The 72089-nt window shown below is 46.9% G+C and overlaps 1 protein-coding gene across 3 annotated transcripts; it reads left to right on the top strand.

Annotated features, from left to right (window-relative positions):
• Positions 1 to 41848: 41848 nt before the first annotated feature.
• On the top strand, positions 41849 to 55025 carry LOC123412579. Of its 3 annotated transcripts, XR_006613536.1 has the most exons (13): positions 41849 to 41978; positions 44045 to 44383; positions 44475 to 44832; positions 44908 to 45416; positions 45499 to 45621; positions 45724 to 45801; positions 45919 to 45972; positions 46079 to 46230; positions 46656 to 46694; positions 48599 to 48776; positions 53357 to 53401; positions 53822 to 54233; positions 54734 to 55025. XR_006613536.1 is itself a non-coding variant. In XM_045105529.1 (10 exons), exons 1-9 carry the CDS (start codon positions 41853 to 41855, stop codon positions 46675 to 46677), a joined length of 1761 nt encoding a protein of 586 aa, XP_044961464.1. In that variant the 5' UTR covers positions 41849 to 41852; the 3' UTR covers positions 46678 to 46694; positions 47764 to 48313. The 3 variants fall into 3 exon arrangements, 1 of the variants encoding a protein (XP_044961464.1); XR_006613537.1 differs by lacking the exon at positions 53822 to 54233; XM_045105529.1 differs by lacking the exons at positions 48599 to 48776; positions 53357 to 53401; positions 53822 to 54233; positions 54734 to 55025 and adding an exon at positions 47764 to 48313.
• The last annotated feature ends 17064 nt before the right edge of the window (positions 55026 to 72089 follow it).

The following is a 72089-nucleotide window of genomic DNA, read 5'->3' as shown; positions in this document are numbered from 1 at the left end:
TTATTTGAAGGTTTTAGAGGTGGCACATGCAAATTTACTTGGAACGGCAGGGTAATACCACCTATAGGTAGGTATGGTGGACTCATGTGGAATAACTTGATTTCAGGACATTGGATGCACAAGCAGCATTCCCGCTTAGTACATGTGAAGGCTAGAAATAGGTTGGGAAGCGACCAGCTAGAGAGCAACAACTGTGATGAACATGCATTGAGAATAATCAACATTGAGCACTAGTATGAGTAGGATATGAGTACTCTAAATTTAAAAATTATGAAGTTTGAATCAACTACATGTTTGCACATGGGCGAAGTTAAACCACTCGAAATACTCAGAGGAAAATACCATACTGCCATATCACATCATAACCATTTTAATGCACGCTCAAACACAATGTAAATTGTTATTAACTCCTAGATATTTAAGCATGACATGAAAAGATATGATCTATAATTGTCATCGCAAACACGCTCACTCATGATATACTGAATCAAGATCAAACAAGCCGACATATTTACAAAAATGAAAAACAAGAAGAGCTCATACCCATTTCCTTTGCCACGATCACTTCATCTAATATCGTCATTATTGCCTTTCACTTGCACGACCGAATGATGTAATAATAATAAAAGTGCAAGGGTGTCGTGAACTAAGCTGGAATCTGCACGGAAGTTTTAAACAAAGGAGAAGACATGGTAATATTGGCTCTTCTTTAGATCGACAATGAAGCATATGTGAGCCACTCAACATTTTCATCGTGGTCTTCTCCATTTATAACTCAACAAACGTGAAAAGAAGTTCACAAAAACAAGCTGATATATTTTTGGAGTTTTTGTTTTTCTTAACAAAAAGGGTAAGCTACGGAAAAACAAGAACGAGAAACATTATATACACGGTAAAGCTCCCAACAGGCAAGAGGAAATATTTTTGTGCTTTATTTTAAGAGTACAACTAATTGAACAGGAAAGAAAAAACGAAAAGAAGCAAGAAATATTTTTTTTATTTTCTAAAGTTTTTGAAACACACAAGAAGAAAGTGAGAAAATAAAGCTAACATGGATATACAAAGAAAGATGATGAACACCGACAATTTGTATGAAGTGTGTGAACATGAATGTAATGTCGGTGAGAAATACATACTCCCCAAGCTTAGGATTTTGCCTAGCTTGGTAATCACCACTCGTAGTAGCCATCACGTCCAGGAAAGTATTTCTGCTGCAGCACCTGAGCATCCCAATCTAGGGCCTCGGCCTCCGCAGCGGCTAACTCATTACTGTGTGCAATTATGTCCTCTCGCATGATGGTGTATCCGTTCCTCGCATGGAAATTAAACAAGGACGACACATGCAACACAATAATATCACGAGTAACCTCACTGAATACTAAGTTGTAATGAATGCCTTGCAGTATATCAGTTGCATGTGTGATTTTGATATCTGGAAAAGGCTACATTTGGCAAGAAATGGCGTATTCCACATCAATGCAAAAAAGGTTTAAACATGACAATACACACATGATGTGTCTGAATATACCTCGACTAAAAAGAAATAAATCACTCCAAATAGGGTAATATTGTTCTAGATTATCTCCTCATGTTTGATTCTATTTGGGGGAGGGGCATAATATAATGGTGTTATACTCATGGAATGTGAACCTCCTATTTTTTTAGCAATCCTTGTTTTGCCTTTTAGGTTATGGTTACATAAAAGAGAGAGCATATTTACCTCCACACAATTGATTTTTAAATTCTAATTTATTTTGCCACTGCAATATATTGTGGTTTATTTCCTTCATTCCCATTCTTCGTTTGTTGGCTTTCATCAATATTTTACCATTTTTCTCATTTCCTTTACCAATCTTAGTCCTTTTGTTCATATTTTGTGTTTCATTTGTTAGGCCTTCTCAATTTGTTTCTTTGTTCCTAAATTTTTCCTCAGTCGCCAATGCTGGCAACGACGAGACTCAGATGAGCGCACGACATAAGGGCATATGCTCCACATAGGAATAGTGTTGTCACAGGGCGCCGACAGAGCCAAGTAGTCGTGGCTCCTTTGTGAGATATGGCAGATCTGGCTGGTGCATCATGGAAGCTATAGATTTGAAAAAGGAACACAACCACCGTTGCTAGGAGGAGCAGGGTTGGTGGATGAAAGACTTGAGTGGTGGCATGGCGCATACAGGTGGAGGGGCTGAGCGAGAGCAGATGGAGAAAAGTGCCTCATTATATCCAAGCAAAGGCCAGGGATATGGAGGGTGAAGGAAAAGAGGATTAGAGTTGCGCTTGGCTGATTCTCAGAACCAACATTCATCGCTGCCGCTGCCGACCACCACTGACGGTGATAGAGTGGTAGTGGACAGGTGGACTTGGCTGTTAGGGCTGAGGGTGTTGTGGTTTTGTGCCTTGGAGTGACAAAGGAGCGAGAAGCTTCCTCTTTTTATGGAGACAGAACTGCCGAGAAGGAAGGAGCATGAGAAAATCATGTTGTCAAGTGTGACTAAAAATTACATGACATCATGTTCGACAAATATTTGTCAATTGGATTATTTATTTCATAACTATATTTCAGTGTCGTTTGGTTCCTTTGCTCGTTGACCTTGTTGGGCAAGGCTTGCCTTACCTTTGAAGGCTAGCCAAATCGTCTCACTCACGAAAAAATGGAAATTGTGGGTAACAAGGCGAAATTGCCCGGGACCAAATTACGGGCTTCCTTGCTTGGCTGGGCAAGGCGAGCGCTTACCAATGAACCAAACATTGAGTAACTTCAACCGGGTGACCCATCTTGTCCGCCCGTGTCCGTTTGGGTCGCCGCACACACAAAGCACAGCCCAACGCGCCGACCCAAACGGACACGCCTCCGCTTTTTGTCCGCTCGTGAACCATTCGAGGCTCAAATTTGGGCCAGATTTGCGTCCATGCGGACACGGGACAGACGCATGCGAGACGCCCCGTCCTTCTCCTGCCCCTGTCCCGCCCGTCGGTGGCACACAACCACCATTTCCACCAAAAAATCCCCGCCCACCTCTCCCCGTGCGCGCCATGGACGACGACACGTTGACTCTCGCCGCCGCCGCCGACCTTGCCTCCCTCGCCTCCATCAGGAACCGCGGCGGGGCGAAAAGGGCCGATGCCGGCCAAGAAAAAGAAGGTGCTGACGCCCGAGGAGCACGTCGAACAATCGTCGAGAAGGAAGAACCACTGACATCTGCAAGTAGCCAAGAATGAGGTCGTGGCCGTTTCCTCCCTCGCCGCCGCCTTGGAGAAAGAGCCCAACATCATGAAGAACAGTCAGCTCGTCCGCGAGGCCACAAGACAGATCCTGTTGATCCTAGGGTTAAACATTTGGTAGCATAGGCTCGTCGCTGCCGCTGCGACCGCGGCCAGCACCAGCTCATCGCCCCTTCGTCACAAACTTCTGGACTCGCCGTGCATGTCCTTCACGCCGGCGGCACACGGCTTTCAGCGGCACTACCCGTAGACCTCCTGTATGTCCTACTCTACAGGCTCCAGTTCACCAGAGGTGAGCATGGTCGCACCTTACACTCTAGCCCATGCGGGCATCGACCTCAACGTTGGGCCTGTGGGTGGTGGATTGTCCTCCGTGGGTGCGCGGAAATGGCCTCACGAGCTCGCCGCCAACGCCATGGAGAACGCCCACAACTTGTTCGACGGAATGCAAGTTGCAGAAGATGAGGCCAACCACGTGTTCATGGAGGGCCTCATCTTCAAATGTGGTGGCCGTGGCATCCCTTACGATCCCGATGAGACACAAATCCAAGATGGCATGGGTACTCATTTGGTGAAGGCATGCCCGACCCCCTCATGGAGGACCAACTCGGCTTGGGCAACTCTTTTCCGCTCGATCACGAGTTCCCGAAAGACTATGGCATTGACGAAGACAATGATGAAGTGGACATTGATAGAGAGCCATTGTTCGATGAGCTCCCCGTCCAAGCCAATGCCAAGAATAACAAGTGGACCAAAGCATACACACAAAATGAGAATAAAATTCTTTGTGAACGTTGGAGAGACATTGACCAAGACCCCAAGATAGGCTCCGAGCAAAAGGCTTCGGCATTTTGGAAAAGTGTGCATCGTGAGTTCCAGGTGTTGTGGGTATAAGCCTGACAGTAGATGTGTAGGGTACGAAAGTAGTGGGCAGAGTCCTAGCTACGACAAGGTTGTATGAGTTCAAGCCCCTCTACGGTGGAGGTAACAGCTCTACGTCTCGGTGCTCTGGAGCTTTTGTGTCGAGTGGAATACAGGTGTTCCAGAATGCAAACCCTTGTGCCAGAGGGGAGGGGTGGCTTATATAGAGTGTGATGCCCCTCATAAGTGTCCACCCTTCAAGGGTGTAATAAGTGAGATTGTATGCATACGTTACAGGTAACATATGACATAAATCACATTAACTACAGTAGTCTAACGTCTGACCGTTAGCCTCGCTGGAGTGGCTTTTGGCCTTCTAAGTCGACTAGTTTCTGGTCTTCACCGAGTGGAATCCAATCGTCGAGTATAAGATGATCTCTGAGTGCTTTTCTACCGACTAGACAAGAGGATGTCTTAATCCAGTCGGTAGGTATCTTGTGACCTTTAAGCTAATAATGAGGTGCCCTTTGGTAGGACTTATAGGTCAGGCCTATGTCCCTACCCTGGGGTTATAACCCCATCATTAGCCCCCGAATGGATCGAGGTTCAAGTGGTGAAGGTGCATCTGTAAATCTTGATGTAGCAGACTGAACTTGAATGCTCTTCAAAGTTTCGCCAAATTGGATGTCGTTTGTAATCTTCGTCATTCGCCTTGATCAATTCTGCTTGGTACAAAATATCTGAGTGGATTTGAAGATCCGAGTGAGCAAATGAAACGGCGCGTGTGACAGGATCTTTTGATGTGACCAGTCACCCTGTCAGCTCTGAATTTTCTGGGATTTGAAAATTTCGGTTGTCGTGCGTTACGCGGTGATGACGTAATCACCATCAAGTGGATCCCATCGCCTTGATTCCTCCGCCTCTATCTCCGCCATGTATCTCGCGGTGGCCTCCGAAGGGATAAGTCGAGGGCCCACTTGCTAGTGACCTAGTCGGCTGGTTATAAAAGTCTCCAGCGCTAGGGTTTGGAACGGCATCGTCTTCTTCCTCTCCTCTGCTCATCCTTCTCCTTAGCCACCAACGCAAATCGAAGAAACCAATCTCACCGCTGCCACTATGACGAAAGGGCAGACCGGCAAGCTGGAGAAGGCGAAGAAGAAGGGCGTCGCAAAGTCGAAGAAGCAAGCTGTGTCGCCGGGCTGGATCCAGGGGGATTTCCTCCCATCCACTCTGCGGAAGGAGGATCTCCTCGACCTCGTCGAGCATGGAATGTTGGTGGACAAGTCTTGGAGGCTTCCTGGAGATGAGATCGAGCCTGAGCCGTGGGAGGGAGAGCGGGTTCTCCTCCTGACCCACGTCAAAAGAGGTTTCTCTCTGCCACCCCATCCTTTCATTCGGGGGTTCTTAAACTTCTTTGGGGCGCAGTTGCATCATTTTCCTCCTAATGTCATTGTGCATCTTTCTTGCTTTATCACCTTGTTTGTGTGTTTCTTGGGGTGTCCTCCTCACTGGGGACTCTTTAAATCTATCTTCACCGTGCGTTCTTAGTCAGTGAAGAAAGTCAATCCGACTGATGACAAGACTCATGTTATCCAGTTGTGTGAGGGTGATGACCCACAAGTATAGGGGATCAATCGTAGTCCTTTTGATAAGTAAGAGTGTCGAACACAACGGGGAGCACAAGGATCTGACAAGTGGTTTTCAGCAAGGAAAAATCTGCAAGCACTGAAATTGTCGATAACAAGTGATTGTGTGGTGAGATGATTTGTAGCAAGCAACAAGTAACAAAAGTAGCAACGGTGCAGCAAAGTGGCCCAATCCCTTTTGTAGCAAGGGACAAGCCTGGACAAAGTCTTATAGGAGTAAAAACGCTCCCGAGGACACACGGGAATTTCTGTCATGCTAGTTTTCATCATGTTCATATGATTCGCGTTCGTTACTTTGATAGTTTGATATGTGGGTGGACCGGCGCTTGGGTACTGCCCTTACTTGGACAAGCATCCCACTTATGATTAACCCCTCTCGCAAGCATCCGCAACTACGAAAGAAGAATTAAGACAAAGTCTAACCATAGCATTAAACTAGTGGATCCAAATCAGCCCCTTACGAAGTAACGCATAAACTAGGGTTTAAGCTTCTGTCACTCTAGCAACCCATCATCTACTTACTACTTCCCAATGCCTTCCTCTAGGCCCAAATAATGGTGAAGTATTATGTAGTCGACGTTCACATAACACCACTAGAGGAAAAACAACATACAACATATCAAAATACCGAACGAATACCAAATTCACATGACTATTATTAGCATGACTTATCCCATGTCCTCAGGAACAAAAGTAACTAACCACAAAGCATAATCATAATCATGATCAGAGGTGTAAAGAGTAGCATCAAGGATCTGAACATAATCTCTTCCACCAAATAATCCAACTATCATCAACTACAAAGAGTAATCAACACTACTAGCAACCTTACAAGTACCAATCGGAGTCGCGAGACGGGGATTGGTTACAAGAGATGAACTAGGGTTTGGAGATGAGATGGTGCTGATGAAGATGTTGATGGTGACGAGTCCCCTCCGATGAGAGGAGTGTCGGTGATGACGATGGCGATGATTTCCCCCTCCGGGAGGGAAATTTCCCCGGAGGATCGTCCTGCCGGAGCTCTAGATTGGTTCTGCTCAAGTTCTGCCTCGTGGCGGCGGCAAAACCACGAAAAAGCTCCCTTCTCATTTTTTTTCCTGGACGAAACCCTCCATATAGCAAAAGAGGGGGGCGGTGGGCCAGTGGGCTGCCCACAAGCCCCCATGGTGCGGCCTGGGGGGTGGCCGCGCCGTGCAGGCTTGTGGGCACCCCCTGGTGCCCCTCCGGCACTTCTTCGGCCCAGTATTTTTTATAAATTGGGAAAAAAATCTCCGTTGATTTTCACGGCGTTTGGAGTTGCGTAGAATAGGTATCTCAACTTTGCTCCGCTTTCAGGCCAGAATTCCAGTTGTCGGTATTCTCCCTCTTCATGTAAACCTTGCAAAATAAGAGAGAAAAGGCATAAGAATAGTACCATGAAGTGAAATAACAGACAAAGAAGCGATAAATATCAACATGAAAACATGATGCAAAATGGACGTATCAACTCCCCCAAGCTTAGACCTCGCTTGTCCTCAAGCGAAAGCCTAGCTCATTAAATATGTCTACATGTTTAGGGGGAGAGGTGTCGACAAAACAAGATACGAACATGCATGCATCATGATCAAGATCAGAACAACAATACCAACATATAATCTCTCATGCTAAAGTGATAATTCCTTCACAAAGTAAAGCATGGATCAAGAACCTTACCGAGAAGTAACAACCGATAGCCTTTAGTCATTGAAGCAATTGCAATTTATCACAACATCAGAAAGAGTCAAATAAGAGCTTGTAAAGCAAATCCACATACTCAATCATTCTTTCGTTCTCTACAATTGCTACAACTCACGTGGTACTCATGAGATCAAAGTTTCAGCTGGACACACAGAAAGATAGGGGCTTATAGTTTTGCCTCCCAACTGCTTACCTCAAGGGTAATGTCAACAATAATAATTCATGAATGCCTACCTCCAAGTTGACATATGAATATAGATCTTTCCCAAGCATATGACATTAGCCAAGATAAAGGCAAAACAAGGAATTGGTGAAGATCACCATGACTCTTTCAGGGACAAAAAGTAAAGGTACAAGATAGGCCCTTCGCAGAGGGAAGCAGAGGTTGTCATGCGCTTTTGAGGTTTGAATGTGTGTCCTCTTAGTGCGGAGGAACGTCACTTTATATTGCCTCTTGTGATAAAGAACTTTATTATGCAGTCTGACGCTTTTATGTCTTCCTCATCACAGGTTTGTATAAAGCGTGTTTTCCACACACTAATAGACCATACATATTAGAGAGCAATTTTTATTGCTTGCACCAATGACAACTTACTTGAGGGGTCTTATTCAATCCATAGGTAGGTATGGTGGACACTCATGGCAAAACTGGTTTGAAGGTTTATGGATGCACAAGTAGTATCTTTGCTTGGTGCGGGAGTTTTGGCTAATATGAGGTGGAAACAATCGTCACATGCTAAGGGGTCTCTAATCATATAACATTGTTCAGAGCCACGCAAACACAATTCATTACGTTGTCTTCCTTGTCCAACATCTACTTCTAGGCATGTAATAGTTTAGTGAGTGTTCACAATCATAGATGGTGTCAGAGATGATATATTTATATGTGAACCTCTCCTTCCTTATCACTTCCTATTAATTGCAACAATGACCAAGGTCTACGTTTGCCTACCCTCAACAAGTTTCAATCCTCATCCTTTTTATATGTGAAGCCATCACTTCCCATAAGATCACTACATGATCTTTCATGCTTTGGTTCTATTCTCACTCTTTTGATCATGGCAAGAGGCAAAGCCCTTCAACTAAGACACTCTTTATTATATGGCTCACAAGAAAGAATACATCGGGGGTGACACAAAGCAAAACTCAAGACTAAAACACTAAGACTTTCAAACTAAAAGAGAAAGAGAAAACTGAAAAGGAAAACTAAAACAAAGGTAAAGGCAAAAGATGTGATGGTGATACGATACCGGGGCAAATCCCCCAAGCTTGGCACAAGCCAAGGGGATTGCCCATACCAATGCTCAGTTGTCTTCCTTTGGTGGTGATGGTGGTGTTGTTGTTGAAGCGGTCTTGAGCTTGTCTAATTTCCACTTGAGCATAAAGTTCTGCTCCCTCAGGTCATCATTTTACTCCTCAAGCTTCAACACTCTTTGCCATAGTTCCTGCTTACTCTCCTGCAAGAAACGAGAAGGGATAAACAAGGTCTTAGACTTCTTCCTTGAGTCAGGGAGGCTCGACTTCTTGAACTCCACATGCGTGCGTCCAGGTTGAGGTAGAGGGGCCTCCTCTTCATCGGAACTTGTTTGTTCCTTCCCCTTGGGATCATAGTCTTCTTCCTCATCAGTAGTCCAGCCATATGGATCAAAGTCCCCATAGACCTTGGGGTTAGCAAGGTAATCAGCCACATAGCTCTCCCCCTCTGAATCCAGAGAAGACATCTTGACCTAGATCTGCGGCAGAAAACAGGCTCGAAACGAAAAACAGAGGAAATCTGCATGATGCAGGGGTCAGACCAACCGGGAGTATATATAATGATTTTTTCTAGACCAGAAGGAGTCCCCTGCACGAAAATAGAGTCCGGGAGGCGCACAAGGTGGCCACAAGCCCTTACGGCGCGGCCAGGGGGTGGGCCCGCGCCGTGCAGCCTTGTCGCCTCCTCGCGCACTTTCTGGACTACTTCCAATTTTTTTATTTTTTTCAAATATTCCAAAACGGAGAAAAATTCCTATTGGAAAAGTTTTGGACTCTGTTTTCTTACCGAAACACATACCTCTTCGTTTTTGGAGTCTGAAACAGGCTGATAAATATCCCTTAGGCATTCTTCCGGAGTTATCGTATTGATGATATTGTTTCAACATTTATGGGAGTACCTGAGATATAATTCTTGATTCTCTGCCCATTTACCACTCTCAGACAATTACCTTCCGTGTTGTTGATCTTGATAGCACCGGAACGATATACTTCCTCAACAACATAGGGACCTTCCCATTTAGAGAGAAGCTTGCCTGCAAAGAATCTTAAACGAGAGTTATATATCAAGACATAATCACCTACATTGAACTCACGCTTTTGTATCCTCTTATCATACCACCTCTTAACCTTCTCTTTGAAGAGCTTGGCATTCTCATATGCCTGAGTTCTCCACTCATCAAGCGAGCTGATATCAAACAACCTCTTCTCACGGGCAAGTTTGAAATCAAAGTTGAGCTCTTTGATTGCCCAATAAGCTTTATGCTCCAGCTCAAGAGGTAAGTGACATGCTTTACCGTACACCATTTTGTACGGAGACATGCCCATGGGATTCTTATAGGCAGTTATATAAGCCCACAGCGCATCATCGAGCTTCTTAGACCAGTTCTTTCTAGACCTATTGACAGTATTTTGCAGAATCAGTTTAATCTCTCTGTTGCTTAGCTCTACTTGACCACTGGACTGAGGGTGATAGGGAGATGCAATTCTATGGTTGACATCGTACTTAGCAAGCCTTTTACGGAAAGCACCATGAATGGAGTGTGAACCACCGTCATGTTTGGTAACGTAGCATAAATTCAAAAAAAATCCTACGCATATTCAGATCTTCCTATGGAGAGACCAGCAATGAGAGAGGGGTAAGAGCATCTTCATACCTTTGAAGATCGCTAAGCGGAAGCGTTACTAGAACGCGGTTGATGGAGTCGTACTTGCGGTGATTCAGATCGCGGTGTGATTCTGATCTAGTGCCGAACTACGGCACCTCCGCGTTCAACACACGTGCAGCCCGGTGACGTCTCCCGCACCTTGATCCAGCAAGGAGGAGAGAGAGGTTGGGGAAGAACTCCAGCAGCAGGACGGCGTGGAGTCGATGGAGAGACGAGGTCTCCCGGGAGGGCTTCGCCAAGCACCGGCAGAGAGGAGAAGAAAGAAGGGCAGGGCTGCGCCGAGGGAGAGGGAAAACAGTGTACCCCAATGGCCAAAACCCCTCTCTATTTATAGGACGAGGGGGGAGGGCTGCGCCACACCTAGGGTTCCCTCCCTAGGGGCCGGCGGCCACCAGATGGGAGAGGGGAGGCGGCCAGGGTGGGAGGAGGTGTGGCGCACCACCTGGTGGGCCTAAGGCCCACCTGTGCCTAGGGTTGCCCCCTCTCCCCACCACCTGCGCCTTGGGCTGGGTTTGGGAGGCGCACCAGCCCACGTAGGGGCTGGTTCCCTCCCGCACTTGGCCCATCTAGCCTCTCGGGGCTGGTGGCCCCTCCCAGTGGACCCCGGGGCCACTTCCGGTGGTCCCGGTACGTTACCGGTGACGCCCGAAACACTTCCGGTGTCCAAAACCATCCGTCCTATATACCAATCTTTACCTCCGGACTATTCCGGAGCTCCTCGTGTCATTCGGGATCTCATCCGGGACTCCGAACAACTTTAGGTAACCTCGTATAACAATTCCCTATAACCCTAGCGTCATCGAACCTTAAGTGTGTAGACCCTACGGGTTCGGGAGACACGCAGACATGACCGAGACACCTCTCCGGCCAATAACTATCAACGGGGTCTGGATGCCCATGGTGTCTCCCACTTTCTCCACGACGATCTCATCGGATGAACCACGATGTCAAGGATTCAATCAATCCTGAATACAATTCCCTTTGTTTGTCGGTATAGAACTTGCCCGAGATTCGATCGTCGGTATACGTATACCTTGTTCAATCTAGTTACCGGTAAGTCTCTTTACTTGTTCCGTAGCACGTCATCGTGTGAATAACTCCTTAGTCACATTGAGCTCATGATGATGTTCTAGAAAGTGGGCCCGGAGATACCTCTCCGTCACACGGAGTGACAAATCCCGATCTCGATTCGTACCAACCCAACAGACACTTTCAGAGGTACCCGTAGTGCACCTTTATAGTCACCCAGTTACGTTGTGACGTTTGATACACCCAAAGCACTCCTACGGTATCCGGGAGTTGCACAATCTCACAGTCGAAGGAAAAGATACTTGACATTGGAAAAGCTTTAGCATACGAACAATACGATCTAGTGCTACGCTTAGGATTGGGTCTTGTCCATCACATCATTCTCCCAATGATGTGATCCCGTTATCAATGACATCTAATGCCCATGATCAGGAAACCATGATCATCTATTGATCAATGAGCTAGCCAACTAGAGGCTTGCTAGGGACACATTGTGATCTATTTATTCACACATGTATTACTGTTTCCTGTTAATACAATTATAGCATGAACAATAGACGATTATCATGAACAAGGAAATATGATAATAACCATTTTATTATTGCCTCTAGGGCATATTTCCAATAGTCTCCCACTTGCACTAGAGTCAATAATCCAGTTACATTGTGATGTATCGAACACCCATAGCATTATGGTGTTGATCATGTTTTGCTCGTGGAAGAGGTTTAGTCAACGGGTCTGCAACATTCAGATCCGTGTGTACTTTACAAATCTCTATTACTCCACTCTGGACATGGTCCTGGATGGAGTTGTAGCGGCATTTGATGTGCTTCGTCTTTCGGTGAAACCTGGGCTCCTTGGCTATGGCAATGGCCCTAGTGTTATCACAGAAGAGTGTCATTGGACCCGACGCGCTTGGAACCACTCCAAGGTCTGTGATGAGCTCCTTCATCCAAATTCCTTCATGAGCCACTTCTGAAGCAGCTATGTACTCCGCTTCACATGTAGATGTTGCCACGACTTCTTGCTTGCAGCTGCACCAGCTCACTGCCCCACCATTCAAAACATATATGTATCCGGTCTGTGACTTAGAGTCATCCGGATCTGTGTCGAAGCTAGCATCGACGTAACCCTTTACGACGAGCTCTTCGTCACCTCCATAAACCAGAAACATTTCCTTAGTCCTTTTCAGGTACTTAAGGGTATTCTTCACCGTTGTCCAGTGTTCCATACCGGGATCACTTTGGTACCTCCCTACCAAACTTATGGCAAGGTTTATATCAGGTCTGGTACACAGCATGGCATACATAAGAGAGCCTACGGCTGAAGCGTAGGGGACATAACTCATCTTCTCTCTATCTGCTGCTGTGGTCGGCGACTGAGTCTTACTCAATCTCATACCTTGCAAAACTGGCAAGAACCCTTTCTTTGAGTTTTCCATATTGAACTTCTTCAATATCTTGTCAAGGTATGTACTTTGCGAAAGACCTATGAGGCGTCTCGATCTATCTCTATAGATCTTGATGCCTAATATGTATGCAGCTTCTCCAAGGTCCTTCATTGAAAAACTCATGTTCAAATAGGCCTTTATGCTCTCCACCATCTCTATATCATTCCCCATCAATAATATGTCATCCACATATAGTATGAGGAAAGCTACAGAGCTCCAACTCACTTTCTTGTACAGACAGGCTTCTACGTAAACCTGTATGAACCCAAACGCTTTAATCACCTCACTAAAGCGAATGTTCCAACTCCTAGATGCTTGCACCAACCCATAGATGGAGTGCTGGAGCTTGCACACTTTGTTAGCACCCTTAGTGTCGACAAAACCTTCTGGTTGCATCATATACAACTCTTCCTTAAGGTTCTCGTTAAGGAACGCTGTTTTGACGTCCATTTTCCAAATTTCATAATCATAAAAGGCGGCAATTGCTAACATGATTCGGACTGATTTCAGCTTCGCTACGGGAGAGAAAGTATCTTCGTAGTCAATTCCTTGAATTTGTCGAAAACCCTTTGCGACAAGTCGAGCTTTATAAACGGTTACATTACCGTTTGTATCAGTCTTCTTCTTGAAGATCCATTTATTTTCTATGGCTCGCCGGTCATCGGGCAAGTCCACCAAAGTCCATGATTTTTTCTCATACATCGATCCTATCTCGGATTTCATAGCTTCAAGTCATTTGTTGGAATCCGGGCCCGCCATCGCTTCTTCATAGTTCGAAGGTTCACCGTTGTCTAACAACATGATTTCCATTACAGGGTTGCCGTACCACTCTGGTGCGGAGCGTGCCCTCGTGGACCTTCGCGGTTCAATAGTAACTTGATCCGAAGCTTCATAATCATTATCATTAACTTCCTCTTCAGTTGGTGTAGGCGCCACAGGAACAACTTCCTGCGCTGCGCTACTATCCTATTCGAGAGGGGGTGTAATTATCTCATCAAGTTCTACCTTCCTTCCACTTACTTCTTTCGAGAGAAACTCTTTCTCTAGAAAGGATCCGTTCTTGGCAACAAAGGTTTTACCTTCGGATCTAAGATAGAAGGTATACCCAATAGTTTCCTTAGGGTATCCTATGAATACGCATTTCTCCGCTTTGGCTTAGAGCTTTTCTGGTTGAAGTTTCTTCACATAAGCATCGCAGCCCCAAACTTTAAGAAACGACAACTTAGGTTTCTTGCCAAACCATAGTTCATACAGTGTCGTCTCAAGGATTTAGACGGTGCCCTATTTAAAGTGAATGATGCAGTTTCTAATGCGTATCCCCAAAATGATAGCGGTAAGTCGGTAGGAGACATCATAGATCGTACCATATCTAATAAAGTGCGATTACGATGTTCAGACACTCCGTTGCGTTGCGATGTGCCAGGCGGCGTCAGTTGTGAAATGATTCCACACTTCCTTAGGTGTGTGCCAAACTCGTGACTCAAATATTCTCCTCCACGATCAGATCGTAGACACTTAATTTCTCCGTCACGTTGATTCTCGACCTCACTCTGAAATTCCTTGAACTTTTCAAATGTCTCAGATTTGTGCTTCATCAAGTAGATATACCCATACCTACTCAAATCATCGGTGAGAGTGAGAACATAACGATAGCCACCGCGAGCTTCAACGTTCATTGGACCACACACATCAGTATGTATTATTTCCAATAAGTCGGTTGCTCTCTCCATTATTCGTGAGAATGGAGTCTTAGTCATCTTGCCCATGAGGCACGGTTCGCATGTGTCAAATGATTCAAAGTCAAGAGACTCTAATAGTCCATCAGTATGGAGTTTCTTCATGCGCTTAACGCCGATATGACCAAGGCGGCGGTGCCACAAGTATGTGGGACTATCATTATCAACCTTACATCTTTTGGTACTCACACTATGAATATGTGTAACATCACAATCGAGATTCATCAAAAATAAACCATTCACCAGTGGATCATGACCATAAAACATATCACTCATATAAATAGAACAACAATTATTCTCTGACTTAAATGAGTAGCCGTCTCGCATTAAGCAAGACCCTGATACAATATTCATGCTCAAAGCTGGTACTAAATAACAATTATTAAGGTTTAAAACTAGTCCCGACGGTAGATGTAGAGGTAGTGTGCCGACAGCGATCACATCGACCTTGGAACCATTCCCGACGCGCATCGTCACCTCGTCCTTGGCCAGTCTCCGCTTACTCCGCAGTTCCTGCTTTGAGTTGCAAATGTGAGCAACAGCACCGGTATCAAAAACCCAGGAGCTACTACGAGCGCTGGCAAGGTACACGTCAATGACATGTATATCACATATACCTTTAACGTTTCCGGCCTTCTTGTCCGCTAAGTATTTGGGGCAGTTCCGCTTCCAATGATCCTTTCCCTTGCAATAGAAGCACTCAGTCTCAGGCTTGGGTCCATTCTTTTTCTTCTGCCCAGTATCTGGCTTACCGGGCGCGGCAACGGCTTTGTCGTCTTTCTTGAAGTTCTTCTTACCCTTGCCCTTCTTGAAACTAGTGGTCTTGTTGACCATCAACACTTGATGCTCTTTCTTGATTTCTACTTCTGCAGACTTGAGCATGGAGTACAACTCGAGAATGGTCTTCTCCATCCCTTGCATGTTGTAGTTAAGCACAAAGACTTTGTAGCTTGGTGGGAGAGACTGGAGGATTCTGTCAATTATAGCATCATCCAGAAGTTTGACTCCAAGTGAAGTCAGACGACCGTGTAACCCAGACATTTTGAGTATGTGCTCACTGACAGAAATGTTCTCCTCCATCTTACAGCTAAATAACTTGTCGGAGACTTCATATCTCTCGATACGGGCATGAGCTTGAAAAACTAGCTTCAGCTCTTGGAACATCTCATATGCACCGTGTTGCTCAAAACGCCTTTGGAGCCCCGTTTCTAAACTGTATAACATGCCACACCTAACCAGAGAGTAGTCATCACTCCACGTTTGCCAGACGTTCAGAATGTCCTGGGCTGCTGCGGGAGCGGGAGGGTCACCTAACGGCGCATTAAGGACATAATCCTTTTTAGTTGCTTCAAGGATGAGCTTCAAGTTGCGAACTCAGTCCGCATAGTTGCTACCATCATCTTTTAGCTTGTTTTTCTCTAGGAATGCGTTGAAATTGAGGTTGACGTTGGCCATCTACAATATTTATAAAGACAACTTTAAGACTAAGTTCATGACAACTAAGTTCATTTAATCAAATTAAGTATGAACTCCCACTTAAATCGACATCCCTCTAGTCATCTAAGTGATACGTGATCTATGTTGACTAACCCGTGTCGGATCATCACGTGAGACGGACTAGTCACCATGGTGAGCAACTTCATGCTGATCGTATTCAACCATACGACTCATGTTCGACCTTTCGGTCTCTTGTATTCGAGGTCATGTTTGTACATGCTAAGCTCGTCGAGTCAACCTAGGTGTTTCGCGTGTGTAAATCTGGCTTACACCCGTTGTATACGAACGTTAGAATCTATCACACCCGATCATCACGTGGTGCTTCGAGACAACGATCCTTCGCAATGGTGCACACTTAGGGTAATACGTTCTCGAAATTTTAAGAGGGATCATCTTATTATGCTACCTTCGTTCTAAGCAATAAGATGAAAAACATGATAAACATCACAATGCAATCATATAGTGACATGATATGGCCATTATCATCTTTGCTCTTTCGATCTCCATCTTCAGGCATCGCATGATCATCATCGTCACCGGTGTGACACCATGATCTCCATCATCGTGTCTCCGTGAAGTCGTCACGCCAACTACTACTATCACTACTACTATAGCTAACCGTTAGCAATGAAGTAAAAGTAGTAAGCACATGGTGTTGCATCTCATACAATAAATTAAGACAACTCCTATGGCTCCTGCCGGTTGTCATACTCATAGACATGCAAGTCGTGAAACCTATTACAATAACATGATCATCTCATACATCATCCATGCAACATCACAAGTTTGGCCATATCACATCACATGTCAAACCGTGCAAAAACAAGTTAGACGTCCTCTAATTGTTGTTGCAAGTTTTACGTGGCTGATTTGGGTTTTTAGCAAGAACGCTTTCTTACCTACGTGACAGCCACAACGATGATATGCCAAAGCTATTTACCCTTCATATGGACCCTTTTCATCAAATCCAATCCGACTAGAGTGACAAACACCCGCTAGCCACCTTTATGCACGGTGTGCATGTCTGTCGGTGGAACCAGTCTCACGTAAGCGTACGTGTAATGTCGGTCCGGGCCGCTTCATCCCACAATACCGCCGGAAAATAATAAGACTAGTAGCGGCAAGCAATTGACAAATCATCACCCACAAGCTTTTGTGTTCTACTCGTGCATAGAATCTACGCATAGAAAACCTGGCTCGGATGCCACTGTTGGGTAACGTAGCATAAATTCAAAAAAAATCCTACGCATATTCAGATCTTCCTATGGAGAGACCAGCGACGAGAGAGGGGTAAGAGCATCTTCATACCTTTGAAGATCGCTAAGCGGAAGTGTTACTAGAACGCGGTTGATGGAGTCGTACTCGCGGCGATTCAGATCGCGGTGTGATTCCGATCTAGTGCCGAACTACGGCACCTCCGCGTTCAACACACGTGCAGCCCGGTGACGTCTCCCGCACCTTGATCCAGCAAGGAGGAGGGAGGGGTTGGGGAAGAACTCCAACAGCACGACGGCGTGGTGTCGATGGAGAGACGAGGCCTCCCGGCAGGGCTTCGCCAAGCACCGTCAAAGAGGAGGAGAAAGAAGGGCAGGATTGCGCCGAGGGAGAGGGAAAAGTGTGTCCCCCAATGGCCAAAACCCCTCTCTATTTATAGGAGGAGGGGAGGGCTGTGCCACCCCTAGGGTTCCCTCCCTAGGGACCGGCGGCCACTAGATGGGAGGGGGGACGGCAGCCAGGGTGGGAGGAGGTGTGGCGCACCACCTGGTGGGCCTAAGGCCCACCTGCGCCTAGGGTTGCCCCCTCTCCCCACCACCTGCGCCTTGGGCTGGGTGTGGGAGGCGCAGCAGCCCACCTAGGGGCTGGTTCCCTCCCGCACTTGGCCCATCTAGCCTCTCGGGGCTGGTGGCCCCTCCCGGTGGACCCCCGGGGCCACTTCCGGTGGACCCCAGGGCCACTTCCGGTGGTCCCGGTGGTCCCGGTACGTTACCGGTGATGCCCGAAACACTTCCAGTGTCCAAAACCATCCGTCCTATATACCAATCTTTACCTCCGGACTATTCCGGAGCTCCTCGTGTCGTCCGGGATATCATCCGGGACTCCGAACAACTTTCGGTAACCTCGTATAACAATTCCCTATAACCCTAGCGTCATCGAACCTTAAGTGTGTAGACCCTACGGGTTCGGGAGACACGCAGACATGACCGAGACACCTCTCCGGCCAATAACTATCAGCGGGGTCTGGATACCCATGGTGGCTCCCACTTGCTCCACGACGATCTCATCGGATGAACCACGATGTCAAGGATTCAATAAATCCCGTATACAGTTCCCTTTGTCTGTTGGTATAGAACTTGCCCGAGGTTCGATCGTCGGTATACGTATACCTTGTTCAATCTCGTTACCGGTAAGTCTCTTTACTTGTTCCGTAGCACGTCATCGTGTGAATAACTCTTTAGTCACATTGAGCTCATGATGATGTTCTACCGAGTGGGCCCAGAGATACCTCTTTGTCACACGGAGTGACAAATCCCGATCTCGATTCGTACCAACCCAACATACACTTTCAGAGGTACCCGTAGTGCACCTTTATAGTCACCCTGTTACGTTGTGACGTTTGATACACCCAAAGCACTCGTACGGTATCCGGGAGTTGCAAAATCTCACGGTCGAAGGAAAAGATACTTGACATTGGAAAATCTTTAGCATACGAACAATACGATCTAGTGCTACGCTTAGGATTGGGTCTTGTCCATCACATCATTCTCCCAATGATGTGATCCCGTTATCAATGACATCTAATGCCCATGATCAGGAAACCATGATCATCTATTGATCAACGAGCTAGCCAACTAGAGGCTTGCTAGGGACACATTGTGATCTATTTATTCACACATGTATTACTGTTTCGTGTTAATACAATTATAGCATGAACAATAGACGATTATCATGAACAAGGAAATATGATAATAACCATTTTATTATTGCCTCTAGGGCATATTTCCAACACGTCAGTCATTAGATATCTAGGGACTCCAAATCTAGGGAAGATAACTTCTTTCACCATCTTGATAGAGGTGTTGTGATCATCACTACTAGTGGGGATAGCTTCTACCCACTTAGTGACGTAATCAACAGCAACTAAGATGTGAGTATACCCATTGGATTTTGGAAAAGGTCCCATATAATCAAAGCCCCAGACATCAAATGGTTCAATGACAAGTGAATAGTTCATAGGCATTTCCTGACGTTTGCTAATATTACATATTCTTTGACATTCATCACACGACAAGACAAACTTACGGGCATCCTTGAAGAGAGTGGGCCAATAGAAACCTGATTGCAATACCTTGTGTGTAGTTCTATCTCCTGCATGGTGTCCTCCGTAGGCCTTGGAGTGACACTTCTGTAGGATCTATCCCTGTTCATGTTCAGGTACACAACGTCTAATAACACCATCTACTCCTTCCATATAAAGGTGAGGATTGATGGGGTTATAGTCCTAGGGTAGGGTCATAAGCCTACCTTATAGGTCCTACCCAAGGACCACCCTTCATAAGGGACAAGGCCCTTTGTCAGCTCCGACTGAACTAAGGAATTCCCATCATCCAGTCGGTAACAGACATCCGACCATCCAGTCAAAGGTGAGCATTCGGAGCGTATCGATCGGACCGACTGGATTCCACTTTGTACATCGTAACCCCCCAGGAGGGAAACGGTCGTACGTTTCTACACGCTTTTATTAGCATTTAGGCCGTACATTACCTGTAACGTAGGTATTTATTCGCCATTATTCCACCCCTGCGCACCGACCGTGGTGAAGGGCAGCGCACTCTATATAAGCCACCCTTCCCCACTGGTGCAAGGGTTAGCAACTCATTGTATTCCATATTTCCACTCGACAATAAGCTCCCTGAGCACTGAGACGTAGGGCTATTACCTCCACCGCATAGGGGCCTGAACTCATACAACCTCGCCGTAGCTAAGGCTCTGCCCATCCTTTTCGTACCCTACACATCTACTGTCAGGCTTATACCCACGACAAGGATCATCCCAGAAGTAATGTCTCGAGTCAAAGAAGAATTTCTTCTTTTGCTGGTACGTGAAACTAGGTGGTATATATTTGGCAACGTTATAGTTTGCATAATCAGCATACCACGATGCACTACGTGAAGCATTGATGACATTCAATTGCTCAACCGGAAAGCTATCATCAATAGGTTGTGGGTCATCAAGAACGTTCTCCAACCTAGACAAGTTATCTGCTACTGGGTTATCAGCACCCTTTATGTCGACAATGTGCAAATCAAATTCTTGTAGCAAGAGAACCCATCTGATAAGTCTAGGTTTAGCGTCCTTCTTCTCCATGAGGTACTTGATAGCAGCATGATTAGTGTGAATAGTGACTTTGGAATCAACTATGTAAGACCTGAACTTTTCACACGCAAATACGACTGCTAAAAATGCCTTCTCCGTAGTGGCATAGTATCTCTGGGCACTGTCTAGAGTTTTACTAACGTAGTGAATAACATTCAACTTCTTATCAACTCTTTGCCCTAGAACAACACCAACAACATAATCACTAGCATCACACATGATTTCAAAAGGAAAGTTCCAATCAGGTGGTTGAACAATAGGTGCGGTTATCAAAGCCCTCTTAAGTATTTCGAAGGCTTCCTCACAATCATCGTCAAAAACAAAAGGAATATCCTTTTGCAAAAGATTGGTAAGAGGCCTACAAATCTTAGAGAAGTCTTTAATGAACCTTCTATAGAAACCAGCATGACCAAGGAAACTTCTTATACCTTTGATATCTGTGGGGTATGGCATTTTCTCGATTGCATCAACCTTAGCCTTATCGACTTCAATACCTCTTTCAGAAATTTTATGTCCTAAGACGATGCCTTCATTAACCATAAAGTGGCACTTCTCCCAATTCAAGACAAGATTGGTGTCTTTACATCTCTGTAGGACTCGATCAAGGTTGCTGAGGCAATCATTAAAGGAAGACCCGTAAACGGAGAAGTCATCCATGAAAACCTCAACAATCTTTTCACAAAAGTCAGAGAATATAGCCATCATACATCTTTGAAAGGTGGCAGGTGCATTACACAAGCCAAAAGGCATACATCTATAAGCAAAGGTACCGAAAGGGTAGGTGGAAGTGGTTTTCTCCTGATCAGATTGTGCAACTGGTATTTGGGAGAAACCAGAATAACCATCTAGAAAGCAGAAGTGTGTGTGTTTGGACACTCTTTCTAGCATTTGGTCGATAAAAGGCACAGGGTAATGATCTTTCCTAGTGGCCTTATTCAATTTCCTAAAATCGATCACCATCCTATAGCCAGTAATAATCCTCTGTGGGATCAACTCATCCTTATCATTAGGGACAACGGTGATGCCTCCCTTCTTAGGAACGCAATGCACCGGACTCACCCAATCGCTATGAGCAACAGGATAGATAATACCCGCTTCCAGGAGCTTTAGTATTTCTTTTCTCACTACTTTCATCTTAGGATTCAATCTCCTTTGATGATGAGCAACTGGTTTGAATTCAGGATCAGTTTTGATCTTGTGCTGGCACAGAGTGGGACTAATGCCCTTAAGATCATCAAGAGTATATCCTATAGCAGCACGGTGCTTCCTTAGAGTTTTTAGCAACTTCTTTTCTTCATGCTCCGAGAGGCTAGCACTAATAATGACATGATATATCTGCTTTTCATCAAGATAGACATACTTAAGAGTATCAGGCAACTGTTTAAGCTCGAACACAGGATCACCCTTTGGTGGAGGTGGATCCCCAAGCAGTTCAACAGGTAAGTTATTCTTAAGGATAGGATATTGTTCTAAGACAACTCTATCTATTTCATCCCTTTCATCCATATGCATATCATTTTCATCCTCAAGCAAGTATTGCTCTAAGGGATCAGTAGGGGGCATGGCAATAGAGGCTAAGGCAATAGTTTCATCCCTACTAGGAAACTCCATTTCATGAGGTTGTCTACCAAACTTAGAGAAATTGAAGTCATGTGCCACATCTTCAAAGCCAACAGTGACAATTTGCTTCTCACAGTCAATATGAGCATTGACGGTATTGAGAAAAGCTATGCCAAATATGATGGGACAAAAGCTATCTTGAGCGGTAGCAAGAACGAGGAAATCAGCAGGATACTTCGTTTTACCACACAAGACTTCAACATCCCTAACAATTCCCACAGGGTAGATAGTATCTCTATTGGCAAGCTGAATAGTGACATCTATAGGTTCTATCTCAACAGGTGCAATCTCATCTTTGACTTCATCGTATAAGGATTGAGGTATTGCACTAACACTATCACCCAAGTCACATAAACCATGATAAAAATGATCTCCTATCGTAACAGAAACCACAGGCATGCCAACAACAGGCCTATGTTTGTCTCTAGCGTGAGGTTTAGCAATTCTAGCAGCATCTTCACAAAAGTGAATATTATGTCCCTCAACTTCTTCAGATAGAAGATCTTTGATAATAGCAATGCTAGGTTCAACTCTAATTTTCTCAGGGGGTGTAGGTGTTCTAATATAGCCTCTACGTATCATAGTTGAAGCTTTAGAATGATCCTTTATCCTAATAGGGAAAGGTGGTTTCTCAATGTAAGCACTGGGTACCACATGATCATTATAGGCAATGACTTTCTCTTCAACTGGAGTGGGTTTAACTACATTGACTTCTAACGAAGGATGACATTTAAACCACTTCTCTTTGGGGAGATCAATATGAGCAGCAAAGGATTCACACAATGAAGCTACTATCTCAAAGTCAAGTCCATACTTAGCGCTAAAATCACTAAAGGTATTTGTCTCAACAAAGGATTTAACGCAATCAAACGTGAAATTCATACGCGACTCCTTACCTTCTTCAAGCTCCCAATCTTCATAGTTGCATTTAATTCCCTGCAATAAATTCCATTTGAAGTCAATATCTCTCTTCATAAAAGAACCGGTACAAGAAGTGTCAAGCATGGTGCGATCATCATGAGAAAGCCGAGCATAGAAGTTCTGAATGATAATTTCTCTCGAGAGCTCTTGATTGGGGCATGAATATAGCATTGATTTAAGCCTCCCCCAAGCTTGAGCGATGCTTTCTCTGTCACGAGGCCAAAAATTGTAAATATTATTCCGATCATGATGTACTAAATGCATAGGATAAAACTTTTGATGAAATTCCAATTTCAACCGATTGTAGTCCCATGATCCAGTATCATCACATAGCCTATACCATGTCAACGCCTTATCCTTCAAAGATAAAGGAAATACCTTCTTCTTGACCTCATCCTCGGGCACACCTGCAAGCTTAAATAAACCACAAACCTCATCTACATAGATGAGACGCAAGTCTGGATGTGATGTTCCATCTCCTGTAAAAGGATTAGCCAGCAGTTTCGCAAGCATACCTGAAGGAAATTCAAAGAAAATATTTTCAGTAGGTGCAGCAGGTTGAGGAGAAATTATTTGTGCTTCCGTTCGAGGTGAAGATACCCCGAACAAGCCCCTCAAAGGATTAGTATCCATAGTGACAAGTGACAATAAATTTCAGCACACTATATGAATGTTTCCTTACCAAGTTCCACTTACCAAAGGCGCTTCACTCCCCGGCAACGGCGCCAGAAAAGAGTCTTGATGACCCACAAGTATAGGGGCTCAATCATTGTCCTTTCGATAGGTAAGAGTGTCGAACCCAACGAGGAGCAGAAGGATCTGACAAGTGGTTTTCAGCAAGGAAAAATCTGCAAGCACTAAAATTGTCGGTAACAAGTGATTGTGTGGTGAGATGATTCGTAGCAAGCAACAAGTAACAAAAGTAGCAACGGTGCAGCAAAGTGGCCCAATCCCTTTTGTAGCAAGAGACAAGCCTGGACAAAGTCTTATAGGAGGAAAAACGTTCCCGAGGACACATGGGAATTTCTGTCATGCTAGTTTTCATCATGTTCATATGATTCACGTTCGTTACTTTGATAGTTTGATATGTGGGTGGACCAGCGCTTGGGTACTGCCCTTACTTGGACAAGCATCCCACTTATGATTAACCCCGCTCGCAAGCATCCACAACTATGAAAGAAGAATTAAGACAAAGTCTAACCATAACATTAAACTAGTGGATCCAAATCAGCCCCTTACGAAGTAACGCATAAACTAGGGTTTAAGCTTCTGTCACTCTAGCAACCCATCATCTACTTACTACTTCCCAATGCCTTCCTCTAGGCTCAAATAATGGTGAAGTGTTATGTAGTCGACGTTCACATAACACCACTATAGGAAAAACAGCATACAACATATCAAAATACCGAACGAATATCAAATTCACATGACTATTATTAGCATGACTTATCCCATGTCCTCAGGAACAAAAGTAACTACTCACAAAGCATAATAATAATCATGATTAGAGGTGTAATGAGTAGCATCAAGGATCTGAACATAATCTCTTCCACCAAATAATCCAACTAGCATCAACTACAAAGAGTAATCAACACTACTAGCAACCTTACAAGTACCAATCGGAATCGCGAGACGGAGATTGGTTACAAGAGATGAACTAGGGTTTGGAGATGAGATGGTGCTGATGAAGATGTTGATGGTGACGAGTCCCCTCCGATGAGAGGAGTGTTGGTGATGACGATGGCGACGATTTCCCCCTCCAGGAGGGAAATTTCCCCGGCAGGATCTTCCTGCCGGAGCTCTAGATTGGTTCTGCTCAAGTTCCACCTCGTGGCGGCGGCGAAACCACGAAAAAGCTCCCTTATCATTTTTTCCTGGACGAAACCCTCCATATAGCAAAAGAGGGGGGCAGTGGGCCAGTGGGCTGCCCACAAGCCCCCATGGGTGGCCGCGCCAGTGGGCCAAGAGGGTGGCCGCGCCGTGCAGGCTTGTGGGCACCCCCTGGTGCCCCTCCGACACTTCTTCGGCCCAGTATTTTTTATAAATTGGGAAAAAATCTCCGTTGATTTTCACGGCGTTTGGAGTTGCGCAGAATAGGTATCTCAACTTTGCTCCACTTTCAGGCCAGAATTCCAGTTGCCGGTATTCTCCCTCTTCATGTAAACCTTGCAAAATAAGAGAGAAAAGGCATAAGAATAGTACCGTGAAGTGAAATAACAGCCAAAGAAGCGATAAATATCAACATGAAAACATGATGCAAAATGGACGTATCAGGGGGTTTAGGGCTTCAGAAGAGAGCCAAAAGTAGATATCCTGCCATGACCTTTCCTGAGTCGGTTCACAACTGGCAAGCCACTTGGTTCTACTGTAATGATGTTGCTTGCCTGAATATGTCGAGTGGACTCCCTCCCTTTACTCTAGAGTGATCGAGTGCCCTGAGGACGTTAGTGTTGACGAAGGAGGAGAAAACTCAAGTGGATCCCTTGGTCAAAGCGCTTATTGGTCTGGTCCGCAATGGAGTGACGGGAATGGATTTGTTAGAGACCTTCCTTGGCAGACGCATCCACCCTCTCCAGGCTCGGGACCACACTATGTGGCATTACACCGGTCCTGAGGACTCCACTCGGTCTCATCCCGAGGAAGTGAATGAAGACACGGTAGCGGAGTGGATCCGCGGAATAGCTGGTCCTTGTGATAATCCGATGGGGACGAAAAGGGTACTTCCCTTCTCATTTGGAAACCTGCTGACAAACAAGGTTAGTTCTGCTCTGTTGAATATTTTTGCGTTCGAATCGAGTGCTTGCAATTTCCTTGTCGACTGAGCTTGTGGATTGTATCTTGCAGGAGTGGACGAACTTGCATTCTCCGGTCCCGAATGGCAACACACTCGATCTTGATGAGGGGATCATGGAGGACAGCGCAGAGAGCGAGGACTATGTTGATGACAGTGAAGAGACCGAAGAGGAGGAGTCGGAGGAGAGTGAGGAGGAAGATTCATTTCCTTCTCACCATGAGCCTCGGACCAAGCAGCGTCATGACCCCGCGGACACTCCAAGCAAACCTTTGGCGTTGAGTGGCACGAGTGCCAAGCGCGCTAGGGGATCGTCTGGAGAACCAATAGAACAGCCTGCAAAAGGTGCCCAAGCCTAGCGGACCCAAACCTCGGAAGGCTGTGCCTAGGATGAGGATTGTCGTTCCAGTCGCCTCTGCGTAAGTACTTGATCTTCTACTCTTATCCGAGTGAACTTTTTGGTTGATGATGACCGAATGAGATTGCCTTGACAGAGTTGCTACCTCTGTCACGCTCGCCACCGCGAGGGGACGAAGATCCCATGGAGGTTGACACCGCGAATGCAGCTACCTCACAGCTAGGTATTACCGATTTCCCATTCCGTGTCATTCCTCCGTGTGTATGGTTCCCTGGCTGTAAGTTCTGGTGTTTCTATCTGCCAGCCGCGCCTGCTGCAAGAGAGGTCATCCAGCTGGACGACGACAATCAAAGGCCACCAGCTGCTGCGGTGGAACCCATTGTGTCTGAGGTGCCCGTGGCGGAAATGGCTGTAGTGAGTGCTCCGCCTGTCAGTTCAGTCGTTGTCACCACTACTCCGACTGGATTGCAGTCGAGCGCTCTAGTTGTTTCTGCTGCAGCCTCAGGATTGATGTCACCCACGACTGTGTACACCACACATCGTGTCCCTGAAGAACGGACTGGTGCCGCCAAGGAGGTTATGATCCAGGCAGAGCTGATGACACAACAAGCAAAAGGAGCCTATGATGCCATCGTTTCGGTGTACAACAACAGCGTGGTGCTCCAAGAAAATGTCCGAGTAAGTTCGACCGTAAGTTTGAATTCCGACTCACACCCACTGGGTGTTTTTGTAGAAATGCCTTTGTTTTATTTGCGTTCCAGTGGGGTCACTCCGAGCGAACCCACTGGGTGTAGTCTCCGAGACCGCTATCGAGTGCTTGCACTGGCAGGGGTCTTAATCAGTAGAGGCTTTTCTTTTTTGTTGATCAAAATCAACCAGAGCTGATCTAGTTGAGTTCTGAATCCAATGGGGGCACGCTAAGTGTTGGAATTATGCCCTAGAGGCAATAATAAATATAGTTATTATTATAATTCCTGTATCAAGATAATCGTTTATTATCCATGCTATAATTGTATTGAATGAAGACTCATTTACATGTGTGGATACATAGACAAAACATCGTCCCTAGCAAGCCTCTAGTTGGCTAGCCAGTTGATCAAAGATAGTCAGTGTCTTCTGATTATGAACAAAGTGTTGTTGCTTGATAACTGGATCACGTCATTAGGAGAATCACGTGATGGACTAGACCCAAACTAATAGGCGTAGCATGTTGATCGTGTCATTTTGTTGCTACTGTTTTCTGCGTGTCAAGTATTTATTCCTATGACCATGAGATCATATAACTCACTGACACCGGAGGAATGCTTTGTGTGTATCAAACGTCGCAACGTAACTGGGTGACTATAAAGATGCTCTACAGGTATCTTCGAAGGTGTTAGTTGAGTTAGTATGGATCAAGACTGGGATTTGTCACTCCGTGTGACGGAGAGGTATCTCGGGGCCCACTCGGTAATACAACATCACACACAAGCCTTGCAAGCAATGTAACTTAGTGTAAGTTGCGGGATCTTGTATTACGGAACGAGTAAAGAGACTTGCCGGTAAACGAGATTGAAACAGGTATACGGATACTGACGATCGAATCTCGGGCAAGTAACATACTGAAGGACAAAGGGAATGACATATGGGATTATATGAATCCTTGGCACTGAGGTTCAAACAATAAGATCTTCGTAGAATATGTAGGATCCAATATGGGCATCCAGGTCCCGCTATTGGATATTGACCGAGGAGTCTCTCGGGTCATGTCTACATAGTTCTCGAACCCGCAGGGTCTGCACACTTAAAGTTCGACGTTGTTTTATGCGTATTTGAGTTATATGGTTGGTTACCGAATGTTGTTCGGAGTCCCGGATGAGATCACGGACGTCACGAGGGTTTCCGGAATGGTCCAGAAATGAAGATTGATACATAGGATGACCTCATTTGATTATCGGAAGGTTTTCGGAGTTACCGGGAATGTACCGGGAATGACGAATGGGTTCCGGGAGTTCACCGGGGGGGCAACCCACCCTGGGGAAGCCCATAGGCCTTGAGGGTGGCACACCAGCCCTTAGTGGGCTGGTGGGACAGCCCAAAAGGGCCCTATGCGCCTAGGAAAGAAAATCAAAGAGAAAAGAAAAAAAAAGGAGGTGGGAAGGGAAGGAAGGACTCCCACCCACCAAACCAAGTCCAACTCGGTTTGGGGGGGGGAGCCTTCCCCCTTGGACTCGGCCGACCCCCTTGGGGCTCCTTGAGCCCCAAGGCAAGGTCCCCTCCCTCCCACCTATATATGCGGAGGTTTTAGGGCTGATTTGAGACGACTTTTCCACGGCAGCCCGACCACATACCTCCACGGTTTTTCCTCTAGATCGCGTTCCTGCGGAGCTCGGGCGGAGCCCTGCTGAGACAAGGTCATCACCAACCTCCAGAGCGCCGTCACACTGCCGGAGAAATCTTCTACCTCTCCGTCTCTCTTGCTGGATCAAGAAGGGCGAGATCATCGTCGAGCTGTACGTGTGCTGAACGCGGAGGTGCCGTCCGTTCGGCACTAGATCGTGGGACTGATCGCGGGACGGTTCGCGGGGCGGATCGAGGGACGTGAGGACGTTCCACTACATCAACCGCGTTTACTAACGCTTCTGCTGTACGGTCTACAAGGGTACGTAGATCACACATCCCCTCTCGTAGATGGACATCACCATGATAGGTTTTCGTGCGCGTAGGAAATTTTTTGTTTCCCATGCGACGTTCCCCAACAATAACGCCATAAATCCTGCTAATAAATGGCCGATCGGGCTGCAGCCAATTCACGCACTTCCTCTAAGGCGTCCAAAGAGTCTTGACGTGCCAGTTCGTTGTCCTGTTCCACATAAGCGGCGACTCTAGGTGAGTCATGCCTTATGTTAGTGGGAAGCACGGCTTCTGCTCCATAGACCAGAAAGAAAGGGGTAAAACCCGTAGACCGGTTCGGGGTGGTCCGGATGCTCCATAGCACCGAAGGCAACTCCTCAACCCAACACCCCGGGGTTCGTTCCAAGGGAACCATGAGTCGGGGTTTGATTCCCCGCAAAACTTCCTGGTTCGCCCGCTCCGCCTGTCCATTAGATTGTGGGTGAGCAACCGCAGAAACATCAAGCCGGATGTGCTCATGATGGCAAAACTCCTGCATCGCCCCTTGAGACAGATTAGTGCCATTATCATTAATGATACTATGCGGATATCCGAACCGGAAGATCAATTTTTTCAAGAATTTGACCGTTGTCTCCGCATCGCAAGCTCCAACAGGCTCTGCCTCAACCCACTTGGTGAATTTATCAACCGCCACCAGCAAATGGGCTTTCTTGTTGGATGACATCTTAAAGGGGCCAACCATGTCTAACCCCTAGACCGCGAAAGGCCAAGTGATGCGTATCATCCTTAGTTCTTGAGCTGGCACATGAGCCTGTCGCACATAACGCTGGCATCCATCGCATTGACGAACTATTTCCTCTGCATCTGCATGGGCCGTCAACCAAAAGAAACCATGACGGAACGCCTTTGAAACCAAGGAACGTGATCCGGCGTGATGCCCACAATCTCCAGAATGAATGTCATTTAGAATTATGTACCCTTCTTCGGAGGAAACACATCTTTGAAAAAACCTGGAAGTGCTTCGCTTATATAGTTTGCCATTGATGATCACCATGGATTTGCTTCGCCGAATGATTTGGCGAGCCAACACTTCATCCGTAGGTAACTCACCTCACGCGAGATAGGCCAGATACGGAAGAACCCAATCCGGCATAACGTGGAGAGCCGCCATGAACTGGGACTCAGGATCTGGTATCGCCAACTCCTCCTCTGAAGGCAAACTTACAGAAGGATTATGCAAAGTATCCAAAAAAACATTGGGGGGAACCGGCTTTCGCTGGGAACCGAGACGTGAAAGGGCATCAGCTGCCTCGTTAAGGCGTCGGTCAATGTGATCAACCTGATAGCCATGGAAATGACCCGCCACATCGGACACAGCCCTCATGTAAGCCGCCATCACGGGGTCCCGAGAATCCCAAGTGCCTGAAACTTGCTAAGCCACCAGATCAGAGTCGCCAAAACATCTGACCCGTGTAAGGTTCATTTCCTTGGCGAGTCGCAAGCCGTGAAGTAAAGCTTCGTATTCCGCAGCATTGTTGGTACATGGAAACATGAGTCGGAGGACGTAACATAATTTGTCTCCTTGAGGAGATACCAGCACCACGCCAGCCCCCGAGCCTTCCAACTGTCTAGATCCGTCAAAATAAATAGTCCAGTATGTAAGATCAGGCCTGTCTTCCGGGAGCTGTAACTCGGTCCAATCATTGACGAAATCAACCAAGGCCTGAGATTTGATAGCCGTGCGAGGGGTGTACCGCACGTGGTGCGGCCCAAGTTCAATCGCCCACTTGGCAATCCGCCCCGTCGCCTCCCGATTCTGGATCATGTCCCCGAGGGGAGCAGAACTAACCACCGTGATGGGATGCTCTTGAAAATAATGTTTAAGCTTTCGGCTTGCCATAAACACCCCATACACTAATTTCTGCCAGTGTGGGTATCGCTGCTTGGAAAGAGTTAGCACCTCGCTGATAAAATACACCGGGCGCTGCACATGGTATTCCTTTCCTTCCTCCTTCCTTTCAACGACCACCGCCACACTCACCGCTTTGGAGTTTGCTGCAATATATAAAAGCATGGGCTCTTTCTCAGTCGGGGCGGCCAAGACCGGCGGGTTGACCAGTTGTTGTTTTAAGGCTTTGAAAGCTTCATCGGCTTCATCTGTCCAAACAAAATGGTCAGATTTCTTTAGCAATTGATAAAGGGGAATAGCCTTTTCTCCCAGGCGGCTTATAAAGCGACTTAAGGCCGCAATGCGACCCGACATCCGTTGGACTTGATTAACATTCGCTGGCTTCCCAAGGGAGGTAACCGCTTCGATCTTGTCCGGGTTAGCTTCGATGCCGCGCTCAGACACCAGGAAGCCCAACAACTTCCCTGCAGGAACACCAAAGACACACTTGGTGGGATTCAGCTTCATCTGATATATCCGCAGATTATCAAAAGTTTCCTTGAGATCTTCCAATAGTGTTTTCCTCCGGTGGGTTTTAACCACAATGTCATCGACATAGGCATGGAGATTGCGTCCGATTTGGCCACGGAGGCAATTTTGGATGCAGCGCTGATAAGTCGCCCCTGCACTCTTGAGTCCGAATGGCATGGACACAGCAAAAAGCCCCAAAGGGGGTTATAAAAGTTGTTTTCTCTTGATCCTCCACGGCCATCTTGATTTGGTGATATCCAGAATAAGCGTCCAAGAAGCACAAACGTTCGCATCCCGCCACTGAATCAATAATTTGGTCGATGCGGGGAAGAGCGAAAGGATCCTTTGGACAAGCTCTGTTGAGGTCCGTGTAATCAATGCACATACGGAAGGTACCATTCTTCTTGAGCACCAAGACCGGGTTAGCCAACCATTTGTGGTGGAAAACCTCTACGATGAATCCGGCGGCCAAGAGACGGGCAACCTCCTCTCCGATTGCCTTGCGTCGTTCCTCATTGAACCTACGAAGATATTGCTGGATAGGTTTTGCCTTTGGGTCAACATTAAGATGGTGCTCAGCGAATTCTCTCGGCACACCAGGCATGTCAGAAGGTTTCCATGCGAAGATGTCCCGATTCTCACGGATGAATTCGATGAGCGCGCTTTCCTATTTGGGATCCAGACCCGTCCTAATAATGAACTGCTTGGTTGAGTCGCCAGGGACGAAATCCACCGTTTTAGTGTCATCTGTTGTCTTGAACTTGAGGGGCGGCTCAACATCTGTCGTTGTCTTTTTTAGGGGTGACATATCAGCCGGATCAACATTGGCCTGGTGGTATTTGAGCTCCTCCGCAGCAAAAGCGACTTCTGCGTAAGCCGCATCCCCTTCTTCACATTCTCTTGCAATCCTCCTATCACCATCAACCGTGATGGGTCCTTTAGGGCCAGGCATCTTGAGTTTAAGGTAAACATAGCATGGGCGAGCCATGAACCGGGCGTAAGCCGGCCGCCCAAACAGCGCATGATAGGGGCTTTTCAACTTGACCACCTCAAACATCAGCGTCTCACTCCTGTAATTAGATGTTGTTCCAAATGCAACTGTGAGCCTGACTCAGCCTATGGGGTACGCCGATTTGCCTGGGACGATTCCGTGGAACACCGTGGTTGAAGGCATCAAATCTTTCTCCAACAGGTTCATCCTTTGGAAAGTGTCGAAGTACAAAATGTTGATGCTACTGTCACCATCCATCAGTACCTTCGACAAGGTATATCCCCCAACTTGGGGAGCCACGACCAACGCTAAGTCGCCGGGATTGTCAACTCTTGGCGGGTGATCCTCCCTACTCCATGATATGATCTGCTCGGACGAGTGGAGGTATCTAGGGAGTGCCGGCTCTCACACACTGTACGCTCGGTGACTCACCTTTTTATCACGCCTGCAAGCATTGGTGGTGAAAACGTGGTACTGCCCATTGCTTAACTACTTGGGATTGTTGCGGAGGCCGTATCATCCTGCCCCTGCGAAGCCCTCTGTGGGGGTGGTTGCTGAAAAACTCTAGGCGAGTTATACCGTTGCTGGTGATGCACCGGATACTGGTCGCTGCTTGGCTACGAGCCACCCTGAGCCCCAGGTTCGGAGAAACCGCCGAAGGGGTTCTGGCGTTGATTGGGCACGCCGAACTATTCCTGCCGTTGGTCCGGTCACCGCTTTGCTCTTTTTTGATCGCCTCCGCCCGAAACTCCCGCATCACGTAACAGTCCTCCCAGGAATGAGTCGCCGGTCTGTCTACCATGGCGTGGTGCGGGCAGGGGCCCTTGAGTAACTCATTATAGTTGCGCGGCTTTTTGCCACTGTAACCCCTACTTTTCTTCTGGCACTGGTTGCCATTATTGGTGTTGGTGTTGGCGACTAAGTCCGAAGATTCTTCCTGCTGCCTTCTCTTGCTATTCTCTCCCTGATTATGGCGGGCGCGTCCCTGGAACCGGGTGTGATTTTTGGATGACTCGCCCTTCCTTGGCGAGTTAGCTTTACCACCATCCTCGCCGGGATCTTTGGTGTCGTCCGCCTCAGCGTACCTAGTGAGGGTGTCCATTAGCTCCCCCATGTCTTGGACCTTTCGCTTGAGTCGCCCCAGCTTCTGCACCAAAGGCTCGTAGTGGCAGTTCTGCTCGAGGATCAGCACAACCTGAGCCACCGTAATACCGTCTGACGAGTGAATGACTTCCGCGACCCGCCGCGACCAGTGGTGGGACGACTCATCCGGACGTTGAATGCAGTGCTACATATCAACTATTGTCATCGGACACTTGCAGGTTCCTCGGAAGTTTTTGACGAAACGCTCTTTCAATTCAGCCCAAGTCTGGATGGAGTTGGGGGGCAAGTTCTTTAACCAAGTACGCGCTGTCCCTTCGAGCATCATTGTGAAGTATCTAGCGCAAACTGCTTCGCTTACATCGAGCATGTCCATGGCGATTTCATAACTCTCGACCCACGACGCCGGCTCAAGGTCCGGAGTGTAGTTAGGCACCTTTCTTGGCCCCTTAAAATCCTTGGGCATTCGCTCGTTGCGAAGGACGGGGGCCAAGCACGGCACCCCCACTTGTCTGCCGCTCCCAACAAGAGGCGTTGGGGCGACTTGGATGTCCGGGTGATCCTGACCTGGCGGGTCTCAATGATCAGGCAAGTTGTCCTGGGGGAAGGGCCGCGGTCCGCTGGTTATAGCGGGCTGGTCCTCTGGCCGACTCCTGGTGCGGCTTGCATGGGGAGTGGAATGCATCCTACCTAGGCTGTGTGAGAACTGGGCGTTTTGAACCACCGCCGTCTTCAACATCTCAATGGCGTTCCTTGCCTCTATCTCGGCAGGAGTGTTGCCGTGAATCGGAAGGGATTCCAAATGGCGAGTTGCGGCAAGCACGTTGTCCACCGGGTTGGAAAAGTGACCTTGAGGTGTCTGGAATCGGGGAACACGATCCACAGCTGGCTGAAACGGCGGGTTCGGTGGCTGGCCCGACCCTCCCCCCGGGGCGGCTCCCGCCCCGGGAGTTCGCGGAGTGTCGAACAGGCGGGTCGGGTTGAGATCAGGGGGCAGGCGACCCTGGTGCCTCCGCTGATGGACGGTGTCAGAGCGCGCTGGTGCCTTTCGACCCGCCAGTTATCGGTATTCAAGCAAGCTATTTCAGCGGTAATTTGAGCTTGTCGGGTCTCGATCCTGGCGGACTCCACCTCGGCATCCCGTTGAGCCTTTGCCACCCCTTCTCTTAGTTTCGTCAATTCCGTGTTTACCGCCTCGTGGTTTTCCGGTGTGATGGGGGTCGTCATGAGCCTTGTTATTTCCGCTGCTAACTCCACCAAAATCGCGGCCGGGCTTCTAGACGTCTCGCCAGTTCCAACTCCGCCTGCCGGGTTTGGCGAGGGTTGAGTCGCCCCTGCCATGTAAACGGCGATCTGACGGCGAGTCCGGTCAAGAACTTCGGGGTCCATGGCCAGTGACAAGCCCCCAAGGCAGCCCCCGTGTAGAGACTGGATTGAATCTGAATCGCCCATGGACGATTCGTCATCAGTGTTGACCGGCGTGGTTTCCTGGGTCGCTGAGTGTTCTGGTTCCTCAGATCCCTGCGTGAATCCAACAAAGACCGGGCGGACGTACCTGGTCGGCTTGACGATGTCGGAGGAGGTGTCCGGCTCAGGCACGAGCGATCCAATCATGTCGATGAAAACGATGATCTTGCCGAAGGGGACCCTGTAACCAGATTCGATCGAATCCGCCTCGGGCCCCCATAGCAAGTTGTTGATGTAGTACTTCCCACGGCGGCTCCGGGTCATGAGCCCCGTCGCGTAGCACCCAAACCCTGGTAGGGCTCCCTTTGAGAACTCAACTCCACCGTGCGCAGGCCCCACGGTGGGCGCCAACTGTCGTGGTTTTGTCACGGCAGATGTCCTCGTGAAAGGACTTAGTGTTGGAGCCATCGCACCTTGGTGGCGACTCAAAGGGGTTGAACGGGAGCGAGACAAAGATTTACCCAAGTTCGACCCCTCGTGAGGAGGTAAAAGCCTACGTCCTGCTTTGTGTTGTATTGATGGAGTTTCGATTACAAGGAGGGCGTAACTCGCCTGACCTAGCACTCGATGATTTCTAACCTGCCCTCTTCTTCCCTGGGACTCGCCTTTATATACAGGTCGAGTCCTTAGGGTTTACAAGGGTCCTTTCCTTTACACAAATCGTGACTCTTGCGATCTCTAAGTCGCCATCTTTCCAAGGCTTGGAGACCTTCTCTATTATGGACTCCTTCCGAAAGTCGTAAACCGCCATACCACTTTCGGCCTTACCAGGCCAAGGCCCGAACCACATTTTAGATGAGTCGCCAGCTTTGGTGACCCGGCCCAACTAGGGCGGGTTATCAACAGATAATATCCCCAACACATCCCACTCTTTCATTACTTGATTAACCACTAGATTTGAGTCGCCGCATACCATCAAGCGTCGGACGCCAAGTGATATGGCCATACGCAACCCGTAAAGGAGAGATTCATACTCTGCCTCATTGTTAGACAAATCAAAGTGAATCTGCAATACGTAACTGAGCTTGTCGCCCTTCGGGGATATAAGAACTACGCTTGCACTGGAATCACTCAACATCTTCGAGCCGTCAAAGAACATAGTCCAGTGTGCCGAGTGAGTAGGGGTTGGTTGTTGTTGTTCCACCCATTCAGCCATGAAATCTGCCAGAGCTTGAGATTTGATGGCTTTCTTGGCTTCGAACTTTATGTCACAATATAATAGTTCCATTGCCCATTTCGCCACTCGACCCGATGCATCCCGATTGTGAAGAATTTATGACAATGGGGCATCGCTGACCACAGACATCGAGTGATCTTGAAAATAATGAGCTACCTTCTTTGCAGTCATGTAAATCCCATAGAGAAGCTTCTGATAGTGGGGATATCTCTGCTTGGAAGGAGTCAATACCTCAAAAACATAATATACTGGGTGCTGAATGTTGTAAGCCTTGACTTCCTCCTCTCGCTCGACTGTCAGGACTGTGCTGACAACTTGATTTGCAGCCGCGATGTATAAGAGGAGTGGCTCTTTCTTGTACGGAGCAGCAAGAACCGACTGGGTGGATAGCAGAGTCTTTAACTCGACGAATGCAGCTTCTGCCTCGGGAGTCCACTCGAATGTATCTGACTTCTTCATGAGTCAGTATAATGGTAAGGCTTTCTCTCCGAGTCGAGATATGAATCTGCTTAATGCTGCCAAACATCCTGTAAACTTCTGGACGTCGTGCACTCACACAGGGCTTTTCATTCGAATGATTGCCCCGATCTTTTCGGGGTTAACATCGATTCCTCGTTCGGGATCAAGAAAATTGAGTAACTTGTCGTTGGGGACTCCGAATGTGCACTTGGTTGGGTTGAGCTTGATGTCGTACCTTCCAAGGTTGGCGAACGTTTCAGCCAAGTCAGTCAGCAGGTCGGAACCTTTGCGTGACTTGACTACGATATCGTCCATGTATGCCTCCACGTTCCGAGTGATCTGGTCGAGGAGGCATTTCTGAATCATGCGCATGAAAGTGGCTCGTGCATTTTTGAGACCGGATGGCATAGTGATGTAGCAGAAGCACCCAAACGGGGTGATGAAGGCTGTTTTTATTTCATCTGGGCCGTACAAACGGATATGGTGGTACCCAGAGTAAGCATCTAAAAAAGAGAATCGCTCACATCCCGCAGTCGAGTTGACAATCTGATCTATGCGGGGAAGTGGGAAGTGGTCTTTCGGGCAGACCCTATTGATATGCTTGAAGTCGATGCACATTCAGAGTGACTTGTCCTTCTTAGGCACCATGACAACATCCGTGAGCCACTCGGAGTGGTAAACCTCGCGAATGAACTTGGCCACTAGGAGCTTAGCCACTTCCTCACCGATTGCTTTCCTTTTCTGCGTGCCGGACCGACGCAGATGTTCCTTGACAGGTCGAGCTTTGGGGTCGACCCTTGGTCGGTGCTTAGCCAGTTCCCTGGGTACACCAGGCATGTCAGCGGGCTTCCATGCGAAGATGTCCCAATTCTCATGGAGGAACTGGATCAGCTCGGCTTCCTATTTAGGGTCAAGAGTTGTTGAGATGTTGGTTGGGGCAGCGGTGGGATCCGTCGGGTGGATGCCGACCTTCTTGATTTCGCCTGCTGACTAGAATGCAGACTCGGAAGCTGGCTTCTTCGAGCGCATCAGTTCGGCGGGATCTGCTGTCTGCCGGTACTCATTGAGCTCTGCCATTGCCATCTGCTGGTCGGCGATCTTGGAGCCCTTCTGCAAAGATTCTTCTGCCCTCTGCCGATCGCCGGTGATGGTGATGACTCCCTTCGTGGCATCTTCATCTTCAGATAAACATAACATGGTTGGGCCATGAAACGTAAATATGCTGGACGATCAAGTATGGCGTGGTAGGCACTCTGGAAGTCCACCACCTCGAACGTGAGTTTCTCCTTACGGAAGTTCTTATCAGAGCCAAAAACTACATCTAACGCGATCTGGCCGAGTGACTTGGCCTTCTTCCCTGGGATCACTCCGTGAAGCTGCATATTGCTGTCGCTGAGTTTGGACATCGGAATGCCCATCCCCTTGAGAGTGTCGGCGTACATGATGTTCAAACCACTCCCTCCATCCATCAACACCTTGCAGAGTCGAACTCCTTCTACCACCGGGTCGACAACAAGAGCCCGACGTCCTGGAGTGGGGACATGGGTCGGGTGATCTGACTGGTCGAAGGTGATGGCAGTCTATGACCACTTGAGGTACTTTGGGGCGGAAGGAGCTGCCATGTTGACCTCTCGGTTGACCACTTTCAGTCGACTCTTGCTTTCGACATCAGCAAAGATCATCAGAGTGGCATGGACCTTTGGAAAGGGGTCTTCTTGTTCTTCGTCCTCCTTCTCTTGGTCTTTCTCACTCGACTGATCCTCTCCGAATTTTTGGATCAAGAGCCTGCACTATCGAGTGGTATGCTTAGGCACTATGGTGTTGCCTTCTTCATCTATTACCGTGTGGATTGCACACGGCTGACCAAGGATATCTGGTCCCAACTGCTTCTTGAATTTCTTGGGAGGGGGGATTGTCCCTTGGCCTTTCCCTTGAACTTTCCCACTCCCAGAGCGGCTGCTTCTGCCGGCGGTGTGCGCTCCACCTTCTGCTTCTGCTTTCGGTTCGAATTGGCATCTCCATCGACTGCTTTGCCTTTGCCGCTGCGGAGGCGGTCTTCTTCTTCTCCATTGGCATATGGGGTTGCTATCTCCATCATCTTTCTCATAGACATATCTCATGTCCGACCGAACTTCAAGTACAACTCTCGGTATCTGACGCATGCTTTGAAAGCGTAGACTGCCTGATGCTCGGTGACGTTCTCCACCGTGTGGTGGAGGGTGGTCCAACGCTGGATGAAATTGCACAAAGACTCACTCGGCTTCTGGATACAATGCAGTAGCTCGAAGAGACCAGCAAGGCGCTTGCAGGTGCCTCGAAGGTCTTGATGAACACTCGGGCCAAGTCTGCCCAACAATATATACTTGATGGAGCTAGTTGATTCAGCCAAGCGCGGGCCGAACCATCCAGCATCAGGGGCAAGTGCTTCATTGCGACGTTGTCGTTGTCGCCGCCGATCTGAACTGCCACTCGGTAATCATCTAGACATGTTTCCGGCTTGGATTCTCTGGTGAACTTGCTTATTCCGGCTGCCAACCTAAAGTTGGGGGGAATATCAGTGGAGCGAATTGCTCGGCTGAAACACTCGGGGCCCGAGATGACAGAGCCACTTCCACTCGGACGATCATCGTCGTATCCGTCACGATGGGCTCGGCCTCTATCAACTCTCTTCTGAGTGAGATAGTCCCTTACATCACGCCTTTGGCGCGGTCATCGCCCACCGATCGCCTTTCGTCGTTGCATCGGGGCGCGTACGAACCACTCCGCGGAGGAGAGCGTGATCGATGGCGATCCTCGCGATTGAACCGGGGGAAAGCGGATTCCGCCCCTAGTCTCTCTGTCGATCTCTCGGCGATCTCCTCCTCTGTGATGCTGGGGAGAACCTGGGCCGTACACCGACCGAACTGTGTCTGCTCGGATAGAATTGCTATGCAGTCTGTTGTAGGACCGAGAAACAACGGAATTCTGCTGCTATGCCGCTTGCAAGAGGGCACAGATCTGCTGCACTCCTCTGCCCGCTTCTGAATTTGATGGCTGGATGGAGTCTGCAATCCTTGCGGCTGCAGCCAAGTTGAGGACAGGCGTGCGGAATACCTCGATTTTTTCATGATGAGAACGTCGGACGGATGCTGGAGGGCGCGGATGATGACGCGCACCCAAAGTCTCTCCGATTTCCTGCTTGTCCCGATTGGTCCTTGGCGGGCTCTCTGTGAGCCGGCCATGAAGATCTCCGCCACAGGCTGCAACTCTTGCACTCGGAAGAAGAGCCAGACGGATCTGACACCGAGTGATATGCAGCACACGGAGGTGTAGCAGGTTCGATGGCCGCCACTTGCGGCGAAGACGCTTGACGCGCGAGTGCATGACGCACCTAGTGCTGGAGCCGCGAGCGAACGGATCGCTTGTTGCGACATGCGATGGGGAGCACAGTCGACGACAGAGTCGAGGTTGGCGAAGAAGAACTCCACACGAACTAGCGCGGAAGAACGTTGCTCCGCAAACTAGAAGCGCCTCGACGTCAAGAGGCGCCTCCCGAAGCCATGCCGAATCGTTGGCGACGAAGATGAGTGTGCCGAAAACGATCTCGTGACCCAGACACAAATCGCCGCCGAAAGACATGGTGAAGGAGAAAAAACGCAAACTTGTCGGAAGTCGCCTAGACGCCTGCCCCACGATGGAGGTAACATCCCTACGTCTCAGTGCTCTGGAGCTTTTGTGTCGAGTGGAATACAGGTGTTACAGAATGCGAACCCTTGTGCCAGAGGGGAGGGGTGGCTTATATAGAGTGCGCTGCCCCTCGTAAGTGTCCAGCCTTCAAGGGTGTAATAAGTGAGATTGAATGCATACGTTACAGGTAAAGTATGCCATAAATGACATTAACTACAGTAGTCTAACGTCTGACCGTTAGCCTCGCTGGAGTGGCTTTTGGCCTTCTAAGTCGACTGGTTTCTGGTCTTCACCGAGTGGAATCCAGTCGTCGAGTATAAGATGATCTCCGAGTGCTTTTCTACCGGTCCAGTCGGTAGGTATCTTGTGACCTTTAAGCTAATAATGAGGTGCCCTTGGGTAGAACTTATAGGTCAGTTATATGATCCTACCCTGGGGCTATAACCCCATCACCACGAACGCGAGAAGTTTAAACCATACCAAATGGAGAGCAAGCATTGATGGGTCTCTCTCGTCAAGCGTTGGAGGGTGATACAATAAGAATGCAACAAGTTTTGTTCCACGCTTGAGAGCATCGAGGCCCGTCCCGTGAGCGGCATCATCATGAAAGACATGGTATGCCGACATGCTTGCTTATATTGATTGTCCCATATCTTGCCTACTTTGATATGTTGACATGGTTGCTCATTTGTAGGTCTTTCAAGCTTTGAAAGCATTAAAGGTCCATTATGAGGGCAAGACTTTCAACCTCATTCATTGTTGAATGATCATCAATGAAGAAGAAAAGTTAAAAGCACAATACGCCACCATCAAGGCGCGTGGAGGGAAGGAAGCCGCTGGAGAGCATGGTGAGGCGGAGAAACCACGACAACGTGGGAAGACCAACTCAAAAAAAAGGGACAATCGCGAGGCGGCATCCCTTGCCTTGCAAGCTACTTTGCAAGGCATGATCGCCAACAAAGACTAAGTAAGAAGAAGCGCCGACAAGACAAGGAGGAGCAAATTAGGGTATTCATGAAGATACAAAACAAGAAGCTCGCGTTATAGGCGGAGAAGCAAGCCAAGATGCGAGACCGAGGCCACCAAAGCAACCACCAAAGCAAGAAATTCCGGCTAGCTTGCATGATGAAGGGGGTCGAGATCATGAAGATGGACTTGAGCACGGTCTCTCGAAGGAAGCGGTCTTGGTTCGAGAAGATGCAGGCCGACATATTCAGCCTCGAAGACGACTGATCCATGCCGCGGTGTGCGGGCATGACCACGCCCGAGATGACACGGCTGAGCTATATTCTCATTTTGTGTGCTGGCATGTGTGCGGCCCGCCGACAAAGTACGTCCAGCTTAAGAACTGCGTATTTTTTTGTAGACTCGCATATGTATGTTGATCGCTGACATATAACCGACGCGAGCTTTTGACACTAGCATGCTAACTGACATGTCCTGTGACGACGTGCCGTTTTAGTGTTAGAAACTGTTTATACAGACGAAAATTCGTTGACGCACGATCAACCTATTCGTAAAGAAGGACGGGCGAGTCATTCAAACGGATAAAATACGGACGAACCCCGCGTCCGTTTGGTTCAGGGGGTTGGAGTTGCTGCGTAGAGCCAGAAGCGACGCTAGGGTAGCAGGAAGCCTCACGCTAGGAAGCTGATGAAATCTGTGGAGTTTGGAGAGGTTCATAACACGCCATGCCACCCTGCTCCGACCTGCCGCCCCTCCCCGCGGGCCGCCGCCGCCGCCGCCACCGCCACCGCCTCCCCATCAGCGCCCGCGCTCCCGCTCCCCTCCCTCCCCGCCTCCTCCCCGCTCCACCGATGGTTCTCCCTCCCCGCCTCCTCCCCGCTCCACCGATGGTTCTCCCTCCCCGCCTCCTCCCCACTCCACCGATGGTTGCCTCCCTGCGACCGGCTGCTCCGTTCGCTCGTTCCCAGCCCGATCCTGTAAGTTTCCTTGCAAGTTGCAACGCGTGCTTGTGGAATGGTGTTGTACACTCCGACTGGGCTCTGGATCTGCTCGTTGCCGCTCGATCTTGCCGACCTCCCTAGAATTTGCTGTGTTCGCAGCTTCCCTCGTAGCTGCTGTGACCGTCTTGGGCTGTTCCCCACTTTAGATGTAACTTCAGCTGGTGCTCGTGGTGGTTTAGACCTACGGCCCTTTAGGGGAAGGGTTCCTGGCATCCTGCGGCTCGCCGATCTGCTGTGTGTAACTGTGTATGTATGTGTGTCTTGCTGGGTTTAATTCCTGTCTCTAATGCAAGGCGATCCAGCCGTTTGTCCTATGATCTTCAGTGGGTTCATTTGCACTAGATTCTGGAGTGATTCAGTCCATTTGCTTGTGTGAAATGCTGCCTGTAAGGGATTGCATGTCGGCTTTTGCCATGGGGAGTTAATCTTATTGTTTTTTCGTTTTCTGAGTGGTGAGGAATAGGGGGGGAGGTCTAGGGATGGAAGAGGTAAGAGGAAGCAGTGAAAGAGAGGGAAGTCAGATGGAGAAGGCAACCCAGGGAAGGGAGGAGGGGAGAGTTAGTGGCTTTGGAGGAGGCGAGAGCTATAGGGTTGTGGTCTAGGCTGAGGAGGGGAAAGTTCAGGATGAAGGTGGCGGGGCGGGAAGCTGTTGGTTTGTACGTGAAACCCTGTCATGACCGTTATTTGCCTATCGACACGCGGGGAGAGTTAGGTGTTCCATCAAGAGCAGGTTGCAGTTTGTTTGTGCGTGACACGCGGGCCATGTTTGTTTGTCCGTCTATCTGGCGGCAGGAAAGGATTGTTGAAACTGTTCATTGATTATGGCACTTTTGTTTGTTGTACTCAAAAGATTTGGCGCGAAAAGGATAATATGGTACACGCGTCAAAAACACAATTATGGCATTTTTTTTAGCATAAATGAAACTAAATTACTATTTCTGGCAGTTTGGCATACTAACCTCACCCACCCTCATAAATGCTTGAGTAGGCTAGAGCTTTACATATTACCACCCCAAACATCATTTTTGTGTGTGCACAGTGAAGTTTTTTTGCCAATTAGGGGAAGGAATTATGGCGTGTGCAACATATAAAAGAAACCCAGAACTTTTTGTTTGTTTGTAGTTTTCCAGATTTTTTTCTTTTTTAGAAGGTGTGGGAGCTAGAGTGATACAACAGCATGTCTAAGGATAGAAGTGGCAAGAGAGAAGGGAAGGAGTCATGGGGAGGGGATCAGGGGAACAAGATGAAGAAGGTGTTGTTGGAAACAGAGGAGGACGGGAAGGTTGGTGCATTTGGAGAAGGCAAGGATAAGTTGGTCAGGTCCAGGGTGGGGATGGCAGGGGTTAAGCGGTTGGTTTGTACTCCCTCCGTCCTAAAATAAGTGTCTCAAGCTTAGTACAACTTTATACTAGAGTTAATACAAAGTTGACACTTATTTTGGGACGGAGGGAGTATCTAATAAGCCACCATAAACGTTATGTGCGGACCCGACAGGCGGACAGATGCGATGGCCTATGAAAGCAGAAAGTTGTTTATTTGTTCTCGACATGAGGTCATATTCATTTATTCGTTTACCAGACGACATGAAAAGATTCTAGGGACCATTTATCAATTAATGGTTACATTTGTTTATTCTGTTCATAAGATTTGGCGTGAAAGTGGGACCATGTCTGGCACATGGTGTGAAAAGCATGATTGAGCCATTTTTCATAAAATGAATTTATTTACTATATATATTTGAAAATGGCGAAACAAAATAGGAAATCACTGATACTTCAGCATGGAAACCCTCACTGTCGCAGTCACACAGGTATGCTTGGGTAGGTGACTCGCAGTCACAGGTATGCTTGAGCAGATGGCTCGCAGTCATAGTACCCCTATGACAAATTTTCTACAAACAGTGAAGTCTGCGGAGGCAATGAGGGATTGAGGGCAAGGGTTTTGTGGGGTGTAATTAACTTATTGTATGACGTATACAAAAATCAAATGTTTATTATGTTTGTAGCTTTTGATATCTGTTGGTACTTTTGATGATTTTGCAGCCAATAGATGCTCCTCGATCTGGTATGGATTACCCTTCTGGAGTTGGACCTAGCAGGCAAATGAAAGCTGATGACGACCCAGGGCGCAGTTTGACATCACTTTCTTGTTCAAGGCTAGAGGATGAATTATATGTCGCTGCAAAGGAAGTATCGCTTGATCATTTCAAAGAAGTGGTTGCAGAAGAAACAAAACACAGTTTGACATCACTTTCTTGTTCAATACTGATGAATGAATTATATGTAGCTGCAAAGGAAGTATTGTTTGATCATTTCAAAGAAGTGGTTGCAGACGAAATAACAAAAGTCTTGTGTCCTCAGTATGATGGTGTTATTAGTCAGGTGAGACATGACCACTGGTTTTATGCAAATGAGCTAGTAGCTAACTGATATTACAAGATTTTACATTATTTATTTCTACATATGTTTCCAGGAACCAGCAGATACATGTGAATCTATGGAGAGGAGTATGACACCGCCACATGTTTCTCAAATGACTACATGTGAAGCATCTAGTTTAGCCGCAGTACAGAATAATTCACCTTATTTGGCACTTATCTGGCAAAGCCCGAGTCATATCACCATGGTACGACTTGCTGACGATCCTTCCAAACAAGTGGAAGATTTCCTGTCAGGTAATCACACTAGTGAGCGTTTTGGCGCCTGTTATGTTGCTCCTGTAAAGAGCATTCAGGAGACGAGCAAGAAGGACATGATAGTGGATCTCAACGACAATTTCCATTTCAATACTCAACAATGCGGGGAACATTTTTCCTCCAGTGGGATAAGGGGTGAGAATTGTTTTTCTTTGTTCCTTCACCCCCTACAATAGTTACTTACGTCTGTTATTTATCTTCCTTTTGCAGAAAGCAGACAATATCATATGAAACAAAAGCCTCTTATTGTTCCAAATGGGAAGCTTCCAAGTGATCATGCATCAAGAACCAATGTTGATACTTTTCCCACAAGTCCTCTGCAGAAAAAAGGACGTACGAAGCTGATCGTGGACCTTCTCAATACAGCCGAGGCTCCCTGTACTTCAAAGAGTCGAAGAGAGTTGAAGGAAAAGCGTCTGACTTACCGCAGAGAAAAGGAAAAGTTCCCGACTCCATGCAGATCAAACAGATGTGCTCGGACTTCCATTGATGGTTGGCAGTGGCGTATCTGGTCACAGAACGCTACTATAGCGGAGAAAGACAGTGTTAGAGGATGGAATAGTACAAAGCAAATTCTGCGAGTGGAGAAAGCCAGTCCCAAAGAACGGAGCAGTAGAAATCACAGTCCATGCACTGATGCTCGAGCTTCTCGAGCAAAAGTACGAACCATATTGACGAGCTCTATATCTCATCAGTTGGCAAACTATATACAGATGAAGGTGACGGAAAATCTTTGAATGTACAAAACATTTCTCCCTCTGTTTTTGAATGATCAACCCTTCTTTTTGCATGACTTCATAGGCAAGGATAAAAAAATTGCGCGTTGAGAGGAGCAAGATCCATGGCTGGGGTGTTCTGACTGTAAAGGAAATTAATTGTGGAGAACTTATTGTGGAGTATATTGGGGAAGTGATATGCAAGCCGGTAAGTTTGCAAAAAAAGGTTGTACACTCAGTGCTGAAAGCTGACACACAAGGTGGGTTCTGGGGGAGGGATGCAAGAATTTACATAGTCTATCTTCTGCAGGTTTTAGACAAACGTGAACTTGTCTATGAGAAGGCTGGTATATGTGACTACTTCTTCAGGATTGATGCCGATTATGTGGTATGAACGTTCAGAGTTGTTATTTTATGTTTTTCTGTTTCTTTTGGGTATTGACATGAGCAACTACCTTGTACTTTTTGCTTCTGTGGATTACATGTGCTCTTTTATTTTCTGTAGATTGACGCTACCCACCGGGGTGGGATCGCTCGGTACATTAATCATTCTTGTGAGGTATGCATTCTGATCAACAGCAAACAGTTTCCAAAAAGTATATACTTTCTTCGGTATTAGAAGTATATGACTTGCTAAACAATGACCTCTTTTTTTACTGTTGCAGCCAAACTGTGAAACTAGAGTGATCCTTGTCAATGGAGAAAAGAAAATATTCATTTATGCAAAAAACAAGATTAAGGCGGGTGAAGAGCTTACCTACAATTATAAATTTCCTTTTGATGAGATCAAAATTCCGTGCCTATGTGGTTCAAAGAGGTAAACTTTCTCTGTTTGTACTCTTTGCCATATGTCCTGGAACCTGATGGTTTAAATATGACATTTTGTCATTTTCATGAGACCAGCTTGCCATTTTGGAACACCGTACTATATTTTCTTATATTGGGAATAATTAGCTGTACATATTTAGTGGAATATTAACTTATTAAATGCACTGCACATATCTTCTCGGGAGTGCTTTGGTTCTAGTTCTACGAGAAATAATAGCTTCTCCATGCGCTAAATCGAATAAACTAACTCTTCATATGATCATAAATATGCTTACATAAAAATAAATGTTACCACTTGCTCAACATTTGAAAAAAAGATTAGTTTGTTCTTTAAGCTCTTCTGCTGATAGTGGTTGCATGCTCCTTCGATTCCTATACTGCTTTGCCCTTGAGCTTATTTATGTACATCTCTAGGTGTCGTGGATCGATGAACTGAGGAATGGAGTTGGCAAGGTATGTTCTTGATGAATAGTTGCATGTGTTTCCTTTTCTTGGTGGAAGTTCTCCATGTATTGACTTCAGTTTCTAGTTTTGGTTATTTGATTGTCTCCATCCCTGTTGATCTGCTTAGTTTTTTTATCTATGAATCTAAGACGTTATATGTTGTCACTCACTTGGTCTCCATAAATGTGTCGGTGGTGATACTAGGAAAGACGCTTGCTTTGGTCCATGGGTGTTGCAGCCGGCATTTGCTATGGAGGTGTAGGGTGGGGCACTGGCTGAACGCAAGGGTCATCGCCGTGTAGGCACCGTGGTCAGTAGAGGGGTAGGGGGGAAGGCTGAGAGAATTAGGGAGGTAGAAGAGCAGCACAGGTTGGGAATAGATATTTCCTTGCTTGCCTCCCTTACAAGGGGCAATACATCCTTACGTAGACCCTTTAGGCCGGCTACTGTTCACTAAACAGTAATTCCACACACCTGGGTACTTCTAGGCTAAGCTGGGACCATCTAAGAGACAATTGGACTCTACCCACAAAGACTCTTCTACTAGGACTCATACACACCCTGGATACTTCTAGACTAAGCTTAATAGAGGACTGGACTAAGATGGCACAACAATGGGACCATGGTTTACGCTTGTAATATTTGGCTTTTCAAACTTCTCACTAAAGTCAGATATTATCAATTCATCGCTTGGAGAGATCTGCTGAACGTTTGGCTGCTTATTTGTGATTAATTGATCATAACACTGGAATGTTTTTTTAGTTTCAATGTCAGTAACAAGTATTGTTTCAGCCAGAAGCTTTAGGGGCTGTTTGGTTGGTGCTGAGTACCATGCCTGAAAATTTTAAGCGCCTGGCCTGAGCCTGAAATTCCAGTGCCATGCGCCAGGCTAGCCTGTGACACATGCGTTTGGTTCGTGACCTGAGCCAGGCCATAGACGGGATGGCCAAATTGGAGGAAAAGCAGTGCTGTACCGTCTGACCTACCCATATATATATATTTTTATTTGCTTTTAGCCGGAGCCAGACCTCCTATTTTGGTGGCCTGAGCCAGGCTAACCATCCCGTGGCCTTCTCAGGTCAGGGAAGCACTGCGAGCTTCAGGCCTCCAACCAAACACACATCCGGCAGCTTTCATGGATTCATCCGGCCAGGCAAATTTTGGTCAGGGTGGCAACCCAAACAGCCTTGTGCAATGGCTTATACATGAGGTAGTCAATAACCATCATAGTGACTACTCTGTTTTGAGGCTCATTTTTTCTCATCACAGTACACTCTTATTCAGTATGTTACTCTGAGTCGTCTATCTGACTTCCGGACCATGAGGTTCGAGTTAAGTCCAATTTAACCACCATGTGATAAGTATTGAGTTTATGGGCTGAGCAGTCCACTCCACATAAGCTTCTGTGGAAAGGTAGGCAATCAGTCTCGTGGTGCTTCAGCAATAAGAAACTGAGCTGCACTTAAATGTTGGGTATTATTGATATGGAATAGATTGTAGTGTACTAGCCTACTAGGGTGTTAGGGAGAAATAGGAGAGAACCCCTCGCCCCTGGAGGCAGAAGAATTATTCTTCCAATTCTTGCTTTACATAGCGTCCTAATAACCTAATCTAAGGGGTGTTTGGGCAGGTAGTAAAATTTGTGTGGCCACAGCTAAATACTAACGAGCGCACAAAATTTACACCCATTCCAAACGGGGCCTAAGTAGCAAACTGTAGATATATCTCTAATTGGCTCAAGGCCCATGCTAAAGACATCTTCCTATTTAAAAGATAAACTACATAATAGATACATTATGGGGATCTTCCTGATAACATAGTGTTTCCCAATCTGTGGGCTACTTCCATCATGTTTCTATTTCTCTTTCTTGCTCCTTTTTCTAGTTTTAACTGTAATCTGATTAAGTATGCAGGTATTGCTGGTGGTTCCGAGCAACTCAATATTCCAGATCTCTTATGTAAAACCAGTCGCCGGGTTGACTGGCAGGTTCTTTGAGTAACTTTGCGGCAGGCTTCCGGCCCCAAGAACATTACCGACATCAATTTTTCGTACTGACATTATCAACATCATGTGTTCTTGTTATTGTGTTTGTATGTACTTGCAGCTTATATACTTCCTGTTTGCATGTTGGTGTTTAGATGGTATTTGGTTTTACATCACATGACAATACTGCACGGACACTAAATGATTTAGTGGCAGGTTTATAATTTTGCACTTAGGCCGACAAGTGAACTTCATTAGCCTTTTTCTGATTTTTTATATGATAACTCAAAGTAACATTAATCTTGTGAATACAAATACACCCTATCGATATGTTTGTAGCAATGTAGCACCATGGTACCACCCATCTGGACTCACAGGCAGCGGGAGCCGTTGTCCATATCCATTTGACTAACATTGTATCTTTAGTTGGTTTTGTATGGACCATTGGATTGATGGCATGCCAATCAGTCCATTGCTCCATCTGCCTCGGTAGCAATCAACCATGGATCTGTGCCACAAGAACGGTTACTCAGGCCCTGCAGAACAATTTCTAGGCTAGAGACATCACTGGTACACTGACCAAGCCCATCTTGGCCGAGTACCTCATGCTCTGGAACCTGATCAGCATCACACCCCCTGCCGCTGGCCAGGAGGACGTTGTCCTTTTGCATTGGGCCCCATACCTACGTCTTCTTCCTTGGTCAGACGCTTACCCCGTACCAATTTTTTTTCTTTGGGAATCCAGGGTGCCTTTGTAGGCCTTTGTACTGCCATTTCTTTCTCTGGATTGTTCTCCAACATTGTTGTTTGGCGGCTGGTAGGTTGGAGGCTACCGTGGAGTTACATCCTATGTATCTATCCAAAGTGGCATTGAGCCTTTGAGCCTACCTCCTGTACATTTTTGGGCTGAAGCCTGATTGTGAAGTTATTGGTTCACAAAAACCATATGTTTAGAACTGTAAATTAGCAAGGGAAACCCGCATAAGAATTTACAGGATACATAAGTGATTATCAGTAAATCCAGGATAAGTTTGTTAATTTAACCTTTAGTGGCCCAAGTTTTTTTACACAGGAAGTCCAGTAAATCATCTCTAAAACACTACCATCCTCTGCTAGGAGTTGGCAGCAGTATAACAGAACATGCAAATGAGCACTAGAAAGTGACTGGATGACTATATCTGTTGGTAGATCACATGCTGGTGTACTATAACGTAAATTATATATTGAATATGGTTCCCCCCCATGAGGGTGGGACATCTTGGTAGATCGCATGATGGTGTACTATAATGTAAATTATACATTGAATATGGTTTTTTCCCATGAGGGTGGGACATCTATAAGATGATCTAAGATGACCAAGATCCGAGAGAGGAAGACTAGGGATGTCAAGTTGTCAACCAAGTCAAATGCATCAAGGAAGGAACAAATTTGCTTCTGCTGAAGGACGAGGAGTTCAAGAATAAATGGCGGGACTACTTCGACAAACTATTCAATGGAGAGAATGGGAGCTCTGCAATTTAGGCAGATGGCTCTTTTGATGATACTAACAAACTTTTTGTGCAATGAATCTAGGAGTCTGAGGTCAAGGAGGCTTTAAAAAGAATGAAAAGAGGCAAGGCAATGGGCCTTGATTGTTTCCTCATTGAGGTGTGGAGATGCCTTGGATACATGGTGATAGTATGGCTAACTAAGCTTTTCAATCTCATTTTTCGGTCAAACACGATGTTCGAAGAATGGAGGTGGAGTATATTAGTACCAATCTTCAGGAATAAGAGGGATATTCAAAGTTGTACTAATGACCATGGAATTAAGTCGACGAGCTATACAATGAAGATTTGAGAGTTATTAAGCACCACTTAAGAATGCCAAGCGTGACCAAAAATCAGTTTAGTTTCATGCCTGGGAGGTCGAGCGTTGAAGCTATGTTCTTGGTACAACAACTTATGGAGAGATAGAGTGAGCAAAAGAAGGACCTGCATATGGTGTTCATTGACTTGGAGAATCATGTGGTGGGCCTTGGAGAAACACAAAGTTCCAACGAAGTACCTTACCCTCATCAAAGACATGTTCGATAATGTTGTGACAAGTGTTCGAACAAGTGACGGTGACACTTATGACTTTCCAGTGAAAATAGGACTGCACCAAGGGTCAACTTTGAGCCCTTATCTTTTTGCTTTTGTGATGGATGAGGTTACGAGGGATATACAAGGAGCTATCCCATGGTATATGCTCTTTGCAGATGATGTGGTACTAGTCAATGATAGTCGGATGGGGGATCAATAAAAAAATAGAGTTACGGAGACAGAGTCTGGAATCAAAAGGTTCGTCTTAGTAGAGCTAAAACCGAGTAATGAGGAGGAGGTTAGCCTTGATGGGCAAGTGGTACCTCAGAAGGGCACCTTTTGATGTTTGGGGTCGTACTGCAAAAGGATGGTGATAGCGATGAAGATGTGAGCCATAGAATCAAAGCCGGATGGATGAAGTGGCGTCAAGCTTTTGGCCTCCTCTGTGACAAGAGTGTCACAAAATCTAAAAGCCAGGTTGTGTAGGGCGGCGTTGTATAGGACGACGATTTGACCTGCGATGTTGTATGGCGTAGAATGTTGGCCAACTAAAAGGCAACGTGTCCAACAGTTAGGTGTAGCAGAGATGTGCATGCTGAAATGGATATGTGGCCACACAAGATAAGACCGGGTTTGGAATGATGATACACGTGATAGAGTTGGCATAGCACCAACTGTAGAAGCTTGTCCAACATCGTCTGAGATGCTTTGAGCATGTACAATGCAGGCCTCCAGAAGCGCCAGCACATCGTGGACGATTAAAGCTTGCTCGTAATGTCAAGAAAGGTCAGGGTAGACCTAACTTGACATGGGAGGAGTCCGTAAAGAGAGGCCCGAAGGACTGAAATATCACCAAAGAACTAGCCATGGACAGAGGTACGTGAAAGTTAGCTATCCACGTGCCAGAACCATGACTAGGTTTTGAGATCTTATGGGTTCACCTCTAGCCTACCCCAACCTGTTTGGGATTGAAAGGCTCCACGAGACAATTTGAACTCAATGGCCTGCATCTTAAGTGAGTACCGTTGTAGACATTACAATGCCATTACCAAGATGACCAGACAGAAGCACCATACCTAAAACCAATACATTCCGGTAAAGGAGATGAGAAACTTGGTTAGGTAAACCTAGTATTTTTGTTTGACATTGGAATCGCCTTTCGCAGTTTGTGCATTAAAGATGGACAAAGAGGAAGCGAATATGGGACTGGATTAGGCATAGTGGAAGATAGAACATTGGTAGCCACTGATGTAGTGTCGTACTATAGGATATCCTTATGTTATGGCAAAACAGTAGATGCGAAAATGGAAGAAATGTGCATTATGATTCCAATAATTGTATTAAAAAAGATACAGCTAAAATCTTCCAGAACCAAATGCCTTGTCTAGTAACTAACATTGCCCAGAATATCCATGAAATTATCCAAGAGCATCTTTAAGTAATAATTACAAAAAAGAAGAAGATTGCATGCAAGCGTATCTATTTTATCGATCTTGTAACTATGAACATGATAGAAATATTGGATGATTGGAATTACTGCGACAAATTCATAAAAATAACGTGTACTTTACACGTTTGCACCATCTGATTAACTGGAATTGGTTTTTCTAAAAAAACTAGCTATTTGTGCATTTGACATTGTCTTCCTCCCTCCTAATGGACAAATATGACCCGCAGTTAATTAAGACGGTAAGCAATTCTCTTCTGACAAAGCTGATAACATTCTCTAATGTTTGGATACCTAGTGAAACTTTCCTCCCCCCTTACCTTTTGATGGACTCAACTAGGGTATATCAGTGACATGAATAAAGGGGGGAATATTGTTAATGTAAGGTTTTTGTTTCTATTTTGGCAAGTTTTGAATAGTTTAGAATTGAGGGACAGCTATGAAATTAATTATTTCCTTTTTAGAAGCATATGCAACTTCACGGTAGTAGCAAGCAGTATGAAACTATGAAACCAAGAAGATGTTTCACACATTTTCCTTAACAGGCGAACTTGATTTTCTCTAAATAAATGTGTATGCCTTATTTGTCGCCATTAAACATACATGGGCATGTGGCATTGTCACTTTAGGAAGGTTTCCATGGTAATTATTGCTAACTCAAAAGTAACAAATAGTGTGATACTTTATACTCCGTATTTGTTTATGGTTGATGGTTAGCCTTCCACTGGATTTAAGCACCATAAATTTTGCACACAAAAATTTCCAACAAATTTGGCTGCCGCAGATTTAGCAAGAAAAGAATGAACATATGGATATGAATAGAATATTGAAATAGTTAAAAAAATGTAACATTTTCACCATAACCATTTACCAAAAGATGGAAGTATTGACTGCAAACATAACACACACACTTTTGCAAGATTTTACGAAATAAATGGCTTTTGCCCTTTTTCATTTTGGTTCTATCTAAAGTGGTTTTGTTGTTCGGCAGAGAAAAAATGTGACGTGATAATAGTATCTCTTACCATTATTTTGATATAAATCATGCATTGCAAATTTGCATGATGATACACTTGTGGAAGTTGCCTCTTAGTATGGCGCATTTATTAATGAACCTCTTGTGGAAGTTGCCTCTTAATATGGTGAGTTTATTAATGAACCTACTCTGTTCTTTCAGGTACATAAAACTATGTGGCCACCTTCAAACTCGCAAATCACTGCAGTATGTGTTCCATCCCTTGCTTGCCTCATCCTCTTGAATTTGCAAAACTATGTGGACTGCAAACATAACAGATTAATCCATATTTTCTTTTGGTCGGTATTGTGGAGACTTGAGACCTGTGCCTTGTCACATGAGGCTTAAGTGTTTGCTGTCCTTAGCCTGTGTAATGGGTGCATAGAAACATGATTGAAAAGAGAAGATAAACCCTAAACCCTAAACCCAAGCAAACCATATGGTAGGAAGGAGTGGAAATGGGTCTAGTAATAACGCACTTAGTTTTTTTTAAACAAAACTATTATTTTTAAAAAACCTATGGTTTGCTTGGGTTTTTGTTTGCCACGGCATCAAAGTTACCGACTTCAGCCTTTGTTAGATGAGCAACATGCATTTAAAAGAAGATATGTTGCATCATCTTTTCAGGCGATGTTTTTCTAGTGAGATCCTTTTCAGGGAATGTTGATCATGATTCACGAGGATCATGCCAGCTAGACATGTGTCAAGTGCGTACAATTATTAATGACGCTATTAATGCATATCTGGGCATTTCATCCATTGCCAGAGTAGAAGGTACTATTTCTTTTGGAACTTTCTGATGCATGTATTCCTTGTCAATAAAGAGCAAATCAAGGTAATATTTGAACACCTATGAAAAATCTCTAAAGAGGTGACAAGTTAATGACTTGTGAGTAAGCATCAATCCCACATTTGCTTAATAACTCCATCCCACTTTTTTTGTGTCTTTATTGCGTTAAATCTGGTACTAGTTTGCAGCTACTGAGCTACATGCCATTTTGACTGGTATGGGAAGTGCATGGACTTCTGGAATTTTCTGGTACGTGGCACCTTTTCATTAAGCAATCACCTATCCAGTGATGTCATGTCACCGGCCTTTGCTCGATCGGAAGAGTGTTGGGTGGCGTGGGGTTGAAAGACCCTGTGCTCCTCCTTCGTAGCCGGTTCAAATCCGGCAGGCCGGCATCTGTTTCATTATCTGTGTTCTGATGTAAATAACATCTTTGCTTGCTTTGCAATTCCGCTGTCAATTCTCGTTCGTATTGTTCCATGCGTTGGTTTGGGCGTTCCCTCAAATTGGTCGTCTGCATGCAACACCAGCTATCCATGGAAAACTTTAATGGCCTCATTATGTTGCACTTGTAGCAATCTGCTGGCATGAATCTAAATTCCAATTCTGTCACACTGCCACGATGTACATACAGACGGGCAGCCGAAATATTGGTGCTACAAATACGTTGTAGTACAAATTAGGCAGTTTTTGACATCCCGTGAATCATGTTCTTATCAAGCTGTTGTTCGCTTTGTTCTCTCCATCAGGCATTGGCGGCCGAAAAAGCTTGAGAGCGGTGTGTTTTAAGAGGTGGTGCTGTTCTATTTTCACAGGCCGAGGTTGATGAAGGTTTCGGTGGCCTCTTCGTTGAGTCGCTGCTCACTGGAAAGTTTGCCGGTGCCAGTCGATGGTTCTGCCGTCCACTGAGGGTTGTAAAATTTCCTGAATACGGGTGTTAGTCCTTCATGTGTGTCCTGTTTTTTTATTTAGGGGGAAATGACTCTCTTTATACTCCCTCCGTACCTAAATATAAGTCTTTTAAGATATTTCATCAGATGTTTACATACGAAGCAAAATGAATGAATCTATACTCTAAAGTATGTCTATATATATCCGTATATAGACCATTAGTTGAACCTCTAGAAAGACTTATATTTAAGAATGGCGGGAGTATTCATTAATATTCACGGGGATACAGATGATGTCCGGAAGATCAGAAAGCGACAAATAGCGGCCAAGGAGATATTGTACTGCCTTAGAGCAAGTACAATAGTATAACCAGCTGCTGGCTATAAGCCATTGCCATGTCATCTATAGCCCATCTTATAGTCAATATGTATAATAGTTCATTGCAAATGTGTACTACTTTTTATTATATGACCCACCTTTCATACTCACAAAATGCCTAGGAGCACGTGCTAGAGCTGGCTCTTAGCTAAGAGCCCGCTTATCTTTTCTCTCTTCTCTTTCCTCTAACTAAACAAAAATATTCTCTCAAAAAAAACTAAACAAAAATATATTAGTTTATTCTTTATAGCCAGCTGACTCGTACTTGCTCTCAGCTAGGCTACGTGCTTCTAGATTAAAACTGCGATGCTCATAGCTGAAGGACACATGCTGGAACAAGGAGCGACTGCGGGATTCCGGGACATGGCTCGCGGGACTGCAAGCTTCCGCGCAGCCCGACTTCTGTGGATGAGCTCCGCCGGCCGCCGGCCGCCGGCGGCCCGTCGGGCGATGAGGTCGACCCCTCGCGCCGTCTGCAACCCTCGGCCCCGCGCTCTGCTGAGAGGGCGGCCGCTCGCCTCCCGCCACCACCTCCCCCGCCCCCTGCTGTGGCTTGGCTTGTTCTGCCGACGTCGCGCATCGAGGTTTTGGTGGATCGCAGTATGGAGCCGGTGGACCTCTGCATCATGAGTCGCTTGCGGTCCATGGTGGATCTGGAGCGGAGGCTGCAATTCGGTATGTTCATGTGGCGCTGCAAGAGTGGGTCTCGGTGATTCCATACAGGCCGGAGGATTTCCTCGCCGTGTTCGGGCAAGCAGAGCATCGGAACCATGTCGGCGCGTTGCCGTTTGTGGATCATCGCGGCGTCCGTATGTATTTTCGACCTTGGAACAGGCAGGCGCAGGCCGTCCACGCCATGCTCTGCCTCATGGTCAGGTTGGTGTTGGAGGGCATCCCTCCGCATGCATGGGACAGCGAGGTGGTGGAGTAGTTGCTCGGCGCGGCGTGCTTGGTGGACGAGGTGGCCCCGGAGACCGCCTCGAGGGCGGACCTGGCCGCTTTCAAGCTCTCGGCGTGGGTTGCGGACCTAGAGGCCATCCCTTCGATTCGGTGGCTGGCGATCCCGGAGCCGGGCGTGGTGCCACCGCTGCGGGAACCTACAATGCTGCAGTACAGGGTCTTGATTCACTTGGACGCGGTCACGGACTACTCTGGTGTGGTCGAGCCGCCGTGGGGCGCCGGCGGTTCTTCGAGCATTCTTAAGGTTTTTCTCCGCTTTGTATTACACTAGCAAAATGGCCCGTGCGTTGTCATAAAAGAAAAAAAACATAATCTTCAATTATGATGACCACATTATGTTCATATATCATCGCTTGATTTAGAAATTTTGTGCACAAACGTAAAAAAAATGTTTTTTCTTTTAAATTTATTCACAAGCTGAAGCAATCTTTACATTTTCAAAAAATATATATCATGATCGTCAAAAATCTTGGTAACTCAAAGATTTATTCTGAATTTCAAGATTTTTTTTTTAAAAAACATACAGTGATAATCCGATCCATCCAACAGTTAATTCTTCAAAATTCACACAGGTATATTGTCACAAAGACTTAGAAGCATTAATGTTTAACTACATACATTAGATCTTTCGTTAACAATTTTACAAATATGAGAACGATTTTAAAATCGAGAACATTTTTTACAATTTACAAACATTTACTAAAAATCGTGAATATTTTTTATATTTCGAACGGGTTTAAATATTTTCTTTTGAATTGGCCACCAATTCAAGAAAAGACGAACATAATTTTTGATGTTGGAGGATTTTATTTTAAATTCACAAACATTTTTTGAAATGCATGAAGTTTTTCTGAATAAACAAACATTTTTATAAATCAGTAATATATTTATTAAATTCATGGACATTGTTTTGGAATTTGCAAAAAAATATAAAAATCCGGCGCTTTTTTTGAATCCTATTTTTAATTAAAAATAAAAATTCGTCAGCATTTTAATCCAAATTCCTATTTTTTAATATGCAAAAGTTTTTGTAATTCCTAATTATTTAAATTATAAATAAACAAAAATGGAACAAAAAATTTTAAATAAAAAAAGAAACTATCCAAACAGGCATTAGCTATTTTGAAAATTTTACGACATATTTTGAATTAGAAAGCATTTTGTTAAATGCATTTAATAGTTTTTAATACATGGAATTGTATTTGAGATCATCGACTATTGTTACTGTACAAACATTTTTATAAAATTCCAAACATTTTATTGTATATGCGAGCATTTTTTACAAAACTTCAGCAGTTTTTGAAGTCACAAACATTTTAATTTTTGAAATATGTTGATCTATAATTTTCAGTTTATTAAAATTTTAAAGATTATTTAAAGTTTTAAATTATTTAAAATAAAAGAATAAAAGGTAACTGAAAATAAATAAATAAACGGAACTAAAAGCAGGTGCCTGTGCATGGGCCGGCCCATACGGTGTGCTGGATATTCTCCCAACATGCAGAGCGTAATATATGAGGTTTTTACATGGGCCGGCCCAGTCCAAGATTTTTCGCTTTATGAAACGTTTTCTATTACTTACCGGTGGCATGGTGGGTAATTTATGCAAACTTTAGGGGTAATTTTCAAGACGGACGACCAGAAATCGAATTTGCTTTATTATTAGGGAGAGATAGCAACCAACCGATACAACCAATAATAGGTGCTGAGACGGAAACAGTACAATCACATCCAAAAAACGAAAGAGAAACAACAAGAGAAAAATGCCGACAACGGCAGTTCGACGGAAACGAAGAAGCTTCACGACCACTGCACCCACCGAAGATCTCCCACCAAGCTCCAAGGCTTCGAAGCACCGGTACCTATCAACACCTCCAAGAAGGACCGCGACGATGACGACATTGCTGCCAAGGGTTTCCCCTGGTACGTGACGAGGCAAGAGGAAGGGTCGCCCCCGACGCCCTCCAGGAAGGTCCGGCGGCATCCACCGGCGTCGCCGCGTCGGTGTCGGCCAGGCCGACAGGGGTTTCTCTCGATCCCAACCTTCACCTCGGATGCTCCAGAGCGTGCCACCAAACCGACCACCATCTTGTGCCATCGCGGTCATGAAGCCTCCACGTCGTCTCACCACGACACCATGAAGTGAGACCTGCACATTGGGGAATAGGAGCTGGGACTAGGGGCCACATCACCGTCGACACACGGGAGGGTACAACCTCCACCGTCAACGACGGTAGCCGACCGGACACAATAGCAGGAGCATACCAGGCCCGTGGGCCCACAGGCCCGGCCGGGCCCTGAACGCCCGTAAAGCTCCCGCCATCGCGCTGCAGCAGGCACGCGGTCGGCGCCGCCGCCACTCGTCCGAGCTGCTCCTCCTCACCACATAGACAACGATGAAGCCACGTTGGGGCCGACCCGCAAGGACCCAGATGGGGCCCGCAGGGCCCAGTTCTGGGCCGGGGGCGAGCCGTCGGCCAACCTCCGTCACCATGCCGTCTCATTGCCAAGGGGCCACACCACCACCTCGCGCGCCGCCGACCACTGTTGCCGGGTCGTCGGGCCATCGCCGAGCCGAGGAGCACTGCCGCCGCCCCCATGCCTCGGGCAGGGAGCCGCGCGCGGGGACAGGCAGTCCTGCAGCCGCCAACACCTCCCGGCCAAGTGTCGGGGGAGACCGTCGACGGCGGCAGGGAGGGAAGGGGAAAGGAGGGAGGCCGAAGATGGGAGGGGCTCGCGCCGCTCCGGCCACCTCCCGGGGAGGCGGCACGGGGGCGGATCCAGGAGGGGGAGAGGGGGAGGGGGGCGGGGACGGCTGGCGACGGCGGGGTCCCTAGGAAGGCCGACTACGGCAGGGGGAGGGAGGGAGGAACCCTAGAGAGCTCTGTTCTCCCTGGAAAAACGGCTTGCCCGACTCTAGTGGCAGTGACGGTGGTGGGGGTCCGGTGAGGCACCACCGGACCTGGCAGTTTGGCATTGAGGATACCATGGGGAGTCAGCCACAGGGCCACGGTCACGGAGTGTCACGCCCAAGATGCGACCCTATCCTCAATTTGGCACGAGGGCCTCGTCAGGGATAGAAGCGCATCTCGTCGTGTGGCAAGAATGGATATCGTTACAAGTACATGTACTGAAAAGAAGAGATATATAAAGAGTTGGCTTACACTCGCCACAAGCTACATCAGAGTCACATCAGTACATTACATAACATCAAGAGTAAGAGCAGGGTCCGACTACGGACGAAAATAAACGACAAAAGAAGAACGACGTCCATCCTTGCTATCCCAGGCTGCCGGCCTGGAACCCATCCTAGATCGATGAAGAAAAAGAAGAAGAAGCAACTCCAAATGAACAATCAACGCGCTCACGTCAAGGAACCTTTACATGTACCTGCAACTGGTGTTGTAGTAATCTGTGAGCCACAGGGGACTCAACAATCTCATTTCCAAAGGTATCAAGACTAGCAAAGCTTAATGGGTGGGGTAAGGTTAAGTGGTGAGGTTGCAGCAGCGGCTAAGCATATATATATGGTGGCTAACTTACGAGTACCAGAAACAAGAGGGGGAAGATCTACGCATAACGGACGTGAACTACTGATGATCAAATGAATGATCCTGAACACCTACCTACGTCAGACATAACCCCACCGTGTCCTCGATCGGAGAAGGAACTCATGAAAGAGACAATCACGGTTACACACCCAGTTGGCATATTTCAATTAATTAACTTCAAGTTATCTAGAACCAGTGTTAAACAAAGTATCCACGTTGCCACATAACCGCGGGCACGGCTTTCTGAAAGATTTAACCCTGCAGGGGTGCTCCAACTAGTCCATCACAAATTACCACAAGCCGCATAGAAATCCTCAATCACGAAGCTCGCGATCTCGTCGGATTCCCTAGTGGAAAACCTCAACTCTGAGATTACCCAAAGCATCACTGGAATCCCGATGCACAAGATATCTCGTCAAAGGTAAAACTAATCCAGCAAGGTCGCCCGACGTGTCGACGATCCCGATAGGAGTCGCGTACCTCGTTCTCAGGACACGTCGGATGAGCTAGACGTCGGGATCGCTAAACCTCCGGGTGACCAGAGGGGCGCCGGACATCGCTCAGGTGGGGCCAACACTCATGAGGAGCACTGGCCCGGGGGTTGATTAAATTAGTCCGCGGGTGCCGGCGGGTCCCTATGCATTATTATTAGGTTATTAGGCAAATGTAGAACCAAAGTTGGGCCTTGCCAGACCAGCTTTAATCTAAAACGAATTATCAAGGGGGTCCCCATAACAACCCCGATCGTGTTAGGAGCGCTCAATTATGGAACATAACACCGGTAGCCGGTAACTAAAGGGGGCAAAGGTGGAATAAAACACCAGGCTAGAAAGGCCGAGCTTTCCACCTTTTACCAAGTATATAGGTGCATTAAATTAAATAGCATTAATATGGTGATATAAGAAGGAACCCATGTTTTCACATGGAAGCAACTGCACCTGCAACTAGCAACGCTATCAACAGGGTTAAGCAAGCAGTCACATAGCCAATCAGTGGTTTGCTAGGTCGAACAGGTTGAAGGTTTCATGGCATTGTTGAGAGGCTGAATTTAACAGGTGGTAGGCAACGAGACATAAACGATAGAAGCGATAAAACTAGCATGGCAATGATAGTAATGGTATCTGGGGAAATGATCATCTTGCCTGAGATCCCGCTTGGAAGAAGAATGCCTCCGTGAAGCAGACGAACCGACGTAGTCGAACGGGTCCTCACATCCGACACGCTGCGGAACTCTATCGAGACGAAGCAAACCGGAAACACAAATCAACACCCAAAATTCACCACACGATGCACAACACATATGATGCATGAGCTACTGAATACATGCAAGTCACGGCATGACAAATCACACAATCAAACACTACACATTAAGTGAAGTTCAATATGCACGAGTTGCATATTGACGAAACTCCATGTTAATTATTTAATTCACTCCTGGTTATCTACACGGCAATATTAATGTTGTCAAACATGCAAGAGGTGAAGCGGAAGTTAAACTACCTATCTAGGCATTTTAAGTGAGGTCGGAAATGACATATAGCACCTCCGAAACGACCTCACATGTTAATTTACAATTCTGACCAGATCTGAATTAACACCTTTAATTAGTTGTTAAACAGCAAAAAAATAGGTTCACGTGATTCTACGCGTAAAGGCAAGCAATCTACACATAAAGAACATCTCCAACGGAGCTACGGTTCAAAAGATACAAGCACCGCAAGATGAGATGGCATGAATGCAATATGTGTGCAACGATGGCTACGATCACTTCAACACATACAAACAGCAAGAGAAAATGAAACTACACAAGATTCTAAGCAAGTTTCATGTAGGACTCGATCAAAACGGAGCTACGGTTCGAAAACTACGAGCAAAACAAGAAATGACTACAATCTGCCAAAATCAGCCACATAGCAATTTCTACGCCTCACAACTACGGCTACACAACTCCGATGAGCTCAAGCAAGGCATGGCACGGAAGAGGGCAAGAAGCACTACTACAAACAACCAACAATAACTAGCGTGGCAGCAAGGAGCACTAGGAAAAGAAGACACAAAATGGCATCTCACGCACTATTTCAGACTTAGTGAAAATTACACCTCATGAAAGTGCAGTTTTCGATCTGAAGCAATATTGACAGCAGAAAAACCTATAGCTACAGGACTCCAAATGGCATGAAACTTTACAACATGCTAAAGAAACACAAGGGGTACAACTAACTCCATTGGACCAACCTCAAAAGAGCTACAGATCACAAGATGCAAGCAAGACAAGACAGCAACAAAATAATAACAGATTCCAGACTTAGAAATATTTCAGCACCTCTAAAACATCACTATTTCTGGCAACTTGAGAGCAAGCAAAACACACCTAAACATGCATTTCTATTGCAACTAAAAATACCAGGGGCTAAACAAAACATCCAAGATCAACTCTCTAGTTGACAACTAATTCAAACGAGGCACGGAATAAATCCTACGAATTAATCAAAAGGGCAACATAGCAAAATATCTCGCGAACTAACTTACTCAAAAGCTAAAACTAATTGCACAGAAAAATCCATGGGATTTTTCTACCCCGGAAACATATAAAATATGTGGGGTTTGCAACACAAAATAAAGCCGCACAAAAATGCGGGAAAATAACCCATATACAGGAAAATAAACTACCGGCAATCCATACACGCAGAAATACAAATGGCTGGTCTAAAATGCATAGAAAAATGCTCCCTAAAACATGGACATTTCTAAAACGGCATACGGGCAATACGGTCTAGCGCGAAAAATAAATACGGCGTCTATCCTATTGTAACAGCACACAAAACTAGGCGTTTGACACGTTAAACTACGTCAAATGATTATGCAAGTTGCAAAAACGGATACTACGCGAAATTCTACACCAAATCCATATAAAGATCACCTCGATCCGACTAACGGAAATTTTTTACGGGCGTTTATATTTACGTCTAAATCCTGAAAACAAAATATTCTCAGGAAAATCCTAATAAGCAAACGGGCCGGATCTGGAGGCGCAATTTAACTACACAGTGCATGGGCGAAACATTAGAGGGTTCGGGGGGCTGCTCACCTTAGCAGGCCTCGACCTGGTCGGGCGTTGCTGGGCCGAGGGAGGCCTCGGGTGGAGCCAGGCCGAGGGGGCGAGCTGGGCCACGCCTTGGCGCTGGGGTGGAGCTGGGAGGCGGGCTGGGCCGCGGGGACCTGGCCTCGGCCTGGTCGGTGGGCCGCTGGGGCTGGGGATGGCCCAGGTCGCCGGCCGAGGCAGCCCCTCGCTGGGTCAGGCAACGCGGGAGGAGCAGGGCGCTCCCGATCCCGTCGAGGCGAGGCCCCAGGCGGCGGCGGCCAAAGGTTACCGGGGCGGCGGCGGCTCGGGCCGGCCGGCAACGAGACGGCGGCGAGGGGACACGCGGATCCGGCGGCGGGGTTGGTGGGGAGCTCCGCGAGGGAGACGGCGCACCGGAGGGCTTCCCTGCAGCACGCCTCTGCGGCCATGGAGTTCGAGGGCGACGGCGGCTCGGGGAGGCGACCGCCTCGGCTCTCCGGCGAGCGGCGGCCGGAGGCGGCCGGGGACAACGCGGAGGCCGCGGGGGCAGCGAGGCAGCGCGCTAGGCGAGGGGCGGCGCCGGGAAGCGACGGCGGCGACATGCTCCGGGAGGCAGGGAGGCGCGGTGGCGCTCGGGCCCAGATGGGCTCGGGCGGGCCTCTCTCGGGCTCGCGGGCCCGGCGGCTGGCAGGGGAGAGAGTGCTGGCTGTGGCGGCTAGGGTTTGGTAGGTGGGGCGGAAATCAAGGAGAGATTAGAGGGAGGTTATCCGAAAATTAGAGGGGGTCTATATATAGACAGCCGGGGGGCTCGGTTAACCGGAATCGCGCTCCGGATCCAACCGTGGGGTCGGATTCGGACGATTCCGAACGCGGGTATGGGTACGCGGCCGTGTTGTGTAGATATCCGGAGACGAGAGGGGAAACGGGCGGCGCGGCACGGATTTAAAAACACCGACAGACGTCCGACGGTAGACCGAATACGGTGCCGCTACGGTCAACCGTTCGGGTACCAGACGGTCTCCGATCGCGACGAAATTCGACAGGCGGCCTAGCTATATCAAATCGCGACCGCGTGCCAAGTTTCACCTCGATCAGAGAAAGTTTTAAATGCACTTTAAAAACAGGGTTTCGACGGTGCCGCGGGCGCGTGCGAGTGCGGTCAGGCTCGGAACGAACGACGACGATAACCGGCAACTAACAACGGATGCAAGTTTTGAAAACGGGCGGCAACGGAGACACCGATGCAATGCAGATGATGCGCATGATGCGATGATGATGTGACAAATAAAAATAGACACACGACGAAAACAGAAAGAGAGGGGAATCGTCTGGAACGTCGGCATCGGGCTGTCACAACTCTCCTACACTACAAGAGGATCTCGCCCCGAGATCCAAGAATGAAAGGGGGAGAGGATGAGAAAGAACAAGAGGTAAAACTCAGTCGCTTCTTTGACAAACGAGTGAAACAATGATCCCTGAAGGTTGCAAAGAGATGAGGACTGACATGAGAAAGGAGCCAGAATTCACGGAAAATTTCGGCAGCACTTCGGTAGGAAAAAGGGACAAAAAATTCGAAAAGGTGGAAGAAATAGACAATATTCACAACAAACAAGTAAATAGAGCAAGGGAACACCATGATCTTGATAGAACAACAAGATAGACCCAAAAGAGGAACATCACAAGGCCTCCGGAACAAGAGAATATGAACTAGCTCATACGGAAGAAGAGAATGAAGAAAGAATGACAACTATCATCACAATAGGATTGAAGAGCCTCCGGACAGAGAATTGACGTAGTGGTTGCAACCCCAACAACAGAAACAAGATACTAGTGGGCTTAAGAAAATCATCCCAACAAATATGAGGTGACAACCAACCACTAAAAGAAACAAGGATTGATTGGGAGAAGCAAGATATGAACAATTTCTTACACCAAGAGGATACATTGAGAACTGGGATTAATGACAAGCACCATGATGGCATTGTCCATAGGAAAAGCTTTAGGTGAAATCCACACCAAGATAGCTCAATTAAGAAATCATGGGCTGAAAAATCACATGATCCACGTCCGACGGTAGACCGAATACGGTGCCGCTATGGTCGACCGTTCGGGTACCAGACGGTCTCCGATCGCGACGAAATTCGACAGGCGGCCTAGCTATATCAAATCGCGATCGCGTGCCAAGTTTCACCTCGATCAGAGAAAGTTTTAAACGCACTTTAAAAACAGGGTTTCGACGGTGCCGCGGGCGCGTGCGAGTGCGGTCAGGCTCGGAACGAACGACGACGATAACCGGCAACTAACAACGAATGCAAGTTTTGAAAACGGGCGGCAGCGGAGATTCCGATGCAATGCAGATGATGCACATGATGCGATGATGATGTGACAAATAAAAATAGACACACGACGAAAACGGAAAGAGAGGGGAATCTTCTGGAACGTCGGCATCGGGCTGTCGCACGGAGCTCGCTGGAGCTCCTACTACGGTGGTGTTGGCGCCCTGGCCGCGCCTTCAGACGCGGAGTGGAGGTTACTGCCAATGGAATGGGTGGCTGACGTGGCAGAGGTGAGGCCGACTGTGACAGTGTGGAACAGTATATCTGTCAGACCCTCAGCTTTTGACCGTCTTTCGTGGCGGGCAACTGGAAATTCAAATCAAAGTGAGATGGGCACAAGCCATCCGGAAGCTTCAGGGGACCATAGCGGCAGAGCGCCTCCCCGGCACAATGGACGATAGTTGGACGTGGAGGCCACCACATCGCCTATTCAGAGACGTAGCAAAGGATGGAAACCGTGTCCAACCTAGACAGAGCAAAGGGATAGGATCCGATGGCCGATGCTGAGGCCGCAAAGGCCGATGCTATGATTGAGGTGGAGGCCTCGGGTCTGGGCTTGGTGGAGAGGTGTGTTGTGGAAGTCACTACGGGACACAAGACGCAAACCGAGCTGGTGGAGAACTGCCACGCGGCAAGTGAATTGTTGACGTGCCCGATTGCTGTGATGGTGGACCGTGTGGCGCGTTCGATGGCAGTTGAGGTGGACCCCGATGTGGGAGACGATGGTGACAAAAGCAGGAAGAAGGCCTCGGGATTGGCGAGTCCATCCCTCCCAGATCCCACCACTGTGCAACATGTTGGTTTCCGCTGCACACTGGGGAAATGGGTGATCCCTCCCACTCCGAGCCACAAGGCACCTTGGGCGCCTCCTCATCCCTAGGAGAAACCCTAGGGCGCCGGCCCCTCCTCCCCTTTCCCCTATATATACTAGAGGAGAGGGAGGTCAGCCGTACCTAAGAGACATGACGCAACCCTCCTCTCCCTCTCTCTCGTAGTACTTCTTCCTCATTCGTGTCGCGGGAGCGCTTGGCGAAGCCCCGCTTGGACAGCTCCACCACAACTGCCACCACGTCGTCGTGCTGTTGAAGAACTCAACTAATACTTCACCTTCGCTCTCTGGATCGAGGTGGTGAAGGCATCATTGAGCTGTATGTGTGCTGAACGCGGAGGTGCCGTCCGTTCAGTGCTAGATTGGGACGGATCATGATTGGATCGCGAAGACATTTGACTACATCAACCGCGTTTCTTAACGCTTCCGCTTAGTGATCTACAAGGGTATGTAGATGCACTCCTCCTCTCGTAGTTATTCATCTCCATAGATAAATCTTGGATGCGTGTAGGATTTATTTTGTTTCTCATGCAACATTCCCTAACAATGACAACTACCTAACGCTCCACTCCAGGATTCCAATGAAGCAAGCACATCATTTAATTTTCTAGTGGTAGACGGTCACTTCTCTCCCCTCCTAGTTGATTCTATGTGCTAGTGGTGCATGTATGGGAGACTGTACTGTTTCAAATCCCGGTCCCTCGGACGACGCGAGGGCCCCCGAAACCCTAGCCGCGGGACTCCCCTTTCCTTTGGCGGTGGTGGCGGGCCCTGCGCCTTAGAGCGAGGGCGGGTAGTAGCCACGGATCCCCTATGAGGTGGAGGGGCTGTCGCGCGCAGGGAGGACGGGGGCGATAGTCAGGGCGGCGTCCCTGCCGCGCGGCGGCGTTGGAGGCCTCCATGGTCGGGTGTGGTCTGAGCTTGGATGGTGGCGGCGACACTCCATCCAGCGAGGGTGGTTGCCGCCCGCATTGGCTGACATCGAGGGCTGCGGATCTCGCATGTCCTGCCCAGATCCGTCACGGTTTGACCTTGGTCGGCTGGTGGCGCGAGGAGGATCGGTGAGGGCGGCTGGAGGCCCCCTACCGACGTGCCGATGGTGGTCCTCGTCTACACGATGAGCCCCCTCGGTCCCACCCAACCGTGAGATCGGGGGGACGCGACCTCTGGTGAAAACCGTGCTCAGCCCGACGTTCCTGTCGCCGGTGAGCAGTAGTAGATGCGAGGTGCAGAGTAGTTTCAGCTGAGGTGCTAACCTATCTCGGTTTAGCCCTCCCCTCTGCCAGTCTTCCGTAGCGTAGCGCAGTGGCTAGTGTTTGTGTTTGTGCTCGTGAGGTTGCAGGTTCGAGTCCCCCCTCGGCCTCTTTTGTATATTTTTCTTCGTTCGGCACAGTAGTCACCAGGGAGGCTTTACCTTGCCGAATCTCCCTCTGTTGTCGAGCACTTGATCAGCAGCAGAGTGGTAGGATGCAGTGTGGTGCACTATGGGGTACATGGTTTGAATCCCTTCCAGCCCCTTTTGCTATTTTCTTCTTTCTTTCTTATTCTTATTTTTGTTTTCTTTGCTATTCTTTGCTACTTCTTGTTCCTAAATAATGGGCATTAAAAGGAGTGCAATTATTTTTCCTTCCTGCAATGCATTAGTGGTGTGGTTCATATATGTGTGATGTGTAGGTGGTGTGTTGTGCACATACATGGTGATGTGCACGTGTGTGTGTATGTGTGCACATGGTGATGTGCATGTGTATGTGTGGTGATGCTAGCATAATGGATGTTTGTAGATGCACTTGGTAGAATTCCATGTGTAGGTGTTTTTGTCTATGTTGTGCTTGGCTCAAGAGCATGATGTGTTGTGGGTGATATAGTGAGAGAAGTGTTTGTGTTGTTGATGTGCATGACACCAACATGGGGTCCAAACCCTCATGTCCATATTATCTTTGTGCACATGAGCATATCTATGTGATAGTTGTTCTAGTGAGAGTGGCATGATATGTTGCACTATACACTATGTTGGATTCTATGTAGTTTTTCCTTCCTAGTTTGAGCTCACTTGCTCCAAGCAAGTGCATATGTTTTATATATGGTTTTGGGGTAGAAAGATCCCAGGAATCCATTGTTGAAATCATTTTTTCCATTGGAACATTTTCTGGAGATGACATATTTTCATTTTCTTCTATGTTTAGAGCTTGGTTCCATGAGTTGTGATGTGCTCTTGTATTTGTTTCTTGGTTGTGGTAGTAGAGGGTGACCCCCTCTACCACATGTTGGTTTCCATTCATGATTTGTAATCCATGTGTGCAAGTTGTGCCCATCCAAAGTAAGCATGGGGCTGAAATTCCAGATTAGTGAAAATCTGAAGTCTGAGAATCTGTTTATATTTTCTTCTCTTGTAGATGAGGTTGTGCTGGTTATTGTGTTGTGATCTAGCCTCAGATTTCAACTAGAAAGTTGGACCTTATATGTTTGTATAGCTCCCTGTAAAATTTCATTGCATTTGAAGCCCTGTAGGTATTGTTTTGGCTGCTGTCAAAATGCTTCAGAGCATAGACAGATAGTGAGAATCTGGAATTTTCACTAAGTCCCTGAAAACTGATGTTTTTGGGCAAGTTTGCAGCCTTATAACTTTCTGTGTTTAATTCCTTTTTGTGTGATTCTTGCTTGTGCTTGTAGTATTCTTGTCCAGCTACAACCACATATATTATTTGTCATAGTTGGGTGGCTGTAGGTGCTTTGCATGTAGCTCACAAAGTGCTATGATGTAGTTTATGGCAGATTGTGTAGTTTTGACATTTTGTTGCTTGTGAGTGCTTAGTTGATGTTGTGGTGTTCTTCCTTGCTCCACCCCATCCATGATGGTTTGTTTTATGTCTTGGCAACCTGGGAATATCAGATTTGTGCCATTTGAGTGTGTGGTGATGATTTTGACACGTAGGGCTTCATATCTTGTTTCGTTGATTCCCGTTGATCCGTAGCTCCGATTGTATTGTTCTTTATATGGTTTTGCATCGTTTGCACGAGACGCATCTGATCATTGCATTCTCATGCATTTCAAAATAGGTTAGCATGAAGTTCTGTCCAGGAACTTGTTTTAACTCCTTAAGCTGGTGTTAGTGATAGAAATAGTGACGCATGCTCATTTTCATCTCATGCATCATGTGCTTGTTGCATCTTGAGGTGCTGTTGTTCATTGGATGTTACTCTTATGTTGGGTAGCACCGGGATCGGAGAACGAATACGTGGAGTCAGGAGAGTACGTGTAGGACGATCAAGAACCATTCCAAGCCGAGGATATCACAGGAAAGATGATATGACCTTGATTCCATCTCTAGACTTGTTATGCTAGATTACGTTTCCTTTGTCATATGCTCGCTGCCTACCACTGAAATATTTGCCTCTTGATATGCCACGAACCCAAACACCGATCCCTTCCTAGCAAACCTGAATGGCTAAGTAGGCTTTGCTCAGCTACTAATGTTAGCGTTGCTAGATGCAGGTGCTTTGACTCATGTGATAACATGAGCTTGATATCATTATCTTAAATTCTGTTATTTAAATAATGCACCTATATACTTGGTAAATGACGGAAGGCCTGGCCTTTTGCCGGGTGCTTTGTTCCGTTATTGCCGCCATAGTTACCGGCTACCGGTGTTTGATTCCATATTGATCGCTCCTAACACGTTCGGGGTTGTTATGGGGACCCTCTCGATAAATCGCGTAGTGCTAAGGCTTGTCCGGCAGGACCCAACATTGGTGTTAGTTTGCTAATCACATAATAATAATCTGCAAAGGGAATGGTCTACCCGAGGAATTTAATCAACAACCGGGCCAGTGCTCCTCATGAGCATTGGTCCAACCCAGAGCAGCTTATTACGCTCCCCGGGGCAACTTGGTGTTTTGGCGTGGCAACCATCGCTCATCCGGCGTGTCCTGAGACTGAGATACGCGGCTCTTATCAGGGTCGTCGACACGTCGGGAGGTCCTGCTAGCCTTGCCTTACCTTAGCGATATATCTTGCGTATAGGAGTCCCGGTGAAGCTTTGGTTCTCCCCAGAGTTGAGGTTTTCCTCTAAGGAATCCGACGAGATCACGAGATTCGTGGTAGAGGATTACTTTGCGGTCTGTGTACGTTTGTGATGGACTAGTTGGAGCACCCCTGCAGGATTTAATCTTTTGGAAAGCCGTGCCCGCGGTTATGTGGCAACTTGGAATATTTTGTTAACATCCGGTACTAGATAACTTAAACAAAAGCTAATAATATTGCCAACCGTGTGCGTAACCGTGACTGTCCCCTCGAAGATCTCTCTTCGATCGGGAACACGGTGGGGTTATGATTGACGTAGGTAGGTGTTCAGGATCACTTAGTGATCAAGTATTCACGACCGCTAGGATAGTCCACCTTCATATATGCTCTACGTAAGTTAGCCACCATATCAAGCTTAGGATGCTTCAGCTTCAACACTCTACCCTATCCAACCTAATAACTTGACTAGTTCTGGCACCAAGGTCTTAGATTGCTGAGTCCCCGTGGCTCACAGATTCCCTCACAACACCAACAGGTTCAGGTACCCCAGAAACAGATGATCCTGATGGCACGCAGCTGGCGTGGCAGTACGATGAGGAGACAGACCGCCTGTACGTGAACTATCCATAAGATTGAGGCGTGGTCGTGATCGTGGGCCTGCAGACAGGGTAGCATAGCCTTTTTCTCTGTTTTGTAGTCCGTAGCGAAACTACTTTGGTTGTATGCGTGATGTACTCTGATATATTTATGAGAAGGCAATTGAACCCCTGATTGTCTATCTTTTATTATTATGTATGTGCTGTGTTACCTGTTTGCGAGACGCTTAGATGCGCTCCTTTCCAATTCGGGGCCTCGATCCCCAGATCGGAAAGGACCGCATCTTGGTCGTTTCACGTTGTCTCGACGGCAGACCTAGCAAGGAAGATGCGTCTGTTCTGGCTCTGGAGATGGACCGGTGGAAGATGGCGGAGGCTGTCTCTCAGAGTGCGTTCGACCGGTATGGGATCCAGTCCCAGTGTGTGGCTGGGCTGGGGCATCCGGCTATAGATGTTAGGATTTGGTGCGATGTCTGTTTGGTATTTGGCCCGGATATTCGACACATCTTCATCAAGGGATAGGAGTAGCAACAGGTGTTGCTAGACGGTGGCTTCACGCTGACTGATGTATTACTTTGTATAGTCTCTGTAAATAATTAATAAAATGAATGTATGCATCATCTAGATGCAGAGGCCGGAGGTATATCCTCCTTTTAAAAAAAAATGGTGTCCTGAAAATTGAGTCTGAAGCAAGTTTCAAACGACGCCTCAAACTCCTCCATACTGGTAGGCTACAAGATCATTTCTGAAGAGACCTCCATAATATATGGTGATCGTGACACATAGGTGGCTCTTCTAAAGTGTCGTCCTATGTGCAGATCACCATATTAGCGATTTGTATGGTGATTATTCTCACGTGAGGGAAGGGGGAGCTTCAGGAAGGCTTTGCTGGCTCGCTCAAATATAACTCTCTCGTATTGTCTTCTCTTATTTGCCTTAGAGATTGTTTGCTTAAATTTATCTAGGAGGCATGCGTAGAGATTGACAAGTGATAGAAAAATGTCAAATGCACTTTAAAGTCCTCCATCAAGAACTAATCAAAGGTTTAACTTTTTATAATAAAAACAGATACGTATATAGTTCGTAATCAATATATACAAAAGTAAAATCTCAACCCGCTCACACATAGGTAAATGCTTTTACGAACAAGTGTACATGCTCTCTATTTGAATGAGAACCAACACATAATTGTTACCGTAACCCAAGCACATTGGACGAAGTCCAAATAAGGGCCCGTTCAGATCTCCTTCACAATTCAGCTTCCCGAGAAGCCACTAGAATAATTTTTTTAGATAAGGAGGGTCATTCCCCGGCCTCTGCATCAATCGATGCATACAATTATTTTATTAAAAGAATAAGTAATCAAGGTCTTAAGTCCTGAAACTGAAAGCAAACTAAGATAAAAAACCACACACACGCGGTGTAGGACTGTCACATCCGACGACAATAAATAAATAGACTATGATGTCTATACACCTAGTC

This window comes from Hordeum vulgare, chromosome 7H, assembly GCF_904849725.1.
Source record: "Hordeum vulgare subsp. vulgare chromosome 7H, MorexV3_pseudomolecules_assembly, whole genome shotgun sequence".
Taxonomy (NCBI): Eukaryota; Viridiplantae; Streptophyta; class Magnoliopsida; order Poales; family Poaceae; genus Hordeum; species Hordeum vulgare.
Note: the sequence above shows the minus strand (reverse complement) of the source record. Positions and strands in the feature narration are given on the sequence as shown.

What these genes read in the sequence shown, in the direction of transcription:
- LOC123412579 (XM_045105529.1), top strand. Translation starts at nt 41,853, where the DNA reads ATGGTTCTCCCTCCCCGCCTCCTCCCCGCTCCACCGATGGTTCTCCCT. An exon ending in CTCGTTCCCAGCCCGATCCT is followed by an intron (nt 41,979 to 44,044) that starts GTAAGTTTCCTT and finishes ATGATTTTGCAG; the next exon opens with CCAATAGATGCTCCTCGATC. An exon ending in TGCCTATGTGGTTCAAAGAG is followed by an intron (nt 46,231 to 46,655) that starts GTAAACTTTCTC and finishes GTACATCTCTAG; the next exon opens with GTGTCGTGGATCGATGAACT.